The sequence below is a fragment of the Dendropsophus ebraccatus genome, chromosome 8 (genome assembly GCF_027789765.1).
Source record: "Dendropsophus ebraccatus isolate aDenEbr1 chromosome 8, aDenEbr1.pat, whole genome shotgun sequence".
In the NCBI taxonomy this organism is placed as follows: domain Eukaryota; kingdom Metazoa; phylum Chordata; class Amphibia; order Anura; family Hylidae; genus Dendropsophus; species Dendropsophus ebraccatus.
In genome coordinates, this window is record NC_091461.1 from 42,702,215 (window position 1) to 42,774,303 (window position 72,089).

General features: G+C 42.2%; 2 protein-coding genes across 2 annotated transcripts; both read right to left on the minus strand.

Moving 5' to 3' along the window:
• Positions 1–15,795: 15,795 nt before the first annotated feature.
• On the minus strand, positions 15,796–16,734 carry LOC138800021 (taste receptor type 2 member 40-like). Its single transcript, XM_069981831.1, has one exon. It carries the CDS (start codon positions 16,732–16,734, stop codon positions 15,796–15,798), a length of 939 nt encoding a protein of 312 aa, XP_069837932.1.
• A 3,569-nt stretch (positions 16,735–20,303) lies between these two features.
• Positions 20,304–21,242, minus strand: LOC138800022 (taste receptor type 2 member 8-like). Its single transcript, XM_069981832.1, has one exon. It carries the CDS (start codon positions 21,240–21,242, stop codon positions 20,304–20,306), a length of 939 nt encoding a protein of 312 aa, XP_069837933.1.
• Positions 21,243–72,089: the final 50,847 nt, after the last annotated feature.

Here is a 72,089-nt window from a genome sequence, read left to right on the forward strand (position 1 = left end):
TAAAGTTATCCTTTACCTGGACGATTGGTTGATTATGACTCAGACTCAGGATCTTCCAGGACATACTTCAACAATTAGGTTGGCTTATCAACATAGAGAAATCAGACTTAATTCCTAATTCCTCCTCGTCAGGTATCCATAAAAACATAAATGCGCTTTCTAGGGCTCCTTGCCTCAGCTGCGGACGTGGTGCCATGGGCGTTATGGCACATGAGATTTCTTCAGAGAGAAGCACTAACAGTATGGAACCGAGGACTGAAGGACTTGGATGCGATGCATGTTCTATCGACTCAAACAAGACATTCTCTAATGTGGTGGAGACAAGTCAAACATGGAGTTTTATTTTCAGAACCACACTGGATAACCATCACGACAGATGCTTCAGGAACAGGTTGGGGAGCTCATCTGACAGTCATCACCACTGCAGGATCTTGGAGTCAACAGGAATCCGCTCTGCCCTCCAACTTGAGGGAGCTCAGAGCGATTTACTTAGCTCTTCTTCATTTTTCTCCTCCTATTTTACAGAGAGCAGTCAGAATCCGGATGAACAACATGACCTGTGTGGCGTACCTAAACAGGGAGGTACCAGATCCCCTTCTCTCCTCAGGGAAGTAGAGAAGATTTTTCTGTTGGGCAGAAACCAGAATAACCAGACTCTCTGCGATTCATATCAGGGGTGTCGACAATATATTGGCGGATTGACTGAGTTGAGGCCTGACATTACCGGGGGAATGGTCTCTCTCAAGGAGAGTGTTCATTCAGTTAACCCAGAGGTGGGGGCTTCCTCAGAGAGACCTCATGGCATCAGCAAGCAATGCCAAACTGAGGAATTTCTGTTCTCTTTATAGGGCAGACAATCCCACGGTAGTGGACTCAATGACAATACCATGGACAAACCAGCTGGCGTATATCTTTCCTCCCATAGCCATGATTCCCAGAGTTTGATGAAGATCAGTCTAGATCAGTCGTCAGTAATAATAACAACTCCCTTCTGGCCAAAGGGGTCATGGTTCACCCTGCCCATGAATATGAGCAGAGGGGAATTTTGGAGATTACCTCTGCATCCGGATCTAATATTCCAGGGTCAACATCTGTGCAGGAATCTTTCCAGCCTCAGCTTGACAGCTTGGAGACTGAGAGGACCTCTCTGCACACCTAAACTCACGTTTCTTTCAGATCTTGGAGGTAAAGAATTTTGTTAAGGCTAGACTAGGCCTAACCTGGTAAAGCAGGTAGACCCATGGGACTTATCATTTGTGTTGAGACGCCTGTGTCTTCCTCCCTTTAAGCCTTGGGAGGAAGTAGACTTCAAGTTAACATTGAAAGTTTCTCTTTTACTAGCCATTACCTCTGCTAAGAGAGTTGGAGAACTTCAAGCCCTTGACTCCGCACCTCCATACGTGAATTTTTTCCCAAGACAAGGTTATCCTTGGGTTCCTTCCAGGATTCCTGCCTATGGTGGCTTCATTTGCCAACATCAACCAGCCAATAGTATTGCCTGTATTTTCTCCTACTGGATCATCTAAAGAAGTCTTGGATCTTTCTTTATTGGACGTATCCAGAGCTATCAAGATCTATCTACATAGAGTAGGTGATTTTCGTAAAGACGAGAATTTCTTTATCCCTTTCGCAGGAAAGAACAAGAGGAGAAAGGCTTCAAAACCTTCAATATTCAGATGGATCTGTGACTCCATTGCCTTATGTTACTGATCTGGATCCACCAGAATTTACCAGGGCTCACTCTACTAGAGCTGTGGCCTCCACTTGGGCAGAGCGTGCCGCTGTGCCACTTGAGGACATATGCCAGGCAGCTACCTTGTCGTCTTTGACTACCTTTGTGAGATATTTCAGGCTGGATACTTCTTTCTTGTCAAGAACAACCTTTGCAAGATCTGTTCTTAATGCGGACGTAATAAATAACCCGCCCATTGGGGATAATGCTTGCTAATTCCCCATATGTTGTGATGCCAATGGGACGTAAGGGAAGCTAAAATTGTTATGTTAATTTGTTTTCCCTAAGACCCATTGGCATCACAAGACTCCCTCCCTGTGTTTTATGTTTCTTTATAATTAGACTGAGGTCTAGGGGGAGGTGGAGCCTATTTATACCTCATGGAGGAGGGGATTAAAATTTAATTGTTATTTTTTCATTAAATATTCCTTCGTCCCAGGGGCTCGCAGGGCGAATTTACCCCATATGTTGTGATGCCAATGGGTCTTAGGGAAAACAAATTAACATAACAATTTTAGCTTACAGGCATGGAGCTGGGTGACAGCTGTAATCTGAGCTCAGACAGGTCAGTGGTGACTGTCCCAGGAGATAACGGGTGAGGTATTTGTAGATTAACTCTTTGTTGTCCTGTTTTGGTCTTTTCTTTAGCTCTCTACATAGGAGAACAATGAAGACAGGGGGGAGAGCTTCAAACTGCTTTTTCATGATAAAAATGCATTTTTTGGCTAATAAACCTAATTACAAAGTTTCTTAAAATCGCCTGGACTATTGATTTCTGCAAAAAAAATTCAAGATAGTGACACTTCAACGGTGAGGGCCCGACTGCTGAACACCCAGGACGAACAGTCAAGTCCAGGGTCGTCTGGTAACAGGCGGCCAGGGCGTAACTGTACATCCAAGGTCGTTTAGGGGTTGTGTTGCTGGCCGTGGCAAGACGATACTGATCTGCAGCTGCAGTGTGCGATCCTGCATTGCAGCACCATCTGGACTCACTTCTTTAAATAGTGGCAAATCTAGGTGCTGCTCATAATCAGTGCCCACAAACACTAGGAACCATAGTGAGCCACAGGTCAGCGGGACAGGATACCCAATATCATCTCTTTTTCCATTTCCAAATAATCCTTCTATTTGTGAGTTCCTGTGTAGAGATGAGCGAACCGGGGTGTGGGTTCGTACAAAATAAACCATCGCCATTTGAATCCCGCTGTCTTCCGGCAGAGACAGTCTGAGTCCCGCCTGGAAAACATGGATACAGCCTATGACTTAGGCTGTATACCTGTTTTCCTAGTGGACTCAGCCTTTCCCCACCTTCCTCACTCTATGGGAAGATAGCAGGATTCAAATACTGATGGTTCAAGTTTGTACAAACCTGAACCTCAGCCTGGTTTGCTCATCTGTAGTCCTGTGTAACATGTGGATGGCATAGAACCTATTTATATTCATCATTTATTTTCTGCAAGCTACAACTACTTTGCATCAAAATAAAATACAGAATAAAAAACTACTTTCAGATATACAGTACTTGCTGATTCCTGTGCTACCTCATTGTAAATGTCAATAACCAGAGACATTGAAAATGTCAATAACCAGAGACATTTAATGCCACATAGTATACTTAAAGTAACCAAGAAGCTATATCATTTGTGGTCACTGATTACTTGGAGTACAATGTCTGTTCAAGTGTTTTTTGGTAGTTTATGCAGGGGCCTGCGTTTTCCTGATTATAAAATTTTATGATGCTCAATGTTGTTTCATCATTCATAAGTATTCTCAATAAAAATTCTGATTGTAAAAAAGAAAAAAAAAAGTAACCAAGAAGCAAAACAAATTAAATATCAACACACAAGTAGGCACAGTTTATTGACTTTTTACTAGGTTTCCAGGTTGAGAGAAGAGAAAAGAAACAGTTAAACTACAGATGAACATAGAAAAATGAACATAGGTATTCAAAGGTTAAACATATGCTTCAACCTACAGTTTTTAGTACATGCTGAACACTATTACATTTCATACATATACATATAAAATATTGTATTTCCTAATATGATTCAGTCACCACTACAACCAAGATCTGTTATGTAGCGACAGAAATTTCACTATTACCGTAAATTATTTTTCCACCTACAATAAACCTTATCTTTTCTGACAGCTTTCTATTTGCCAAAATCAAAATCAGTGAATTTACTGTTGGGAAACTAGAGAGCACCACAGAACAAACAATGAATATGATACTTCCTCTATCTTCAGTTTCACTTAATGCAACATTGAACATTCCATAGTACACTAGATGAAATATAAGGAGCAAAGTCACAGTTCTGGCAGCTGATATATGAGATGATAACTTTTCATGTCTGAGACCTTCATTGTTAGTCTTCATTTGTCTCATGTGCTTGTAGATAGACCAGATGAAGGACCCATCAGTGAAGAGGATGATTGTGAAAGCCACAGAAGCTGATACCATGAATACTAAAAATATACAGTTGCATCTGCTCTTAAAATTCATGTTATGTAATGGTAAAGATGTAGCATTATCAATGGGAAGTGGACTATCTCTGTAAATGTCCCAATATGCTGGCAGTCCAGTAATACAAGCTATGACATTGGAGAAAACTAGTAACCAAGGAATAATTACCGGAAGCTTTGCCTTCAGCTTGTAGAATATTCTCCCATTGAGATTGATGATCTTCACATAATAGTAGAAGCTCAAAGTAGTGGAGCACCAGAGACTGGAGAATACCAGAGACATTATGATAACAGCCAATGAGTTGACTATCCAGACTTGTACATAAAATTCCAGAAACAGTAAGAAACAGATCTCATTGAAGGCAAAACATCCTTGGAGTAGTAAGTTTACAAATGCAATGGAGATAATGATTAGGTCAACTGGGCTCAGAAGATGGGTCTTCAGCCAATCTAGAAACTGCACTACTAGTATAAATAAGCTTCCAGTCGACCCAGTAACAAGAAAAATTACATGAAAAACTAGTGGAATAATTGCGTTAAAATAAAACATGTTTTTTTTTTTTTCTTCTCGTTTATAAGTAACCTATCCCCAGCACCGACCTCTTCCTCTTTCAGTTGACTTTGGATGAATTTGGTTTGATGCGTCTATTAAATTTTTCCTTTGTTGATTGGAAAGGTTGATTTACATCAGCATCTTTGAAATGAATCACCAAAATGTAATAAAGATTCCACAGGAATTCATAGGTTTTATGTGATTTCAAGCTTGCTCATTAATTAAATGTTGGTGCCAGGATCTCAGTTGAAAGAATCCAAAGGAAGACAATGGTATATCTGTTCACCATTGCACAGATGGACCAGTGGTATGAAAATATTTGCAAATTTATACAATCAATTTGTCATTCTGTAGTGTTTATTTTTTTACTTGACATAAACAAATCCTGGATTTTCCATTCTGTCTCCCATATTGCATGTCACAAAACAGCAAATAAATAATTTATCTGTAAGGCTGTGTTCACATATGCAATAACACAATGAAAATGCAATGTGAATGCAACATTTAATTGCAGTAATTAATCATTCCATTGCAGCCCTGCAATGCAAATTCTGCACAGGGTCCCATCTACCTTACAGCTGATTTTGCTTGCCACCAGTGACCAGCATTAAAGCTCAATCTGATGCTGTCAATTTCACCTCCTGTATGCCACAGTCAGTAGCAACCAGAACATCTAGGAGGCTGATAAGTGCCAGTTACTATGGCAACCAAGCAACTTCTAAAGGCTTTCACATCTGTTAGATCTCCAGTTACAGCCCGAAAGAACACATGCTACTGCTGGGGATTATAGAAGATTCTCAGTCAGCAGTAGCGGAATGGGAGATTGGTGTAGAGAGTGGGAAGTAGGTGGAGGTGATGCTGAGAAATGGGGAGCCAAACATGTCTGAATGCAAACTTTGGAAACTCGAATGGTCATATAAAAGCTGTGTTCACCCATCTTATGCAGCATTAGGCCTTATTCACACATTCCGTAATTTACGGATTCGTATTTCCGTATCCGAGTTAGTGCACATTGAAATCCATTGGGCTATTCACACGATCAGTAGCATAAATGGATGAAAATCAATCCGTAAAAAAAAAGGACATGTCCTAGTGCGGACCCGGAGCGGACCCATTTTTTTTTTTGCGGATCCTCTCATTGAAATCAATTGGTTACGGATCGTTTACGGATTGTAACATGTTGGCATCCGTATTTCCGCAAAAAAATACGGATGAAGTGCATTGAAAAGCAATGAGTAGTAAAAAAAAATGGAAATACGGAAATACGGATGGAATACGGATGGAATACGGATGTCCAATCTGCAATTTCTCACGGGTTGTTTCAGGACCAGAAAAAAATACTGAACGTGTGCATAAGGCCTTAAGCTATGTTCACACTACGTAAAACTATGGCCGTAGTTCTCGCCACAGAACTACAGTCGTAGTTTTGCGGTGTGTGACATAGCTTTATGTACACACCATATACGCTCCGGCCAGGATCCTGTGCGGCGCCGGAAAAAACTGACAGGTCAGTTTTCTGCGGCCGAAATTCAGTGAATTTAGTGAATTCCGGCCGCAGAAAGACCTGTCAGTTCACACAGTGATGCGAGCGGCCCCGGCCGCTCGCTTCACTGTGTGCAGGGAGAAGCTCTGATGCGGGCGCGCACTGATGCGCCTGCATCAGAGCTCTGCGGCTGGAAAGATCATCCGCGATGATCCGGGCACAGACCGGCCATTCCGTGACCCGGCCGGGGTCACGGAACGGCCGGTCTGATACAGTGTGTGAACATAGCCTTATAGTAGAAATGTCCTTTGTTGTCCATTGCAACCAATCACAGCTCAGCTTTTATTTACAAGGGATCATAAATATTTGAAAGCTGAGCTATGATTGGTTGCTATGGGAAACAAAGACTGCTTGATAAATCTCACCCATTGTCTTTATCTTATACTAAAATTAGTTGGATGATGGGAAACATTTAAACTTGACTCATTTAAAAAAATAAAAAAGATGAGGTGCAAGTACTTTTTTACAGGATTATATGAGTGTTTAGCAGTTTGTTTTGCTATTTCTAAGCCTATTTGGGTAAGGGCGCACTTGGTGGCCTAGTTGTATTTTTTTTAACAAATTGGCATGAAGCTGGTAATGATTGATGTTTGAGGGAAGGACCCATCTAAAATGTTACTATGGGACCCAGCCTTCTTTAGTAATAGCCCATAAATGGTGTAACTAGGTAAGAAGGGATGGGTAAGACTGCTGAACGTTCCCAAATCTCTGTGTTTCAGTGCGGAAATCCGTGTTCTGGTCCGGCATTCAATTTAAAAAAAAAAAGCTTATTAAAAAACTGATGAACAGCCAATCATCAAGCTTTCAGCCTGTGGAAATGCATTTACAAAGCTTTTACCCATTGCAGTGGGGGGAGAAATTATACGTATTTAATGTCTGGAACTCCAGTCTTCTGTCTTTACCATACCAGCACATGTCGCTAGCTGTGTTTCAGTTGGCTTCTGCAATGTCCATGGGGGTGTTTTTGTTTCCAAAAAATGGTGTATTTTGTATTTTCTTTTTTCAATCACTTTACAAGCTTAGTAGTTTAAGCTGTGTGATAGATAATGTCCATTACTTAGCTGTGGCTGACACTAACCCTCACATTATTACTAGTGATGAGCGAGCATGCTCGTCCGAGCTTGGTACTTGATCGAGTATTAGGGTACTCGATGGTACTCGTTACTTGGACGAGCATCTAGCGATACTCAAGAAAATCTCATCATCCGTTTCCTGTAAATTTGGGCGCTATTTCTCAGCCAATAAACATGCAGGAGACTCTGGTACATCCTGCGATCACGTGGGACCCATACATGTCGATAGCAGCAATTGGTTGGCCAGATCAGATGACCCTGCCATATAAAACACGCAGCCTGCAGTACTTGCTTCAGACGCATGTTGTGAGAGATCAGGGAGCTGCTGCTTCTCAGGGAGAGTGTCAGTGTAGGATTTAGCGTTCCACTAGGCAGGGAATACTAGCAATACACACAAACAGCCCTCAATCGTCAAATGGTTTTTTAATAGTATTACTACAGACTGCTGGCTGGGACTTGCAGTGCTGCTACCACGATTTAACCAGCACACTGTGGTGATCGGCTGCTGGCAGAAAGGGGACATTAGGTGTTGCATACAGACCCCTAAGAAGTGCTCAGTTTACTCTTTTTTGATTTTGGGTCTGGTGGTCCTGCTGTACTATATTGGATTGCTGGGATTTGTAGTACACCTGCATAGAACTTCACTGCTCATTGGACGGGGGTATCCCAGCGTGTGTCTAGGTCCAGCCACTACCAGATTGTACCATACAGCCCCCCTAAACTAGTGGGTACTATACTGTATTACTGGGATTTGTAGTACACCTGCATAAAACTTCACTGCTCATTGTAAGGGGGTATCACAGTGTGTGTCTAGGTCCAGCCACTATCAGATAGCACCGTACAGACACTCCCCCCCCTAAACTAGTGGGTAATACACCGTATTGCTGGGATTTGTAGTACACCTGCATAAAACTTCACTGCTCATTGTGAGGGGGTATCACAGCGTGTGTCTAGGTCCAGCCACTACCAGATTGTACCGTACAGCCCCCCCTAAACTAGTGGGTACTACACTGTATTGCTGGGATTTGTAGTACACTACACTAGTGATGATCCCTTTGCATCCCTTTGAGACAATTGCCAGACCCTCAAGGATTAAAGTCAAATTCAAAATCAAAACAGCGGTGGGGGGAGAGGGGGTAAGTCACATTATGCCATGCTCTGGCGTCACACTACGTCTGCAGAGGAGCAGGACTGGTTGCCGGGGGCCCGCCGATCGCCAACCAGCCAGCTGTTTTATTTTATTTATTTATCGTCTAGCCGTGGCCGGGGCCTCACCATCCCCCCGTCGAGAGGCATCAGGTGTACCCTTGATGGTGACTGACAGCTGGCCTAGCCAGTTAACTGTCAGCACCTAGGTTTGTGTCCACTAAAAATTCCAGCGCCTGGACTCACTCAAATTTTTGGGTGGGCTCACTTGCTTCCTCACTCACTTTTAATGGTTCTCTGTGTGCTCAATGCCATGCAGTGTCTGGCCTAACTTTTAGGAGGCTCACTTGCTTCCACACTCACTTTTAATGGTTCTCTGTGTGCTCAATGCCATGCAGTGTCTGGCCGCTCAATGCCATGCAGTGTCTGGCCTAATGTTTGGGAGGCTCACTTGCTTCCTCAGTCACTTTTAATAGTTCCCTGTGTTTTCACTGCCATGCTTTGTCAGGCTGATTTTTTGGGTGGTCCATATGCCTACCTCTGTTTTAACCAGGCTGTTGCACAGAATTAGGCATAATGGTGCCATTAGGCAGCCTCCGAGGCATGCATACATGCTGCCCCTGCTGTTTCCTGTCCATTTCCGTTGTTTTTACATCAATTTCTAAGGTTGACAGGTTTTCACACTACCTTCACTCTACCAAACTTGAGTCTCCTGCAAAAATGCCCGAGTCTCCCATTGACTTCAATGGGGTTCATTACTTAAAACGAGCACTCGAGTATCGGGAAATACTTGTCTCGAGTAACGAGCACCCGAGCATTTTAGTACTCGCTCATCACTAATTATTACCCTAGTACCCACTACCACAGGGATACTGCGATAAGCCAATTCGTGCCGGGGCCATGCTTGTAATCCAAATTCACTCTTAAACCAAAGCACATTTTTCCATAAGAAACCAGAGAAATGCAGACAATTGGTTCCACACCCCAAAAATAATGATTTATTATTCTGAATAACATGTAAAACAGATGAAACAAACATTCAGAAACAGCAGAATATGTAATATTATAAGTTACTGTACAGTAATGGAAAGGATGGGAAACACAAGGGCGGACAGAGACTGCAGGGAGCAGGAAGGAATGAGCAGGGCAGATGTGGGCACATACATGCAGCACTCTCAGTCTGGGTAGAGAGGGGTTACAGCTATGATGAGATTACCCCCACAGTCCTGTCCCCTGATGGAAGCCCCAGACTGAAGTGGATCTGTTAAGATTTGGAAGGTGAGGGAGACTTCCTGGGTCAGAGTACAGTGCTGTAGACCCCGCTACGCAGACCATGTCCCTCCCTCGCGCTCCCACCCAGTACAGGGAGCTCTTAAACCAAAGCAATGCTCTTAAACCAAGTCACAATTTTGAAAAGCTGTGAGCTCTTAAACCAAAACGCTCTTAAACCTAGTTACTCTTAAACCAAGGTACCACTGTGTGTATATATATATATATATATATATATATATATATATATATATATATATAAAATTTGTCAATTGTGTATTGTCTTTTTTTACATGACATATATAAATCCTGAGACTTTCATTCTATTTCCCATATTGCATACCAAAAAATAGCAAATAATTCATCTGTGAAGGAACCTAGAGAGGCAAATAATGGGCTCCAAATTAGTTTCCTATGTTTAACTATTGAAGCCTATCATTGTGTAAGAACATGGACCAACCAGAGAGCTGGTACTGGTGTACTAGTCATGTTTATTTCACTTAAAGAAATGAACGAGTCTGAGGATATCTAGAATACTGTTGTGCTTTAGACAGATATAGGGTTATTCCAAGTTAAATCAATGTTTAGAACGGGGATTTAAGTGTGGTTTTAAATGGAGTGATAAGTCACCTAGGTTTGCCACCATTCCATGTATTGCCTATCAATAGTTGTTTGTTGGTGTGTCAACACCCAGCAACCCGGCAATCAAATGTTTGTTACTTGCACTAACTGAAAACGGAGGTGGAAGCGATTGGCTCTGTAGTGGTAGCGACACTACTTCAATCAAAACGGAGGCTGAAGAACCCAGTGCCCAGTGCCATTATCAAAGCAAACATTTAGAGGCAGTGTGCATAGATAATACTATTCACAATATATACCTTTTATACTACTTAGCAACTTTGTATATATTGGCTATTCATATATAGGTATATATGTATTGGTTTATTGGTCTTAAAGGGGTTATCCAGCGCTACAAAAACATGGCCACTTTTCCCCCTACTGTTGTCTCCAGTTCAGGTGCAGTTTGCAATTAAGCTTCATTTAGTTCAATGAAACAGAGTTTCAAAACCCCACCCAAACTGGAGACAACAGTAGGAGGAAAGTGGCCATGTTTTTGTAGCGCTGGATAACCCCTTTAAGATGTGCCAGCTTGTTAAACACTTTTTCTCGCCACTGGTGAAGGGTGCATGAAAGATGTCATGTGTAACTCTGTAGAAGAGAGTTAAAAAACATGTTCCCACCAGCTTTTAGTTAAGGCTATGTCCCCATATCTTTTTTTGGCCATTTTACGGATGTCTTATTAGGTGACTGTGATTTTGGCACCAAAACGTGGTTGTAATTTGGAAAATATGCTCATAATTTACATAATACGACTGTGTTTTGGTGTCAAAATGGCCAAAAAAAAAGGATGTTGGTACACAGCTTTTGGGCCATGTTCACACACAGTAAAATAAAATCTAAATGTGAGCATCATTTTGGGTAAAAAAAAAAAAAACAGTGTGTGAACAGATTAAAAAACAGGTTGCAAAAGCCAGTCATAATAATGAGTATGTTCATTACTTAAACAGTCGTAATCAATTACAGCCATTATTCTACACTCTGTGTGTATTGTCGGTTAATTCCCTATTGACTTCACTAGAGAGCATTATGTATGTATTAAATACGGCTATATTTTTATTTTATTTTATGGTGCGGTCATAGCTTTACAGTGGAATCTATCATATGCAAACACATAGGTCCACACACAATATCTAAGTAAGTATAGTAATATAATTTACTGAAGCCATAAAGGTACATACAGTACTAAGCAACAAGTGAGCTACAATATACACAATAAGTGCTACAAGATATAAAGTAAACAGAATAATGTAAAACAATAAAATACACAGCCTTAATGTAAGCTGTAAGGATATTACAAACAATCCAAGGGGATCTTTTGTTAGCTGTTGTCCAGCACACGGAGGCCAAGAACAATCTCACACAACCATCTGCATAGGGCCATTGCAGTGTTCCAGAGCCAATAGAATGATGGCTTCTCCTTTTTTTTTTTATAAATTCCCTAAGGTCTTTTCAAATCTTCTAGAAAATGTCTTAAATATCAGCACACAAATACACAGTTTATTTACTATTAACTAAGTTTCCAGATTGGACAAAAGAACAAAACTGTTAAGCCAGACTTAAGTTAAGACATTCAATAATTAAAATTTTACTTCAACCTTGTATTACAAGCCAAAGTCTGCTATATTTCAAACAATAAATAATACAGGTATTAGTTAAATTAAATTATTCGTACAACTGACCAAGAACTTTTATGTAGTGACAGAAGCTTCACTGTTACCAGGAATAGGATTTACACCCAAGACAACCCTCAATTCGTTTGACAGCTTTCTATTTCCAGAAATCAAGACAACTGCAACGGATGTTGGGAAGCTAGAGAGCACCACAGAAGTAACAATATTTATCACACTCCCCACGTCTTGCATTCCAGTATAGAAGACATTGAGCATTCCATAGAAAATGAGGTGAAATATAAGGAGCAAAGTCACAGTTCTGGCAGCTGATATATGAGATGATAATTTTGCATGTGTAATACCTTCATTGTTTTTCTTGATTTGTCTCATGTGCTTGTAGATAGACCTGATGAAGGAGCCAGCAGTAAAGAAGATGATTGTGAAAGCCACAGAAGCCGATATAATATATACTAGAAACATGCAGTTGCATCTGCTCTTAAAATTCATGTGATTAGATAACGGTAAAGTTGTAACATTGTCATTGGGGAGTGAACTATCTCTGTAAATGTCCCAGTACGCTGGCAGTCCAATAGTCCAAGATATGACATTTGAGAAAACTAGTAGCCAGGAAACAATCACTGGAAGCTTTGCCTTCAGCTTGTAGAATATTCTCCCATTGAGATTGATGATTTTAACGTAAAAGTAGAAGCACAAAGTAGTGGAGCACCAGAGACTGGAGAATGCCAGAGACGTCATAATAACAGCCAATGAGTTGACTATCCAGACCTGAACGTAAAATTCCACAAACAGATAGAAACAGATCTCGTTGAAGACAAAAGATCCTTGGAGAAGTAAGTTTACAAGTGCAATGGAGATAATGATTAGGTCAACTGGGCCCAGATGATGGGTCTTTAGCCAATCTAGAAACTGCACCACTAGTATAAATAAGCTTCCAGCCGACCCAGTAACAAGAAAAATTACATGAAAAACTACCGGAATTATTATGTTAGCATAAAACATGTTGGAGTTCAGTAAATATTAGCTGAGCTCAAAAAAGTCTGTTGGAATTTTTTCGTTTCAGTTATTTTTCTAGAATATCTAAAATTATTTTCATCCTTCTAGGAAAACATTTTGAAAAAAAAAAAAAAATCTTTTAAAATTCTTCATTTCTTTTACCCCATTTACCTTTGCTGATTAGAAAGGCTAAATGCATCATCGAAAGTATTCTCTTAGATTAAATATTGGTGCCACCCTCTCAGCCAATGTTATATCTGTTCTCTATTTTACAGAGGGACACAGTGGTAGGAAAATATTTGCAAATATAAACAATTGATTTGACATTTGAGTATTTCCTTTCCGTGACATACAGTATATACAAATTCTGAGGCTTCGTTCTATTTCCTTTATTGCATGTCACACACCCTACGCGAGTCAGAGAAAATCTACTTCCCTGTTGTCCTACATAAAAGTAAGTAAAATATATATGTATATTATTGTAGCAATATTTGCTACTTAACATTTGTAAAAGGCTGACTTGTTATCATTTCACCGATGGGTGACTTTTCCTATATTATGTTTGGATTTGTCTCCTATAAGACAGGGAGGTTACAGAAATATATTTTCTTTGATATATTAGTTTTTTCTTTATAATATCAATTAAGAGGTGTTAGCTTACCAACACATGTATGGCATACCACAGGATATCCAATTTAATCTAATAGCAGTTGTTACAAAAATCCTATTTATGTACACTGGATAATCCAACCCTTCACAACTGCTTAGAAGGTAGTAGAGGTCCCTAGTTATAAAGTTAGATGAAGATCCCAGAAGTGGTCTTGTGGATATGTTATAAATGTTTGAGATGGGAATATCCTTTTTAAAGGTGTTGGTCACTTTTCAGTTGACAGAAAGATATAGGGGGAGATTTATCAAACTGGTGTAAAGTAGAATTGTCTCAGTTGCCCCTAGCAACCAATCAGATTCCACTTTTCATTTCTCACAGATTCTTTGGAAAATGAAAGGAGGTGGAATCTGATTGGTTGCTAGGGGCAACTAAGACAATTCTACTTTACACCAGTTTGATAAATCTCCCCCATAGTGTTGATAATATAAGATTTACTCATATAGGCTATGTTCACACAACGTAAAAAAAAGAGAAAAGCGGTCCGCATTTTCTTTTTAAAAGACATCCGTTATTGCAGCAATGTGATTGACTTCAATGCAATGCATTGAAGTCAGTTGAATGACGGACGTCCAATGCATACAATGCATAAAATAATGGACGTTGTCTGCGAGGATGTCAAAATAATGATTATCTCAATTACTTTTGGATGTCTTTTGCAAACAGCAGACATTATTTTTAGTTGTTTACACGTTTTTTCTTTTTTCACTGTCCTTTTACTGTTTTTACTATTAAATTCAATGGCTTGTCAATTAAAGACACTCAAAGGCCAATTAGTCCACCTAGACTAGAATAATGAACCAACAGCCGCCATTGCACTGATGAGCAGCCAAACAGTGAAAAGACATCCATCATTTTAAACAGAGGGGAAAAACTGTTGTGTGAACAAAGCCATACAGTGCTTTCCACCTCTGATATATGAAGCTCCACTCCCTGCCAGCTGGATGGCTTGCCTTTCCATAAGATGGTGTTCGATGGAAGAGCATGTGACAACATCTCTTCCTCTACCATTCCATTTTTGCTAACATATTAAGTAAGGAAAATGCATCCAACCTATTGCAAAGGTAAACTGGAGCAGTTAGCCTTATCAACCAATCAGATTCCAGCTGGCATCTTTCATAAGCCCTTTTTAAAACAAAGGCTGTAGTCTGGTTTCTGTGTACAATTGCTCCACAATTGCGCAGGTTTTGCCCTCTTTGCTCAGTTTTACTCTCCCTCAATGTTTTTGCATCTTTATGAAACCTTTAGTATGTTTTGTAAAAGTACTGTTTGCCATTAAATGTACATGTTACTATTGTACAGAACTTTCCAGTCACAAAAAGTGTTCGCTGCACACATTCACTTACATGCTGCACTAATGAAGGACTTCACTTCTTTCAAAAGAACATACAAAAAGAGTCTTAGGGCCTGTTCATACTGAGCAAAAGTGGTTGAATCTCAAGTGGAGCCTGCGCGGCAGACACTACTTAAAATTCCGCCTGTCCCATTGATTCAATAGAATTTCTCAGGCGCCTCCGCTCTCCATCCAAAGAATTGACAAGTTAATTCTTTGAATGGACAGTGGATTGACTTTAAGAATATCATTGAGTCTATAGGACAGGTGAAACTTTAAGTGAAGATCACTGTGCGGACTCCGCTTGAAATTGAGTTTTTAGATCAATTATTCTGTTTGTAATTAGTTACTCAGTGGTCTTGAACTACAACTTCCAGCATGCCTTATATGTGTTTCAGGAAAGGTTCTCTGCTTGTGTTTAGTTGCTCTGTGGTCTCCTACATACAGTATGGCTCTCTAACTTTTGTATATACGTGTACAGTATGTATGTGTATTGAATAGCATACTTGTCTATGCTATTGTGTCTGGCAAGAACACATATACATTGCAATGTTTGTTGGTTTTTTACAATGTAAGCCAATAGATTCTACTGTATGCTATACAATCCGATCTAAAGTACAGACAAAAGAGATATAAGAAATCTTCGTTATCGAAATAGCAAGACAATACAAAAAGCCATGCTCTATCATAAAGGATGAAGACAAACAGTATGCAGGTGAATCAAAATACAGAAGAAATAATAGGTTTTATAGGAAGCAGATTGTCATACCTCTAGTGGGTAGTTACAGGGACTTCAGTATGAGCAGTATGAGGTCTCATACATAACAGCTTCTTTAAGCTGTTCGACAACTTTGGGTTTCCCAATATCAATGTAATCGAGTTAAATGTTGAGAAACTGGAGACCACCATAAATGAAAGGTCAAACATCAAGGTGCCGGCATTTTCTGCTTCATTAAATAATGAACTCAGGAATCCATAGAATATCAGATACAGTACAAGGAGAGAAGTCACAGTTTTAGCCGCCAATAAATGGGAATGAATTCTTGAATTTCCGGAACCTTCATTGTTTTTCTTCATCCGTATCATGTGCTTACACAAAGAGGTAACAATGGCTCCAGCAGTGATAAATATTATAGCAAAAGCAATGGCGGCAATCATTGTGTAAATCTGAAACAGACATTTGCACCTGCTTCTAACAGCAAAGGAAAGAAGTGAGGTTACATTTCTGGCAGTGACAACCTTAATGTCCGTATAGAGATCCCAGTAGGCTGGTACTCCGAAAGACCACGAAGCAGCAATAGAAATAATGAGTAACCATGGTACAATGACTGCAACCTTTGCCTTGAGCTTGTAGAAGAAAGATCCTTGGAAATTGACAATCTTAATGCAATAGTAGAAACACAGGCAGGTGGAACACCAAAGGCTTGAGAATGCCAGTGAGCACATGATGGCCACCAAAGGAATAACCACCCAGACTTGTCCGTAAAACTCCATAAACATTAAATTAGTAATCTCATTGAATGTAATTGTTCCTTGATAGAAGATATTGATGACAGCAATGCTGCTGATTATAAGGGTGGATGGATTGACATCATGGGTTTTTACCCAGTCTGAGAAATAAACTATCAGGATGAATAGATTTCCTAATACTCCAGTCACCAGAAAGAAGATATGAATCCCAACTTGTAAAATGGGATTAAAAGAAGGCATGTTGGATCAGGAGTGGCTTGAGAATAATGTGCATTGCCACCTTGAAGTAGTATGGCAACCTTTGACTTGTGTACTAGGTATTCCTACTGTAATTATTTATATGCATTTTGCATAGACAATTTGTCTTACATCCTTTGGCTTGTTGGTAGAAAAAGGTCTATAATCCTTGAGGATTGCCTTACATCAAATGTTCCTTTGCCCTTTTATAAAGTGAGAAAGGAAAATATGCTTGGCAGATTCATTCCTGTACATATTGTGTATGTGGTTTCTAATACAAGACATTTTTTTTGCTGCCGAGCCCTGTGGATCTAGCATTGTAAACATACATTACTATACCAAGCTGCACACGTAGCACATGGAAATGTTTGCAAACTAACCAAAATTCCCATTTATACACTTGCAAAGCATGTGGATTATATCTATCTATCTATCTGATTCCCCTCATATAGTGTTAACGCTTGCAGCCTTATGATTAAGGAAACAGCACATGGAGTCATAAGGGTCACAGTCTAAAAAATAAAATTGTGCAGCGTAATAATGTCTGTTCACTCTCTATTGCTGTTGCTGTTATAGAGTATGTGCATTGCAGATTGGAATATACCATTCTCAGTCACACACATGTCTATGAGAGAACTTTAAAGTGAATGTACCACTAGGTACATCGCTTTGTGTTTTTTTACATGAACAGACTGGCACTGACGCAGGGATGTTGGTGTCTCAGTCCATTTGTTTTAACCACTGCCCGGTTCCCGCACACATCACTGGTCTGCTCCCAAGCACTGACACGACATGAAGCACCTGGGGGGGGGGGGGGGGCAGCTGGCCCCCAGTGTGAAGATATCCCCTCTGTGACGCAGCTTCATTGATTCTAATGGAGCCATGTCACAAAGGGGAGGGGGTTTCACCACACTGGGGGCCAGCGGGGCCGCCCCCAGTGCTTCATGACAGGCCTGTGATCTGGAATAGACCAATGCCGTGTATGGGATCTGGGCAGTGGTTCACAAAATGGACGACGCCACTGGCATTCCTTCGCTAGCGCTGATCTGTTCATGTAGAAAACACAAAGCAATGTACCTAGTGATACGTTCGCTTTAAAGTGAATTTCAGCTGCAATTCACATTTAAAATTGCTGACACTTTAGGCTATGTTCACATAAAGTTTTTTCAGCTCCGTTTAAAATGACGTCCGTTTTTTGAGTCTAAAATAACGGACATTTTTTAGCAGTCTGGCCTCCCCTTAGTGCAATGACTGGTGTTTGTACATTATACTAGTTTGGGATTACTAATTGGACTTTGGCTGTGGCTTAATTGAAAAGTCCATTGAATTTAATAGTAAAACGGAGAAAGAACGGTGACAAAAGAAAAACTGTGTGTGAACTACTAATAAAAAACGTCCGCTGTTTGCAAAAGACGTCCGAAAATAATGATTATGTTCATTATTTTGACACCCGCAGCAAAACGTCCGTTATTTAATACACTGTGTGCATTGGACGTCTGTCTTCCCATTGACTTCAATGCATTGCCATTGCAGTCAGTTAAATCTCGGCAAAAATGGACATTCTTTTAAGTATTAAAATTGGACCCCTTTTCAATATTTTTGATGTTGTGTGAACATAGCCATAGATAGATGTTAGGGCAAGGAGACAGAAGGTACCCTTCATATATCTGTTTGTGCTTGTCTGCGTAGAGAAATGCTTTTATTTTCCTGTGCAAAGTGTCAAAGAGGCTCCCGACTCCCAAGCAGGATCAGGGATGGGAGGGGGTGAGGAGGCATTCCAGTTTATTAGAAACAGATAAGTGAAAGTACATTGAACATTTAATTTATGGGTGTAGAGAGCATTTTAACCTGACAATCTCTGGTGGCTTCTAGAACTTAAATCAGATGGTGTGATGTTACTGAGCCAGTAAGGAAAAATTACATGAAAAGCGACCAGAATTATTATGTTAACATGTTGGTAGTCCGTAAATATTTCACTGAGCTCAAGAAAATTTTTTTCCAGAATACTGACCCCTTTATTTTTGGATCATTCTTATTTGTTGAATTCATTTTCACGCTTTTAGGAAATCATTTGGAAAAAACTTTATCTATCTATGTATCTATCTATCTATCTATCTATCTATCTATCTATTATCTATCTATCTATCTATCTATCTATCTATCTATCTCCTATCTATCTATCTATCTATCTCTCTATCTATTATCTATCTATCTATCTATCTATCTATCTATCTATCTATCTATCTATCTATCACTTTAGTATATGCTTGCATCATCTGTGTGGTTATTTCTTTTGGGGGGGGGGGGGGGGTAGAGGGTTACTTATTCTTTGCTTATTGATCCCTCTTTACTTTTGTGGTTTCACAAAATTAATAGTGTTCCTTTTTTGCCCCCTTCCAACACATGTTTACGCAACATTTTTTTTGAGGTAGTATTTTTGGCTGAACCTTATTTTGAGGTGAAAATACAGCCATATTTTACTAAATTTCATCCAAGTAAAGGACATAATCATTATTTTATGTGTATCAGTGTATACACTGATATCCAATTTCCCCTTGCCTTCAGTGGGGCACATTATATTTTTGAAATTACGGTTGTAACTTTTCCTGACAAATATGGCTGTCTTTCCCCTTATTTTTATGTTGTGTGAACAAAGCCTCAAATTACATCTTCCATACATTCACGGCCGTTTTATACAGTATACATGAGTCCTTTTTTTTTACCTACTGTGAACTAGTATCCACTTACAACTTTATCCATTTGTTTTTGTCAATTGATTGTGCTTGTGAAAAAAAAGTAGAAAAAATTGCCATAATGCCATCTTGACAAATATATCTCAGTGAAGAAAGTACATTCAAACTTGTGCAAAGGTAAACTGGACCAGTTGGCTTTAACAACCAATCAGATTCCAGATCACATATTTGATATGCCCTTTTTGAAACAGAGTCAACAGTCTTGTTGGTTGCTTTACAATTACTCCACTTTGCACTGGTTTAGCAAAATCTCCATCAATGTGTTTGCATCTGTATAAAAGCTTTGATATATTTTATGGGAGCACAGCTTACCACCTAATGTATTGTACACTTTACTTTGTCTTTCAAAAGAACATACCATGGTAGTCTTACCTGTACATAGTAATGTGTATTTGCTGCAGACGAGCCCGGCTACATCTAACAGTTAAAAATGGATATTACGAAAATTCTCAACCTGTGATCAGTCAATCACTGATCTCCAATTCTGATTATGCTCCCATATTTGTGTTTTTGCTGCGTTTCATTGTTTACATGAATAGAACCTCAATTGTCTGTGCGACCTCTGTAGTGTGATCATTATTACCAGGCTTATATCGATTGTTTATGACAAACTGTTACTAAGGCTTTCCTCGGACAAAAGTCTACTTATAATATGAGCTTGCATAGGGCACCCATAGAATAATAAATAAGAACTCTACAGGCAAAATAAATATTTATTTGTTGCAGAAATATCAAGACAATATACAAAGTTATGCTTAATAAAGGATGGAAATCAGTATATAAGTGAATGGAGATACTAAGCAGCGGGTCATCGTATCTCTAGTGGGTAGTTACAGTGACTTCAATATTAGCAGCATGAGGTCTCATGCATAAAAGTTCCTTTAAGCTGTTTGACAACTTCCGGTTTCCTATTACAAGTATAATAGAGTTAAATGTTGGGAAACTGGAAATCACAAAAAATGAAAGGTCAAATATCAGGCTTCTGTTATTATCCACATAACTAAATAATGAACTCAGGAATCCATAGAATATCAGATACAGTACAAGGAGAGAGGTCACAGTTTTTGCCGCCAATAAATGAGAATGAATTCTTGAATTTCCGGAACCTTCGTTGTTTTTCTTCATCCGTATCATGTGCTTACACAAAGAGGTAACAATGGCTCCAGCAGTGGTCAATATTATAGCAAAAGCAATGGCGGCAATCATTGTGTAAATCTGAAACAGACATTGGCACCTGCTTCTAACAGCAAAGGAAAGAATTGAGGTTACATTTGTGGCAGTCACAACCTTAATGTCCATATAGAGATCCCAGTAGGCTGGTACTCCAAGTGACCAAGATGCAGCAACAGAAATAATGAGTAACCATGGTACAATGACTTCAACCTTTGTCTTGAGCTTGTAGAAGAAAGACCCTCGGAAATTGACAATCTTAATGCAATAGAAGAAACACAGGCAGGTGGAACACCAAATGCTTGAGAATGCCAGTGAGCACATGATGGCCGCCAAAGGAATAACCACCCAGACTTGCATGTAGAATTCCAGAAACATTAAGGCAGCGACCTTACCGAATGTAATTGTTCCTTGATAGAAGATACTGATGACAGCAATGCTGCTGATTATAAGTATTGATGGGTTGCAATGATGGGTTTTTACCCAGTCTAGGAAATAAACTATCAGGATGAATAGATTTCCTAATACTCCAGTCACTAGAAAGAAGATATAGATACCAAGTTGCAAAAAAGGATGAACAGAAGACATTTTGGATGAAGAATGGCTTGTAAATAGAGTAATGTCCACCCTTTTCTTGTAGAAGGATAACAACCATAGACCTATGCACCAAGTTTTTCTATTTTAATTTTGCATGGACAGTTTGTCCTTCTTCCTAAGGTGTGGTGGAAGAAAAAGTCCTATAAATTCTAAAGGATTGCCTTTTATGAAATGTTCCATTCAGAAAGAAAAACAAAGCAACTAGAGCTGACAGGTGTTTTTTTGCTGTACATTATATGTCTTCCTGTACAGTATATGTACCTGAGAGAGATATGGTTTCTAATACAAAACAATTATTTTTGTTTTAGATACAGCCTTGGAAACACATGTTACTATACAAAACGGCACATATATCACATGGAAATATTTGCAAATAAACCATATGCAAAAGATGTGGATTCCCTATATCCATCTTGCTTCGCCTCACATAGTGTTAAGGTATTTCGTTTTATGATCAGGAAATACCACAATGAATCGTTGACAAGTTATACAAAACAAATTAATGCAGCACTTCAATATCTGTTCGCGCCCTACAGCTAGTGCTGCCATTATATGTGAGTTGCAGTTTGGGATCCACTATTCTGCCCAGTGTCAGACTGGGGTATCTGGGGCCTACCAGAGAAAATGATCCTCGGGGCCCACCAATGAAGAACCAGTGAGAAACGACATGTCAGTCAATGTTAATGCAGGTTCTAGAGCTGGGGGCCCACCAGAGGATTCTCCGGTCCTCTGGTGGGCCAGTCCTGCACTGATCCTGACGGTCACACACATTTGTCTATGAGAGAACTGATGTTGCTTCTATCTCTATGTGATTAAGATATGTTGTATAGTAGTTATACACTGAGGCTGTGTATACATATCCCTGAAGCTGTGTGATCCATCTACAGCAATATGGCCACTTATGATGGACAGTTTTATACAATTTGTAAACCGTATGCTACTATGCATTGCACCACTTTATCAGACACACAAGGTTTGTGGACCTCATAAATTTAGTGTTTTATGGTGGATTTCAAGATTGTGAAAATAAATAGGTTCAGACACAATAGTGAGGGCCCTTTTACAGGGGTCATTTATCGGTATAGGAGCGCTCATTTTCTCAACAATCAGCTTGTATAAAGGAGCCATTGTTTGTGCAGCCATATAAATTATCTTTATTGGGTGATATTTGGCAGATAATTATATATATTAATTGTAGCATCTCTTACTTGTATACCCCTAAGCATTATGCATCTATGTGACAATGTAATTTGTCACAAAGACTTGCACCCCCTCCTTACTTTGCCAATTCACAGGTAAGTGAGCAGCGCCCATGTGACTAAAAATAATAAGGCTTAATGTTCATGTGTACCATGTACTAAAATTGGGAAACCAACAAATGGGCTGTATCCACTGCAGATGCCATACTGTATGTTAAAGGTGCAATGTGGGAACACAACCTTTCAGCACTTTGTGTGTTTATCCCTGCTGTGCTAGCCACTGTGGCTAGTGTATGTGGCAAGTCAAGATCCCACCTATAAGTTATCTCTTTCTTTTTGTTTTTCAGATACCAATATCCTGAAGACTATGTTGGATTAGGTAGAATAGGATGACTTGCAGGTTTAGTTTTTTAATAACATTGTCAATAAAGGGTGTGGGTATTATTTCAATAAAAAAATAAATCACTGTAAGGCCATGTTCACACTTAGTATAACACCGGCCATTCTGTGACCCAGCTGGATCACAGAATGGCCGGTGTTACTAAAGATGATCTTCAACACGGGTGCGCCCGAGAATTCGGATGCGGGCGCACCCGTGTTGCCCACATCCCAATTCACCGCTGCACACAATAGAGCGGATGGAATCCTGGCCGGAGAGTATGTGTGTATATGCTCTGGACATGATTCTATTCATTTACATACAACGTATGTGTTGTATAAATCACGGCCATTACATAGTAACATAGTAACATAGTAAATAAGGTTGAAAGAAGACAAGAGTCCATCAGGTTCAACCTAGGGAAACCCTACTGTGTTGATCCATGGAAGGCAAAAACCCCCACTAGGGAGACGACAACCACCCCACCACAGGGAGAAAACTCCCCCCCCCCCCCGACTCCAATGGCAACCAGAACAATCCCTGGATCAACGTATCATCGGAAATCTAATGCCCATAACTTGTAATATTATATTGTTAAAGAAAATCATCCAGGCCTCCCTTGAACTTATTTAATGAATCTGCCATGACAACATCATGTGGCAGAGAGCTCCACAGTCTTACCGCTCGTACAGTAAAGAACCCGCGCCGATGCTGATGATAAAATCTTCTTTCCTCTAGACGTAGAGGATGCCCCCTTGTCATGGTTACAGACCTAGGAGTAAAAAGACCACTACAAAGATCTCTGTACGGTCCATTCATATATTTGTACATTGTGATCAGATCGCCCCTAAGACGTCTTTTTTCTAGCGTAAATAACCCCAAGCGTGATAACCTGTCCTGGTACTGTAACCCACCCATTCCCTTAGTGACCTTTGGTGCCCTCCTCTGCACCCGCTCCAGTTCAGCTGTGTCCTTCTTATATACCGGTGCCCAAAACTGTACACAGTATTCCATATGTGGTCTGACCAGTGATTTATAAAGAGGCAAAACTATGTTCTCATCTTTAGCATCTATACCTCTTTTGATGCATCCCATTATTTTATTAGCAAATTGCAACAACAGTCGTGATTGATACAACACATATGTTGTGTGAACATGGCCTAATGTTGTATTGTTTCTTTCTTTATTTTTTTAACTTAATTTACAGGTTTGATAGTGAAAGTCATTGCTAAGACAGTGTACATGACTAATCTGGTGCTTAGTGTTAGTGTTTAACATGGCTAACACTAACCCCTGCATAATTAGCCAAGTACCAACCATCACAGGGGCAGGGGTACTGAGAAGAACTGAGTACAATCAGGCCCGGAACATCAAAAAATGATGATGTGGTGAGAACAGGCTAGTATTATTAGATTGGAAAGGACCAAAATAAATGAGCCTTCCCATTCTACTACTACTAGGCTGCTGCCGCTGTTTATTTTGTTATCTGTCTGGTTATGAAACGGAGATTGGCCCCTACATGCTTTTTTATCATTTGTTTGGCAGGACAACCAAGAAACCAGCAATAAGGTTTTGAGTACCCAAGGTTCATATAAACAAATTTAAAGTGTCACTGTTTTTATTATTGTTTTTATTTTTTTTGCAGAAATCAATAGTACAGGCAATTTTAAGAAACGTTGTAATTTTTATTAGGCAAATATGCCATTATCTGCATTCAAAAAAACTTTTCCCAGGCCCCCACCCTCCTCTCTCTCCTTCACTGTTCATTATCAGGAAATCTCAACTAGTTTATATCAGTGGAGCCCTGTCTAATCTATGGGGAGGGGGAGGAGGGATATTAGTCACCAGCAGAGAGCAAAGATTACACAGTGGGAGCTGTGTAAAAGTCGGTATTCAGAGATCAGACAGGCAGAGCTTCAAGTGCATCTGTACCAAATGTCATGCTCATTCCTAAGAGAAGTTAAAAGCAGGCATATTTGATGGCCTGCAAATAAGACTTCTAACCAAAGACAAAAAATTCCTTAATACCATTAAAACTATAGAGAAGAATGCTTGGTCTGCCTATTCTGACCTCATTACAGACTTTTTTGGCAACTTTAAGGCATAAAATTAAAACCTTTTAGTTCAAAATGTATTGATTTCTTTTAAAAGATTTGGGACAAACATGAGTGTTAAACTGCATTTTCTTCATAGCCACCTGAACTACTTCCCTTCAAATGTGGGAGGTATGAGTGAAGAACAAGGAGAACGCTTTCACCAAGACAGGGCAGATGGAACACAAACATGATGGCAAAATACTGCTGGTGTTTACAGAGTGACAACCCTGATCATAACTATTCCAGGGCATCCAAAAAAAGAATTGCGGAGGGGAGATCCCTTCATCTCACCTGGCCAGGCCTCAGTGGGCACTGATTATGATCCCATTTCGGCAATCTGTAGTTTAATAAAAATCTTCATTAATAAAAAATTCCATGTCCTAGTAAAAGTTTAAATCTCCCCCCTTTTCCCATTTCATAAAGATAAATAAACATATTTGGTATTGCCGCGTTCGTAATTGCCTGAATGATTAAATTATCACATTTCTGATCTTGCACGGTAAAAGGTGTAAGCACAAAAACTTGCCAAAGTGAATAATTGCAGATTTTTGGTCACATCAAATGCAGTAAAAATTTTTATAAAAAGTGATCAAAAAGTGGCATGTATGCAAGCAAAGTACTGATAGAAAAAACACATCATGGCACAAAAATTGACACCTTACACAGCCCCTTAGACCAAAGGATAAAAATGTTATATTATTATTATTATTATTTATTTATTTATAAAGCGCCCCTAATTCCAGAGCGCTATACAATAAAAAAGCAACAGGCAGGAACAATACAAGATCAGAAGACATTACGTGAAGGCAAAAGACAGACTGGTACATGGGGGAAGAGGACCCTGCCCGCGAGGGCTTACAATCAGGATGGTAATAGAGCAATTTGAAGAACTTAGTTTTTTTTTTAAGTTTACATTTTTTAAAAGCCATCAAATAAAATAAAAGTTACATATCGCTGTAATCATATTGACTTGGGGAACAGAGATAACATGTCAGTTTTACCATAGGGTGAAAGGTGTAAACACAAAACCGCTCAAAATAAAAAGAATTGCACTTTTTCAATTTCAATGCACAAAATTTTTTTTTCTGGTTTTGCAGTATATTTTTTTGAAAAATTAAGTGTGTCATTGCTAAGTATAATTGGTGTCGCAGTCAGATCCTTTGATTTGGGTAAAATCAGCAAAAATATTTAGGTCAGCAGAATTTTCACACTTTGTAAGACCCCGGCCGGGTCACGGAATGGCCGGTGTCTGTAACGCCTGGAGTAGTGGATCCACTGGACCGGCACCAGCGATGGCACAAACCTCACCAGGGAGCGGAGTCTAAGGGGCCGCTGGTTTTCACCAGAGCCCGCCGCAAGGCGGGATGGACTTGCTGCGGCAGGCGACCCCCAGGTCGCTACCCCTGGCTTGGTTGCTGGTGTCGGCAGGCGAGGCGTGGCAGGAGATGGCACAGGCAATAGTCTGCAGATGAGAGCGCACGTGACAGGCTGGACACGGGAACAGGTGGAGTGACAGGGGAACAGGAACCAGGAACGGGGACTTGGGACCAGGTAACGGACAGGACTCAGGAACAGGGACTTGGGACCAGGTAACGGACAGGACACAGGAACAACAGGGAGCTGGGCCAAACGCTATGGGAAGCATGTAGAGGCTCCAACACTAAGGACAGGGCATGCTGGGATTTATAGGGGAGTGATTGGGTGCAACTACCAATTAGGAGCGCACTGCCCCTTTAAATCTGAGACAGCCGGCGCGCGCGCGCCCTAGGAGGCGGGGACGCGCGCGCCGGCCGGCACAGCGGGAGACAGGAGCGTGGAGAGGTGAGGCGCCCCCCGGGGCCGAGGTGACAGCAGCGCCGGGTCCCCGACTATGGACACCGGCTGCTGCATAGGGCAGGTAGCGGTCGCGGCGGCGGCCCGGAACGCGGGACGCCGCCGCGGCCGTAACAGTACCCCCCCCCTTTGGCCTCCCCCTCTTTCTTGCCTGCAAATGGCACAGGAAGCCACAAAGTCTTTGACATCTTGGGATAGGCTGGGCCACCAGTAGTGGCGAGAGATCCGTTGGCCGGTCTTACGGACTCCCGGGTGCCCGGCCTCCAACGAGGAATGTCCCCAGTTCAAAATACCTCTTCGAAGCGCAGGGTGAACATGAGTCTTTCCGGGGGGTACTCTCTGAAGAGTGGAGGTGACGACTGGTACTAGGCGATCAGGCGGTATAACGTGGCAAGGGACCTTCTGTAAGTTCTTCCGGTGGTGAGAGGACACGACCTTAGTCTTGGGTACGGGGAGAGGGTACACCTCGGCAGAGAAGGCATCCGCCGAGTCTTGGTCTTCTGCCGGTAGGCCGGATAGAGGCTTGGCCGGGACAGGAAATGACAAAATACACTTGGTCTGAGGTGACTTGAGACACTGGTGGGAACAGTCCTGACCCCAACTGAGAATCTCCCCGGTTCTCCAGTCCAGCTGAGGGGCATGTTCTTGTAGCCACGGGAGTCCCAGGAGGACCGCGGGGGAAGAATGGGGCAGAACGTAGAAGGATATCTCTTCTTGATGTGAAGGACCCACCTGGAGGACTAAAGATGCGGTCTGGTAGTACACACGGTCGGTAAGAATTTCGCCCGTGACCGAGGAGATAGTCAGGGGCCTGGCTAGTCGGGTCACGGGTAGCCGCCATCTTTGGACCAATGTTGCCGCAATAAAACTGCCTGCTGAGCCAGAATCGAGGAAGGCAGTAGTCTGATGATTTTGTCCTGAGGGAGTCCGGATGGAAACAGGCATAGACAGACTTGGAATGGTGGCATTCGCACCTAGGGACACCTGTCCCACCGGACCTAGGTGCGAGCGTCCTCCGGATGTTTGGGGACGTAGGGAACATCCCAGCCGGAAGTGATCGGAACCACCGCAATAGAGACAGAGATTCTGCTCCAGGCGCCGGATTCTTTCATCAGGCGTCAGGTGAGCCCGTTCCACCTGCATAGGAATCTCAGGAGAGGGCTGGGACATCGAAAGGTCAGGATTCTGGAAAACCGGCGCCAGCTGGGGGTGGCGACGGGAATGGGTTAGTAAATGTTCATGCCGAACCTCCTCCTCCCTCTCCGAAAAACGAGTATCAACTCGGGTGGCCAGTAGAATGAGTTCGTTCAGGGAGGTTGGCAGGTCTCGGGCAGCGAGCACGTCTCTCACTCGACTAGACAGGCCCTTCTTGAAGGTGGCCAACAGGGCGGCCTCGTTCCAGTCCAATTCAGCTGCCAGGGTGCGGAACTGGATGGCGTAGTCACCGACAGAGGAGCTGCCTTGAGAGAGGTTGAGGAGAGCAGTCTCGGCCGAAGAAGCACGGGCAGGTTCCTCAAAGACGGAGCGAAACTCGAATAGGAAGGCCCGGAGATTGGCAGCAACAGGATCATCACGGTCCCACAGTGGCGTGGCCCAGGCCAGGGCTCTACCCTCTAATAGGCTGATGATGAAAGCCACTTTAGAGCGCTCGGTGGAAAACTGACTACTCAAAAGTTCAATGTGCATGGTGCACTGAGTCAGGAATCCTCTGCACAACTTAGAGTCCCCAGAGTACTTGCTTGGGAGAGCCAGTCGGAGTGAAGAAGCAGCGTCAGGAGATGGTGTGCGCTGGGCAGTAGTCTGCTGCTGTAAGGCGGCAGTGAGTTGCTGGATCTGCTGTGACTGTTTCTGGATTTGTTGAGCCTGTTGCGCGACCACTCTGGCGACGTCACGGAGATCTGGCACCTCGCCGGGATCCATGGTTGGAGCCTACTGTAACGCCTGGAGTAGTGGATCCACTGGACCGGCACCAGCGATGGCACAAACCTCACCAGGGAGCGGAGTCTAAGGGGCCGCTGGTTTTCACCAGAGCCCGCCGCAAGGCGGGATGGACTTGCTGCGGCAGGCGACCCCCAGGTCGCTACCCCTGGCTTGGTTGCTGGTGTCGGCAGGCGAGGCGTGGCAGGAGATGGCACAGGCAATAGTCTGCAGATGAGAGCGCACGTGACAGGCTGGACACGGGAACAGGTGGAGTGACAGGGGAACAGGAACCAGGAACGGGGACTTGGGACCAGGTAACGGACAGGACTCAGGAACAGGGACTTGGGACCAGGTAACGGACAGGACACAGGAACAACAGGGAGCTGGGCCAAACGCTATGGGAAGCATGTAGAGGCTCCAACACTAAGGACAGGGCATGCTGGGATTTATAGGGGAGTGATTGGGTGCAACTACCAATTAGGAGCGCACTGCCCCTTTAAATCTGAGACAGCCGGCGCGCGCGCGCCCTAGGAGGCGGGGACGCGCGCGCCGGCCGGCACAGCGGGAGACAGGAGCGTGGAGAGGTGAGGCGCCCCCCGGGGCCGAGGTGACAGCAGCGCCGGGTCCCCGACTATGGACACCGGCTGCTGCATAGGGCAGGTAGCGGTCGCGGCGGCGGCCCGGAACGCGGGACGCCGCCGCGGCCGTAACAGTGTCAGACAAGATCAACCCGGCTGGTACTGCGGTACCGGCCGGATAATCTTTAGCACCACTGAATTCGGATGCAGGCGCATCCCCACACGCTCCATTGTGTGAACTGACAGGGTTTTCTGTGGCCGCTATTCAATGAATAGCGGCCACAGAAAACTATTATGTCAGTTTCTCGCATTGCCGTTAGGGATCTTGACCAGAGTGTACTATGTGTATACACTCCGGCTGGAATTGCATAGAAACCAGCACTATGTCAGTGCTGTAGTAATCTGCAGAGATTATTATGAAACTTACGTAGTGAGAACATAGCCTTAAATGCACTCAGACAAAAAAATGGATTAAAGGCTTTATAGATCTAAAAGCTATAAATTAAATATTTTTAATCTTACATTTTTACTGATATGATACAACAATAGGCTCCAGAGGAAAGGACAGTATAATGTGGTTCACAGTATCAAGTCACAATGACAATTCACCACCAGATGTCAGTATACTACCAATAGTATAGCATCCAGGATGGGACAAAATGAGATCTAATCGTTCCCTTTGACTTATACATATAACTAGCACTGATCTCTGTCATATCTTCTGCATCCCATGTCTACTTCTACATCAGTGACTCTGCTGAGGGACCTGGGGATTCCTGCACCAAAGTCCAAATAATTAAATAATGCCACAAAGCCAACTAGACTCTGCTCCTCAGTACAAGGAGTACTAGGGATACACTAGGAGTGGTACAGTGTTAAAGTCTGAGAAGGAGGCTGCCGGGCTGGGCTATAAATTTGCTGTTCATGTGAATGGGTAATGGAGATCCAGCCCTCAGCCTTAGAAGAATACTAAGGTTAAGCACTAGATTTCCACTAGTATGAACTAATTGGAGTAGTCTCACCAAACTGTTGGGCTATATCATATGTGCAAGCCCTATTTATAATCTATTATTTACAGTACATTATATAATATAATATAATATATTGTATTACTAATTACATACATACTCTATTACCTGTATGCTAAGCTGTACAGGCCCCCACCCCTCATATAATAATTGTACTATGCACTTGATTTGCAGGTCAGTCCTGCCGAGCTGACCTCCTGTCCCCATGATTATAACAATTATACAATACAATTGGTGGTATCTGTTTATGCATGTTGGCAGGGATCTGCATTTTTAGGCTTATAATGACTCCATACCAATTTGTTTGATATTTTGTGTTTATGGGAAAATTAATAAAATAATCTTTAAAAAAATTAAAAAATATATCAACTATCACCAACTAGTCTACACATGTAATCAGTATATGCCGATTAAAATCTGATATCCACAGAACATGACAAATGATGTGGAATATTTTGAGTTTGTCTGGTAAAATACATTAACTTGAATAGAGAGAGAACAGAGGGAGGAGTGATTTACATGGATACTGAAAAAAACTTTGAATATGGAAATTATTAAAATCAGGCCTTAGTTTCTATATACAGTAGTTTGCTTAGGTAAATAAGAAAAAAAGATTAGGTGAGCAGTAAAATTATACAGCAGGTCCAAACTGAATATCATAAGGTAAGTAAGGTAGAGCACAAAGTCAAAGGGGTACTCCGGGCAAAGGTTAAAAATAAAACAGTGTGTGTGTGTGTGTGTGTGGGGGGGGGGGGGGGTTGGCAGGTGGTAGTGGGAACATAATAAAGAAATGACGCTTACTAGAGATGAGCAAAGCAGATTCTTTTGCTTCATATTAAGCAAACTAATCTGCGCTCATATCCCTCAGGCTGCCGACTCCGTGCAGAGGGAAGAAACTGCCAGTGGACTGTCTGGAAAATGTTTCTAATGCACTTGGGGAGGAGGAGTTGGCAAAGTATTTGATACTTTATATATCATATTATACATATGATATATCTGAGTATCATATGTTGGCATACGTAGGTTCTGTGTTGGCAAAGACTTCAGAAGAGAAGGATTTAGAGTTTCTGATTTCCTAAAATCACCAGCGCATTCATGTGGTAAGAAAAGCAAATCGTATGCTGGACTGTATAGCTAACTCTAGTGAGACCACATCTGGAATACTGTGTCCAGGTCTGGACTTTAACTTAAAAAGGATATCGATAAAATAGAACAGGTCCAATGGTGGAGGGTGTCGGCCATAAAACATATCAGGAAAGACTTAAGGATCTAAATCTGTATGGTCTGACAGAAAGAAGAGAAAGGGGGGACATAATCCCTTTAACCCTTTAAATATGTTAAAGGACCAAGTAAGGTTAAGGTGGGAAGTGTTTGTTTGTTTGTTTTTTTTTTAGAAAAAACTGAACTCAAGAACAAGAGGACACAGTGAGAGGTTAGTTAGGGGAAAGATCAGCAGCAACACAAGAAAATATTACTTTACTGAAAGAGTAGTAGATGCTTGGAACAAACTTCCCGCAGATGTGGTTAGTAAGTCTACAATAACTAAGATAAACATATAGCTATCCTTATTACTAAAAGGGCAGACTAGATAGACCGAGTGGTCTGTTTCTGCCGACAATCTTCTATGTTCCTATTTCCAAGCATGTCTTATGTTCTGCAGAATAGTGAAAAAAGATGTCCGAAGACGTGGATTTCCTTGAATAAGCACAATTGAGTTTATTGTAGGAAAACTCATGATGGTAACAGTGCACATCCAAAACTGTTGTGTCCGTGAGGCTGTTATGAAGAAAATTAAAAACTGAGAAGTATATAGCGAGAAATAGAGGAGCAGAAGAAATATCACAGTTTTGGCTGCCCCAAAATGGGCCGCAAGTCGATGGGTGCTGTTATTTCTTGTGTTTCTTTCCAATCGTCTAATGTGTTTAAAGAGAGATGTGAGAATAGCCACCACCGAAGACAAGACAATTCCAAATGCCAAAGATGCGACAGATATAAATACAAAGAAGAAACAATTACAGTGGCTTTTTACCACCACAGGAGTAGTTGTATTATCTGTAAAATTTGTGTGTGCTATAAACTGAAGATCATAAAGTCCAGGCAGAGTAACAATCGCAGATACAGCAATGGAGCAACAGATTAAGAAAGGTCCAAGTTTCGGAAATCTTGTCTTGAGCCAGGAGATGAGTTTAGGCTTATTATTAAGTATCCTCAAACAGTAGTCAGCGGAGAGCCAAGTGGAAAACCAGAGATTGGAAAACAGGAGAAATAAGCAGAGGACTGTGAAAAGATTGATCATCTTTTCAATGAATCACACAACATCAGTACACTTGAGATTGCAATGCAGGACACCATAATATCACAAGAATTCAGAACTTGCTTTTTTCTCCATTTCATAAAGTTTAGGACAACAATGAACCCATTTCCTGCAATCCCTGTAATTAAAGTAAAAGACATGAGGCACAACATAGCAGCAGTATATAGGTCATAGGCCATATTCCTCCTTAACAAGAGCTTATTGCAGCTAACTTGTATTTAGTTTGTACGCTCCTGCCTACTAAGACGTGAAGCTTAAGCATTGTATACTGTGGTATTTCAGTGAGAGCCACATGCAAATTGAAGCTATTAAATTACTAAGCATTTACTGTTTAAGCACTTTAGGTTTCATGAAAACAATGATCATGTAGGTTAGAGAAAGGAATAATTGGTTAATTTAAGGCAAATTCTTCAAGGTCAGGCATTCCATAAAGGGTAGACCTCATGCGTGGACTGGCAGCCAAGTGAATCTGGGAAGTTTTGGGGCAAAAGTGACTCGATACAAAACTGCATTGGTTCACATGCTGCCCGTGCCCTCATCCCTGACTCATCAATTCCTATCTTACTTCTGCCTCATGGACTAAATAAATGTAGTGCCCAGGAGTAAGGGTACCATTGATCATGGACATTTGCGGACATTTGCAAAAATTGTAAGGCCATCGTCATCTCACTGTATTGTACTTTCAAGGGTCAACTGGCACTGTGTTGTTCTGTTGTACATACTTGCACTGTGTTGTAGTATTGAACTTTTGTATGTAATGTGTTTGTTATGTTCACTGTAATTGCACTTTACCTACGCCATACACTGAAGGGGTTAACATAAAGCCAAGCTATGACACAAGAAGTGGATAATGGAAGTAGAAGCGGAGGTCAGCACATCCAGTAAAATCTTCGTCTTTATTTTTCAATCAATGAAAAATAGTACAAGGCGGATACAAAAATAGGAAAAACACACATTTAACGCGTTTCTGGCTGTAAGCCCTTAACCCATAGCTGCACCAGGACGTTACTGAACGTCCTCGTGCCGCTATGGGAGTTCAGAGGGGGGTCGCGCGGCGACCCCCCTCTGAACTGCCGCGATCCCGGGTGCCGCATGTAGCCCGGGATCGCGGCTATTAGCGGGCACGGTCCGATCGCCGTGCCCGCTAATTAAGTACTTAGAAGCAGCTGTCAGAGTTGACAGCTGCTTCTAAATACTTGCTCATCTCCATCCCTGGTGGTCTAGTGGGGGGATCGCCCCCCTGCGGCGCGATTGCGGGGGGGCGATCTCCTCATCCATCCCGGGCCGGGGTCTGCGCCGTAATGGCACTGATCCCGGCTCGGCATTCTATTGCTTTTGGCTGCAGCAGCCAAAAGCAATAGAACACCGATCTCATGGATTCATGCAGTATAACTATACTGCATGGATCTCTATGAGAGATCAGAGTGCATATACTAGAAGTCCCCCAGGGGGGCTTCTAGTATATGTGTAAAGTAAAAGAAAAATGTATTTTTAATAACACAAAATCCCCTCCCCTAATAAAAGTCTGAATCACCCCCCTTTCCCCATTTTATAAATAAAAATAAATAAATAAACAAACATGTTTGCTATCGCAGCGTGCGTAATCGCCCAAACTATTAATTAATCACATTCCTGATCTCACACGGTAAACGGCGTCAGCGCAAAAAAATCCCAAAGTGCTAAATTGCGCATTTCTGGTCGCATCAAATCCAGAATAATTGTAATAAAAAGCAATCAAAAAGTCGTATATGTTCAATCAAGGTACCGATAGAAAGATCACATCATGGCGCAAAAAATGACACTTCAAACAGACCCATAGACCAAAGGATAAAAGCGCTATAAGCCTGGGAATGGAGCGATTTTAAGGAACATATATTTTCTTTAAAAGGTTTTAATTTTTTACAAGCCAACAAATCAAATAAAAGTTATACATGTTACATATCGTTGTAATCGTAACAACTTAAGGAACATATATAACGAGTCAGTTTTACCCCAGGGCGAACGGAGTAAAAACAACCCCCCCCCCCCCCAAATAAATTAAAAAAAACATTTTTTTTTTTCAATTTCACCACACATATAATTTTTTTCTGGTTTCCCGGCACATTTTAGGCAAAAATTACATCTGCCATAGCAAAGTACAATTAGTTGCGCAAAAAATAAGGGCTCATTTGGGTCTCTAGGTGGAAAAATGCAGGCGCTATGGCCTTATATACACGAGGAGGGAAAAACGAAAACGCAAAAATGAAAACTGGCTGTGTCCCCTAAGGGTTAATTCTAGATATTCTGTACACAGGTAAGCTATGACATTTATAGGGAAATACAAACATGATCCCTCCCAGTCTTCACCTGTTTCCCATTAAGCTCAAACATAGACATACACAGACATTTCATTAAAAAACACAATCTACATTTAATAATTCATAACTAAATCCAGTCTATGATTCAGTCCTTTTGGAGATGAAGAATTGAGCATATGAACCCAATAACCTTCCCGGTTTAATACGCAAGGCTTGGGACCTGTCCTGTCCCAGGTACAGAAGAACAAGGAGCGAGTAATCTCTTATGCGAGTTGGAGCCCCAAAGAGAGCGAAAATAATGACCGGAACTGCAGCTCCTTCAAGCTTGAGCTACTGGCTTGGTTTGGGCCGTAACAGAAAAATACAGGGATTACCTGGCCGCATCCAGCTTTCCTGTCTACACAGAAAACAACCCTCTAGCGCACCTTAACACTGCTAAGCTTGGTGCACTTGAACAGAGATGGACCTCCAGACTGGCAAACTATGCCTTTACCATTAAATACTGCAGTGGAAAAGCCCCTAAACCTTTATTGCACCTCTACGGTAACTCCCTCGGGTTCACACAAGTGGGATGAAGTATCCACGTTAGTTAGTGTTTTTCCCACTTGGTGTCACTAAAGTGTCTGGTATCTTCTATGCAGTCTGAAGGAAGCTAAGGGTTAAAGGAGAAGTCCAGCGAAAAATGTTATTGAAGTATTGTATTGCTGGATAAAATGGTGATGTCACGACCCGACTCCCAGAGCTGTGCGGGCTGTGGCTGCTGGAGAGGATGATGGCAGAGGGACACTGAAGGATAAAGGGCACTGAAGGGACACTGAGCATCCCCCCCCGCCATCATCCTCTCCAGCAGCCACAGCCGCACAGCTCTGGGAATCGGGTCGTGACTAGAGATGAGCGAACCAGTTCGCCCGGTATGGGATCCAGTTCGGATTTTCCCAAAAATCCGAGTCCGATCGGATTCAGATTTTTGGAAATCCGCTCCAATTTTTTTTTTTTTCCCTTGCTTTCTAAAATGGCAGCCGCCATTCTAGAAAGCAGGAAGTGTTCTGGGTGGGAAAAGCGCTTTCCCATGATGCCCGGAACACATCCAATCAGCAGGGATCTTGTACTAGCCCACCCCCTGTGTGACGTCAATATTGCTTTAAAAGGAGCGGTCACATGACCCGCACCACGCAGTGTGTAGAGAGAGAGAGAGAGGAAGCAAGCTGCTGTAGTGTACTGTAAATAAAGTGCTATATACCCAATTTCTATACTTGGACCCTTCTGATTGAAAGTGTGTATATCACATCCGTCTTATCCTGAGAGACTAAAATACCTGGTTCAGGTGTATAGCATTATATCTTTAAAAAAAGTGCTATATACCCAATTGTTGACTTCTGCTGACCCTGCCTGGCCTCCATGTTGGCTACTGCTGATCCTGCCTGGCCTCCATGTTGGCTACTGCTGCTCTTGCCTGTCCTCCATGTTGGCTACTGCTGCTCCTGCCTGACCTCCATGTTGACTACTGCTGCTCCTGTACTGGCCTCAAATGACTATTGCTGGACCTCCACTGGCCTCCAATGACTACTTCTGCTCCTTCACTGCATTTGTGACCTTTTTTCTGCATAGACCCTGTAATGGTGAATTTCCTAAATAGACCCTGTAATGGTGAATATTGAAGTCTAAAAAAAAAATTGACTTTAAGATATCGAAAAGATAATGATATTAATGACATGTACACTATATGATACACTACCCCCGTATCATATAGATGGACCGCACTTTCTGAAAAAATCCGAAAGTCCGGTCGGACCGAACTTTTGAAAAGTTCGCTCATCTTTAGTCGTGACATCACCATTTTATCCAGGACGTGAAGCCTTGATGCAGTAGTAAGTGCAGGGAAAAAAGCATGTTATAAGCATTTCCTGCAATAAGTGTTTATTGGTGATTTGTATAACTTTTGAGGGCAATACAATACTTTAATAAAAATTTTCGCCAGACTTCTCCTTTAACTGTCTTATGTGTAACATGTTGTTCCTTGCCCACTCACAGGTGCATGTGCTTTCCCTCTTTTTTGTATCCTATACTCTGCTCTCTCTCTCTCTCTCTCTCTCTCTCTCTCTCTCTCCTCACACAGCCCCCACTAATCACAGGTCAGTTTAGACAGACCCCTGTAGATGGGAGGAGTGTAGTTAGTCTGTTGGCTCTAGCCAGAGTGTAAGGAATTAGCCAGGTCCTCTGAAAGGGACACAAGCAAGCAAGGCACAGATTCTTCCTTATAAGTAGCACAAACACTATGCAGTGCTAAGGAAGTACCAAGGGGAGAGAAGCCACAAAGGGATCACTTTGTCCACGCCAGTAACCTCTCTACAAAGTGTAGGGCAGTTACCTCAGCAGTCACAGGAACTGACCCCAGTGGAACAAAGTTACGGAAAGTCTACATATTGCACTGTGCAGTGCAAGACGACTGGGAAGTCTCGGGAGTCTACTTAGCCCAGATAACTAGGCCTGGGGATCGTACTACCCTGACAGGATGAGTAACTCAGAACTGTAGGGCAGAAGGTGGTCAGATTGAAGTCAATACGTGAGTACAAGTGTTCTCTATATCTCTTCTACATCCCTCCAATTGTTCCAGGCAGAGTACACTACTAAATTGGATGGCACCCATCAGGCACCCTCAGGCCCGGACTGGCCATAGGGCATCTCTGGCAAATGCCAGAGGGGCCGACCCCCTTCGGGCTGGTCCCAACCCCCTACAAGCCACCCGGCTACTTTCTCTCCCCCAACTCTGCACAGCTGCTGCTGCTGCTGCTGCACAGCCGCGCAGGCCGTTTCAAGGGCCGACAGCTAGGGGGCGCCCGGCCCCCCACTCTCACCGCTCACTCAAGCCCCCGGCAACTCTCCGTAGAGTGGACCCTGGACACAACGTGATGTCGGCACCTTCCTCCCTCCCTTAGTGTTTCTCAACCTGCGGTACAAAAGGAAGGAGTGCAGTGTATAGTGAAGTTAGAAGTAGCTCTGTGAGGTAACGTTGCAGCCGTCCTAACAAACTGTCTGCCTCACTGCCATAAATCAGGTGGCTGTATGTGGTGACAGCTGCAGCGTTCTCCGTAGCACAGGCTGTGCTTATCCTCAGTGTGGTGACCTGTGACCTCTGCCCAGCCGTGTGCGTCCTCCCTCCTCCTCCCTTTGCAGTGTCTTCTGCCTTCCTTCATGTCTACCTGTGCTGGTTCTTCCTGTCTGTGTCCTCTCTCTCATCTAGCTGTCTATCAATCTATATGTCTCCCATCTTCTATCTAGCTATCTGGGAAATCCACAATGCTTCCCACTCAAGCGTCAGCACCAGATACAGAGGGCACCATGTTGGAGGCTGATTGGCTGGCTGTCAGCAGGTACAGCAGAATGAATGTGCGGGGTCCTTCCCTGCAGTGAGTGCACTGTGCAGCCAAACCCCCCAGCAGGATGATGTTTGGGTGCAGGAGGCTGTGGTGTGTGCTCTCCTTCCTGGGAGCTGCGGCACTGCAGAGTGGGTATGTGTGCACAGGGGCTGGAGGTACCTGCTAAGCTCACACTGTGTGGAGAGGTGCATAATAGTCTTCCAGGGCTGCAGATCCCACTGTGTTCTGGTTCCTATCTTAGGGCTGTGTCCTGTCCAGGGTCTGTGATGGGATTGGGGCGACATAGCAGTTTGTACAATACTATACAGATGCCAAAGTAGACAGGTGGCTGTACCAGTGCAATTGGAAAGGTTTTACAACTTTCTGATCTACTTGTCGGGTAGGTTCACACTGTGTTTTTCAAGGTGAATCTTAATAATTTTGTAAAATGCTAATAAATGAACAATAGAGTTTACTGGGAATGTACAATGTAAAGAAAAACAAGCCTCTTATTCCAAGTTATTGCAAAGGAAAAATTTGAAAACGCAACAAAATACATCATATTACTCATGTATTTTTCAGCCTGCTTTTTGCACTGTGTGACTACACAGAAACACTATGTTCACACAACGTAATATTTTAGTAAAGAACGGACACTTATTGCAATGGAATCAGTGTTCGTTCATTACTGCAGGGGCGGCATTGCTTTGTAGTCAATGCATTGCCGCCCACTGTGTGCACACATTGTTATGTTAACACCCGTTCTTTAGAACAGGCGTTAAAATAATGTACCTGCCTATAATAGTTGTTCATGCAATGTAAAGTGCCGTACCGGCCACACAATACGTTGAAGTGAAGAATGGTTAATTATTTTGCGGGCACACCAAACAGTACCTGCACACCGGATAGTACCTGCACATCCGATGGTGCCCGGAAATCAATGGTAAAAAAGGAACGTCCTGAATGGAGCCCAGCGGCCATCTGTTTAACAGTTTAACTGTTAAACGTTGTGTCACCATAGCCATACATTGTAACAGACATGTTAGGGTGGTTGTTCAGACTGTTCAGCTTGCAGAGAACTGTTTAGACTGGACACATTGTAGCAAACCCTGAGCTGTTTTGGAGTCCTTTTTTTTACCTGGATGTAAATAGAAATGGGGAGCAAGTGTAACTATGTACCAAGGGGATGCTTACATGGGGGAGGGAGGCTTACTAAAAAATCTCATCTACCCATGGCTGGGTTCACACAAAGTTTTTGCAATCCGTTTTCTTAAAAAAAATGGATGGGAAAAAATGGATGCATTTGTGTGCAAAAGGTTGAAAAACACAGCTATAAACCCCTCTGATCTCCCTGGGCCACTCCAAGCATTTGCTACAACTCCTATTGGTTCCTGAAGGTCTATAACTGTCAGGACATGATGGGAGTTGTAGTTCCGAATCTTTGGGGTTGGGTGTTACATAGTTCTGGGGTATTCATTTTACATGACTAAACAAATGTAACACCCCACCATATATATTGTAAAATACAACTCCCAGCATGGCCTGACAGCTATAGACCTTCAGGAACTAATGGGAGTTGTAGTTCTTCCTGCAAAATATATTTTTTTTAATTAATGTAAAATTTGACTAAGTAGTATAATAAAACATATGTAATTTATAATTACTTATCTGTGTACTGAGTTTAACATCTAATTTGTGTCTCTTTTTTAATAGTCAAGGAAGACTTCTTGCGAGACTTCTTAACTTTTGGTTGTGGGCGATGTCACAACATGCTTGAGAAAGGGGGCAGAGTCCCCCGAAACGTCGCAGATGTATAGACGTTATCCATGCTCTACGCTATCCGTGAAGTGCAGCTGGTGTCTTTCCCGAATAGGAGGACTCTGACCTACTAGCCCGGCTAGGGCAAAGATAAATGTATATGTCCGCCTATCCTCAAACTCACAAGTGGTGATGTGTTTGTATTTATTGGATTTGTTCAACTTACGATAGAGTATACAGCAAAGAATATTATGGTGTTGTGCGTTGATTGATTGTTAGTATTTAAAGTCTCCACGAATGTCTCCAAGGCACTCACCGGCCCCTGCCAGATCATGAGAACATCATTAATATACCGGCCCCAGGAGACAACGTTCTCAATAACTGGCAAGGGGTCAGTGAGAAAAATAGACCTCTCCCACAGCCCCAGGAACAAGTTGGCATATGATAGCGCACAAGATGCCCCCATTGCCGTGCCCTGGAGCTGCAGGTAGAAGGTCTCCTTGAAGACAAAGAAATTATAAGTCAGTACAGATAACCCCTTTAATGTATCATAGAAATAAGACATTCCGGGTCTTCATCTTTGATTTCATGTGTATACACTGTAAATGTTTGTAATATGTATGTTTTTAGACCTGATAAAGAGGGCATCATTTCAATATAAAAGCCGTGTGTGAAAATCTATGTAACATAGATTAAATGTTCACGGAAATACTGTATCTTTTACTTCATAAGAAACTAGTTTAACCCCTTAGCGACCCATGACGTATCTGGTACGTCATGGTGCCGCAGGGGGTGTTCAGAGCGGGGTCCCGCCGGGACCCCGCTCCGATCGGTGCTGATCCCGGCTGACATGTGCAGCCGGGTAGCGCCTCTATTAGCCGGCGCGGGTCCCGTTGCCACGTCGGCTAATTAAGCCTCTAAGTGCAGCTGTCAAACCTGACAGCTGCACTTAGAGGCTTAGGTAACGGGGGGGAGATCCGTTCTTCTGTCCGTGCCGGGCCTCAGCATCGGAATGACGCTGATCCCGGCTCGGCAATAGATTGCTATGGCCTGCAGCAGGCCATAGCAATCTATGACCGATCTAATGGATCTTTGCTGTGTATATACACAGCATTGATCTCTATGAGAGATCAGTGCTGTCTATATACAAGTCCCCCAGGGGGACTTCTAGTTAAAGTAAAAATAAAAGTAAAAATGTTTTTTTATTAATAAAAAATCCCCTCCCCCATTAAAAGTCCAAATCACCCCCCTTTTCCCATTTTAGAAATATAAATAAATAAATAAACAAAAAAATAAACATATTTGGTATCGCTGCGCGCGTAATTGCCCGAACTATTAATTAATCACATTACTGATCTCGCACGGTAAACGGCGTCAGCGCAAAAAAATTCCAAAGTGCAAAATTGCGAATTTTGGTTGCATCAAATCCAGAAAAAATGTAATAAAAAGCGATCAAAAAGTCGCATATGCGCAATCAAGGTACCGATAGAAAGAACGCATCATGTCGCAAAAAATGACACCTCACACAGCCCCATAGACCAAAGGATAAAAGCGCTGTAAGCATGGGAATAGAGCGATTTTAAGGAACATATATCTGTTAACAATGATTTGAATTTTTTACAAGCAATCAGATAATATAAAAGTTATACATGTTACATATCGTTCTAATCGTAACAACTTGAGGAACATGCATAACAAGTCAGTTTTATCATAGGGCGAACAGCGTAAATGCAAAACTCCCCGAAATCAAAACAAATTCCTTTTTTTTTTCAATTTGACAGCGCAAATGACTTTTTCCGGTTTCGCAGCATATGTTATGGAAAGATAATGCCTGTCATTGCAAAGCGCTCATATACGTCTTTAGGTGAAAAAATGCAAGCGCTATGGCCTTTTAAACATAAAGTGGAAAAAGCAAAAGTGCAAAAACGAAAATTGGCTTTGACCTTAAGGGGTTAAACAACTGAAGAAAGGAAAAACCTAATTTCATATTAATAAATTTCACTGGTGGTCTAAGGCAGTGAAGAAGGGACCATTTGTTTTTTTTAATGACAGGGGTACGTTAACATTCTCCATGACAGTACATTATACTTACACATACACAGTTCTGCTACAAGCACAATACATACCCAGCTCTGCTGCATCATAGACACTTAGCTCTGCTACATCAACACACGCATGTGGTGTCCCATTATTAAGTGCCTTATACAACTGTTGCAAAGTTCTCACTCCAGGTTAAAGTTGTGATGAGGTTTTCTACAGTTTTGCCACTAGGTGTCAGAATTTTATATGTCTATGTATTGCACAGCTGAAGTCTGTATTGGGTTAATATTGTTGTTGTAGCATGTGTTTGTTACTGGCCAATAGGGGGTGCTTTCTCTTTCTCTGCCTATCTCTGCTCTCTACACACTCAAACTCCTGTAGGAGGAGTTAGTTAACTCTGTGTGGGAGGAAGTGATCAGTGCAGTCTAGTCTAGACACCACAGTGTATAGATGCAGCTAGAGACAACCAGCCCTTTTAGTATTTCTAACCCACACTGAAAACATGTCTACAAATAGCAGCGCAGTATCCTGAACTCAAGAGAAACTAAACAATCCTCCAAAGAAAAAAAGAGACCCTTTGTGTACTAGTATAAACCAAAATAAACTAGATTCTTATGTAATAATCCATACCTTTATTATCTATAATCATGTAAAACAATGAAATCGCAGTAAAAATCAGAGAACCACACATGGAAGACAACAACCCAGGAAGAGCAGCTAAGGGTAACCTCATGATAGAGGCTGCATAATGCTGTAAAGTAGTGGATAAAGAGTAACCTTCGCACAAGTCACCATGAAAAAATGAATAAATATCTAATCTTTCTAATAGATGAAATCATGAATGCAATGTATATACAGCTGTCTCTAATAAAGTGACTGGTGCTATATAAATAAATAAATAAATAAATAAATAAATAAAGCAAAGTGCAGAGCATACCCATCACACAGTATTACTGCTCGTCCTGGATGCCGCCAAACCCCGACGTACGTTTCGTCTCCTTCATCAGGGGGTGACGTCATTACAGCAGGACGCATCTTATATACTAGATCACCATCAACATGTGACAGAACAAGCACCTGTGGTTAATAATCGGCGTCATGCCGCGTGCGGTCCGGGATCGTCCCTCCGGATGTGACGTCACCAGATGCGCGCGCCGGGGGGAAGGCCGGCCACGGCAAACAACGTCACCGCGGCCCGCCCTCCCCATGACGCCGATTATTAACCACAGGTGCTTGTTCTGTCACATGTTGATGGTGATCTAGTATATAAGATGCGTCCTGCTGTAATGACGTCACCCCCTGATGAAGGAGACGAAACGTACGTCGGGGTTTGGCGGCATCCAGGACGAGCAGTAATACTGTGTGATGGGTATGCTCTGCACTTTGCTTTATTTATTTATTTATATAGCACCAGTCACTTTATAAGAGACAGCTGTATATACATTGCATTCATGATTTCATCTATTAGAAAGATTAGATATTTATTCATTTTTTCATGGTGACTTGTGCGAAGGTTACTCTTTATCCACTACTTTACAGCATTATGCAGCCTGTATCATGAGGTTACCCTTAGCTGCTCTTCCTGGGTTGTTGTCTTCCATGTGTGGTTCTCTGATTTTTACTGCGATTTCATTGTTTTACATGATTATAGATAATAAAGGTATGGATTATTACATAAGAATCTAGTTTATTTTGGTTTATACTAGTACACAAAGGGTCTCTTTTTTTCTTTGGAGGATTGTTTATATGTTGTTGAGACTGTGTTGGTTACAGGTATTTCAGTAGCTCTATTGAGAGCATACTATTTATATAGCAAGTGTGTCTTCATTTTGGATATAACTCAAGAGAAACTAGCCTGGATAGGACAAAGTTACCTTAACCCCTTAACGACCGCGGGCGTATATTTACGCCCTGCGGTCGTTAAGGACGTTCAGAGCGGGGACGCACGGTGGCCGCGCTCTGAACCGCGGCGGTCCCGGGTGCGGCTTGTAGCCCGGGACCGCAGGTATTAGCGGGCACGGTCCGATCGCCGTGCCCGCTAATACAGTAATCGGATGCAGCTGTCAAAGTTGACAGCTGCATCCGATTACCGTTTGCAGCGTCATCCCTGGTGTCTAGTGGGGAGATCGTTCCTCCGGGACGTTATCCCGGAGGAGCGATCTCCGTTTCTGAAGCCGGCCGGGGACCGCTCCAAGATGGCGCCGTCCCCGGCTCAGCACTCGTTTACTTCCGGCTGCAGCAGCCGGAAGTAAACGAGTGCCTATCTCATGGATCTCTGCAGCATATCTATCCAGGGGGGCTTCCAGTATACGTGTAAAAGTAAAAAAAAAGTGTTGTTATTAATAAAAAGCCCCCTCCCCTAATAGAAGTCAGATTCACCCCCCTTTTCCCAGGTTATTAATAAAAGTAAATAAATAAATAAATAAACATGTTTGCTATCGCTGCGTGCATAATCGCCCGAACTATTAATTAATCACATTCCTGATCTCGCACGTTAAACTGCGTAAGCGCAAAAAAATCCCAAAGTTCTAAATTGCGCATTTTTGGTCACATCAAATCCAGAAAAATGTTAATAAAAAGCGATCAAAAAGTCGTGTATGCGCAATCAAGGTACCGATAGAAAGAACACATCATGGCGCAAAAAATGACACCTCACACAGGCCTATAGACCAAAGGATAAAAGTGCTATAGGCCTGGGAATGGAGCGATTTTAAGGAACGTATATTTGTAAACAATGGTTTTTATTTTTTACAGGCCATCAGATACAAGAAAAGTTATACATGTTACATATCGTTGTAATCGAAACGACTTGAGGAACATATATAACAAGTCAGTTTTACCCCAGGGCAAACGGCGTAAAAACACATATCCACTAAATACACAAAATGTGTTTTTTTTTTTCAATTTCACCACACATTGAATTTTTTCCTGCTTTTGCAGTGTACTTTATGCAAAAATTCAGCCTGTCATTGCAAAGTACAATTAGTGGCGCAAAAAATAAGGGCTCATGTGGGTTTCTAGATGAAAAAATGCAACTGCTATGGCCTTTTATGCACAAGGAGGAAAAAACGAAAACGCAAAAATCAAAATTGCCCCGGTCCTTAAGGAGTTGAAGAAGGTCTACGTATACTATCGGGACCGGCTTCTGGAGTGGGACTTGCAGGATGGGGTAGGTATCCGGGGCTCTATCAGGGGGTCAGGCTGGTTCTGCCCCCAGGTGCCAGGGTGAAAGGTTTTTCTTTAAGACCGATGTACAGTACAATTACATGGGTCTTAATAAATAAGTCTCCCCCTATGTGTTTACCCCGTTTACTTAAAGTGTCACTGTCATTATAACTTTCCAAATCTAAATGAACAGTAGATGTGATATAAAGCAAGTTTGCAATATACATTCATTATTTTTGTTGTTATCATGCTGCAAAACAAAGCTGAACTTAAAAGAAATCCAGGTTTAGTCTCCAGAAGGCAGATTTTCTGACTTGTGCTGGTTGAAGAGAACAGACTAAACACAGGAATTCCGCCACAGCTCACTGTGTCCATCAGTTGTGTCCACACGACTGCCTTCTATCTGTGACGCTCAGATGGACTGGGAAACACAGGACTTCCTGTTTTCTGGCTGTTTTCTGGGGGATTTTTTGAAAAAAAAAAAAAAATAAACCGTCAGAAAACAGAAAGTGCTGTGTTTTCCATGATAACTAAAAAAAAAATAATGAACTTGAATAGCAAACTTGCTTGATATCACATCTACTGTTAATTTAGATTTTGAAAGTTATAATAACAATAGTGACACTTTAAGGTTTGGCAGGCTGTGTCACAAGAAAAGAAATGTTGGTCCAAGGTATTTGGCTGCTCAAGGACAATCATGCATCTTGGCATGACCCCAACTCTCATCCTCACTGCAAAGGCTCAGCCCCACTTCTCAATGGCCTTCTCTGGCTCCTTTGGCTTATACTTATACACAACTGTTATGTTGATTCATGTATTGGCCTGTTGTGGTGACAAATGTCTCTCTTTCCGTCTCGTAAATACATTTTTTGTGAATTTGTTATTACCTAATTGGGAGTATGTTGAATTCAAACACACCTTACCACACCTTCCCCCAACATCTGCATTTGGAGGAGAGTTGGGATTACTCCATAAAAATGAGATGATCAGGCAGTCTTGCTTAAAACAGCAGGTATATATAACATTCATATAAAGTGCAGGAATTCTCCAGATAATTAGAAATTTCCAAGTAACATTTACAGAGAAAACATAACCATTCTAGGGAGGTCACTGCTAAAAAACCTGGAAATTTTTTAACAATGCAATTTGCATCTATGAGCCGGGTCTCATTGTATAACAGTAAAATCAGCAGGTGGGTGGAAAGACGTGGGAGGATTGTTACTTTATAAATACCGAGGATGCAACCCAAGTTTACAGTCTGATTAGAAAGTAAAGACTTATATAGAAGACAATATAGGAGAGAGGCAAATCACATGTATGGACTGTGAACTGAGAGCAGAACAGAAGAGAAGATACAGTTATGGTGACAATAACAATGATGGTGTTTACCATTGCCATTGCCTTGGTGGTTGGAGGTATCGGAAGCATTTTCGTTTTGGTGCACTGTGTCCTACAAGGAACCCGTCAAAGTCTCAATCCATTTTTTTTAATAGCTTTCTCATTGTGTGTGAGTAACCTGGCCTTGATATGCATTCAATCCGCAAATGACTCCTTCACTGTTCGGGGGCAATCAGATCCTCAACATCTAATGACAATATTGGACAGAGTATCCTTGTCATTTCTATGCTACAGTCTATGGATGTCCACTTGGCTCTCACTTTACTACCAAGTCAGAATTGTACCAACTTTATCGAAACTATACACTTGGCTAAAGCTGAGGTTTAATGATGTCTTGCCATGGCTCATGGCTTTTTCGGGACTGCTCTCAGTCATAGTTGGACTTTGCATAGTTTTGGATGACTTGAATGGTTCATTTTTCAACTCCACTGGGAGCAGTATGAGACAAATGACACCTAATATACATTTGCTGCAGGTTCAGGTATATTGTGTCTTTGTGACTTTGTCAATTCTGTTAACGTTCAGATCAGTGGCGTCAATTCTTTTCTCTCTGCATAGACATGTACAGAATATGATGCGTGAATCTAGTGGGCTCAAAAATACTAACTTAGAGGCCCATCACACAGCGTCCAATACAGTGGTCAGCCTTCTTGTGTTTAACATCTTCTTGTTTCTATCACAAATTGTTGGTTACATTCATAGTGATGTGTACACAGTGTATTTGTTGACCTCAGCTGCTCTATCAATTTTAATAACCATTTGTCCATATATTTTAATCAATGGTAACTCAAAACTGAAGATGGAAGCACAAGCAATGATACAATGGATTTTTCACGGACTACGAATTAGAAACTTTTGAGCTGATTATTTTATTGCGATACTTTTAGCAGATTTTTTCCCCTAATGTTTCTAACCCATCTATAGATCGTGTTTATAATTTTACGGATGAATGTAAAGGACTTTTACAAAAAGTTGTGAAAAGTGTAACAATATCTTTAGTATTTTTTTTACTGTAATTTTTAAAGAGTCACTGTCGTATTTTTTTTTTTTTGCAGAAATCAATAGTCCAGGCGATTTTAAGAAACTTTGTAATTGGGTTTATTAGCCAAATCTGCCATTATCTGCATGTAAAAAGCCTTTTCCCAGGTCCCCCCCTCCTTCCTCTTTTTCATCCACTCTGAAAAATCTGAAAATTGTGACTTGTTGCAGGAGACGTCCCCTGTCTGTTCTAGGGAGAGGGGAGGGGGGAGAAGGAAGGAGGGAGTTAGCCGGCAGCAGAAAGCAGATAACAGAGGATTACAGGCACGGAGCTGGGTGACAGCTGTAATCCGAGCTCAGACAGGTCACTGGTGATGGTCAGTAGAGATAACGGGTGAGGGATTTGTAGATTAACTCTTTGTTGTCCTGTTTTGGTCTTTTCTTTAGCTCTCTCCATAGGAGAACAATGAAGACAGGGGGGAGACCTTCAAACTGCTTTTTAATGATAAAAATGCATTTTTCGAATAATAAACCCAATTACAAAGTTTCTTAAAATCGCCTGGACTATTGATTTCTGCAAAAAAAAAATTCACGACAGTGACACTTTAAGTGAAAACATTTTGAGGTGAAAATACAGCCGTATTTTCAATATAATAGTGTGCTCCACTGAAGTTAATGAAAAAATTGGCCGTCAGTGCACACACCAAACGTACCTTCTATGGGAACAAGAAGATGTTTTATGATTTCAGCAAATAATGAGTATTTGTTGTAAAATGAACAGATGCTGTATGTATATTAATTTTTCAATAAAGTTAGAAAATCTAGAAGATCTTTTAGCAGTCACTGAAAGTGAAGCAATGACGCATAGATCCTGAAAATGAGAAATTAAATGAGAAAGTATATTTAATATGTGTGTAACGTAAACAGGTCAATAAACAGGTGATAAGATTTATTTGATGAAATGAAAATACCCCTTTAAGGATCTGATGAAGAGAGGTGTGAAATTATAGTCAAAATCATAGTTGTTACAGCAAAAATACATTCATGTATTCTATTCTAATATGGACTGTGACTGTTTATTACCTGTACAAGCATGTAATTATGAATGTAAGCCAAATGCTATGTGGAAGAATATTTATAATATGGTTCTCTTAGATTAAAAGCCATCAAGTAGACATGTAAAATTGGTTATCTGTCTATCTATCTATAATAATAATAATAATTTTTAGTTACACACGCAAACACATAGATAGATAGATGCAAAACTGTTAGGCTGGGTTCACACTACGATTTGTTTTGGGGGGTTTTCAGCTGTTTTTGCAAAAAACGGATGGAAAAACAGAGGCATTTGTGTGCATCTGTTTTGGTCCGTTTTTCCATTGACTTCCATTATAAAATAAACCTGATCAAAACGCAGCCATTTTTACACAAAAACGTTGCTGACCCTATTTTTGTGTACGTTAAAAAAAGGATTAAAAACTGATCAAAACAGATGCACACAAATGCATCCAGTTTTCCATTTGTTTTTCATCTGTTTGTTTTTTTTGCAAAAACAGATGAAAAAAACATAGTGTGAACCCAGCCTTAATTATCATTTTTATGGGTGAGAAGTGAATTTGGGTTTGAAAGTGAATAGAGGGTTCTGGCTGCAGGCATAAGCCTTAAGGTCCCCCATATACTTTAGACAGTGCTTCTCAATTCTAGTCCTCATGGACAGGTCAAATTTTGAGGAAATCCCATACAAAAATTCACCTGTGATAATACCTGAGTATAATTATATCACCTGTGAAATACTGAGCGGGTTCATTCTTCGGCCGGGCAGATGGCAAAATCTGGCAAACCATAGAATGAAGCCTATGGGGTAAGTGAAGATTCGAGCGGGTGCGAGCTGCAGAATCCGCGTATGGTGAAACACCAGGATTCTGTAATGTGCACATTCCCTTAGCTTGTGTTGTTTTGTACTGTACAGTTATTGTAGGAGGTAAGAGAAAAGAAGCTTGGGGCGAGAGAACACCCAGAGTAAGATTGTGACATCCCTAACATTTGTGGCATCAGAGTAGGTGTAACTGTCCGTGTTCGATTTCTTGCCTCTCCATAGGTCATTGGGACCAGTCAGGGTTTGCATCAGTGAAATCACTGGTTTTCTTACATAGTGTGAAACCGGCCTAAGGGCGTGTACATGAGATCAACTTTCCTGATGTGTTTCTTTGTCTTTTCCAGTTGGAATTATGCCACTCAAGGGGTGTATCTGTGTATGCAGCCCTTTCCCAAAACACACAAGAAATAATGGGAAAAAAAGGAGTAAATGTCATCATTTACAATATAACCTCAAAGTAAATTAGTAAAGGTTCACTGACTTTTCAGGTAAACTATAATTAACTTTTGACCAACCTCAGGCTTATACAATAGGTTCAATGACATTTACTCTTTGAAGGTAATAATTATGTGACATTTTTGAATAATCTCATAGAACTGATAAACATTTATATTGTAACAGAAGAAAGGAGCCCTACTACCACTGGTGTGGTTATTATCATCCGGGGGCTATGTTCACACTACGTATATTTCAGTCAGTATTGTGGTCCTCATATTGCAACCAAAACCAGGAGTGGATTAAAAATACAGAAAGGATCTGTCCACACTATGTTAAAATTGAGTGGATGGCCGCCATATAACGGTAAATAACTGCCATTATTTCAATATAACAGCCGTTGGTTTAAAATAACAGCAAATATTTGCCATTAAATGGCGGCCATCCACTCAATTTCACCATTGTGTGAACAGATCCTTTCTGTGTTTTTAATCCACTCCTGGTTTTGGTTGCAATATGAGGACCACAATACTGACTGAAATATACGTAGTGTGAACCCAGCGTCATGTTAAACATCCCAACCCACCTTATAAGCAAGCTAGATTGGCGCTCATTTATCTGGCCTATTACACGGCTCGATAATTTTGCAGCTCTTTATTTTAATCAATTGTTGGCTGTACATCTTGTATTACAAGGAGAGATGTGCTGCCAAAGGCAAATTATGTTTTGACATACAGATAGTCAGTGCTTTCTTGCTGGGTTTACAGGACTTATTACACAGAGATTATCTGTCAAATCAGGCAGATATTTCCCCAAGTAATAGAGACAGTGAGTCCCTGCTGCTGTGCACTTAGCAGTAAAACATATATGCCGCTGCCCGGGGTTCATAAGTGGCATACAGCAGGTGAGTGTTGGTGTTTTTCTCTGGGGCAATTGTCACAATGGCCAGGAGTGGCATTACCCACCCCCATACACATGGGCATTGGCACTTGACTGTTGTGACGCCAGTGTCGGTTGGACACACAGGTATGGTGGCACACCTGCTTTTATTTTAACAATCAAAATGAACAATTATCTGTCCATGTAATAACACCCAACGATGAAACGACTAATGAAAAATCATTAATTTTGGTCTTTCAACATGTTGAAAAATTATTGTTGGTAGTTCGCCGATCGTTCGCATATTTGTTCATGTAATAAGTTGTTCACCGATAAAACATGTTGTGTGGGCTGTCCTGAGGAACGCTTAATGACCATATACCGACGCAAAAACGATCATTCATAACAGTAATCAGTGAATGTAATCACCTCAAAATGGTTTGCTAAAAAATTGCTAGTTATCGCTAGCGAACGATCGTTATAGCGAATCTTTGAACGATAATGCCTACATGTAATACGGCCTTAAGTCATCATATATTGTTAAGCATATGTCCATAATGGACCCATTCATTGTAGTCCTCAAACAGTGAGGTCTTCTTATAACCCTCTGATAGTGTAGTGACCTCTGAGGTAGCTACTGTAGCTCAGGGACTGGTTAAGCAGAAATCATCAGACAGTGGCATGAACGACACATAATTAATAGAGAAATCTGTTACCCCTGTAACCCCTGGTAGAGGGAGCAGCAAACTACAGCTTCAGTCTCAGAGCATATAGACATACATAGTACTGACCTATACTTGCAGAAATAAAGCAGTGGGCTCCCGCTCTCAGACACTGCATACACCTGTCACTTATCTGAGTCATCCTCAGAACAAACAGCTTTTTTTGGTGTAGATTATTGCTATCGCTTTATACACTATCGTGTAATAAAGACAACAACCAGGGCAACCTCCGCTAGTGGAACTTCAGAGCTGGTCAAGCCACTCAGCCAATCAATGGCCGAATTGGGATCGCTGATCGCCGATTGGCTAAGCAACCTGTCACTTCGGTGGTGGAAAGTGGGCAGAAGCAAGAACAGAGGGAGCAAGGTCAGGTATCTGTAAACTTTATTATTTTACTTTTTAAAGCAAGGACTGCACTGACATTGCTAACAATGTCCATGCAGTCCTTGCTGCATGATTACCAAGCCATGTAATAGGCTTGATAGCAGATGCACATAAACTTAATCTTAATAATGGGAGTGAATATCAAGTGACGGGTGTGTGGTGTCCCAGCACGGGTGTTACTGTTGGTCAGACCCTTCGTAAAAGCCTGTACTTATTGTATGCAAGTGGTGATGAAGGTAGTGATAAAGTTTTGCCACTAGATGTCGCTGTTATAGATATATGTACTTAGGTGCTGCACAGCTGAAGTATGTAAAGGGTTATCGTTTATTTGTGTGTCACAGTCAGCAGGTGTGAATGTTTCACATTGAGGGGCCTGTAGGTCTAATGCACACCCTCTGACTGTATAATCACACCCATCACCCTTTATTAAAATTAAGTGTATGCCCTTTTGATTATTAACTGAATTGTAAGATAAACTATGAACCCACATATCTTAGGAACGGGGTGGTGTATTATGAAACTGCAAACTGTGTTTTATCAGAACAACCTATTAAGCTCATTACATCTCATTTTTAGAGTATAGGTCATCTTTAGCTTTGCAAAGCTCATGCAAAGATCTACAGAAAAAATGAATTTTCAATTTTGTCTGGTGGTTGGCAGAGTGGGAGCAATGATGGTAAGTAAATATATTTGTTTGTTTGTAAATGACTAATATTTACAAATCCCAAATCTTCCAGTACGTCAAAGCTGCTACATATATGCCGTGCAGGAAGTGATGTATTCTTTGCAGTCTGACACAGTGCTCTCTGCTGCCACCTCTGTCTATGTCAGGTCCTGTCCATGTAGTGTGTTCCAATTCTGCATGAATGTAGGTTTGTACTATTAAGTGTAGATTCCTATCACTTTGTGCCCTTGCCCAGCAATAGGTGAATGTTCATAGCCAGGGCAGTTTGTAGGTCATTTTGGAAACAGGGCGAATCTTGATAAAAGCTCCCCCCTCACTCAGTTCAGCATTGGGGAAGGAAAGGGGGCTTTTATCCAGATTTGGGTTACTAGGAAGAAGCAGTGTGTGTATTACAGCATAGAGCAGTGTTGCACCCCTAACAGATGATGTTCAGCTAAATACAAAATCATTATACAGGGACTCACAGGTGACGTCTTTCTTGATATGAGGCATAACTTTCCTTATCCTCTCTATCCAACCCAGGCCTACGGTTTCTTGCAGCTACAATTCATCTCTTCAGAGCCTGCAAAACATCTCAGGCTCCGCACTTCCAGCAACTTTCTTCCCTTTTCCCACCTATAAGGTCCCATACAGTAGTAATTCTGCTGGTTGGTGCAGTAAAGTCAGCTGGAAGCTGTGTGACCTCCATTAAACTGACATATAGGATGCTGGGAAAGCTGTGTGACCTCCATTACACTGATATACAGGATGCTGGAGGCTGTGTGACCTCCATTACACTGACATACAGGATGCTGGAAAAGCTGTGTGACCTCCATTACACTGAAATACAGGATGCTGAGAAAGCTGTGTGATGTTCATTGCACTGACATACAGGATGCTGGGAAAGCTGTGTGACCTGTGAAGTTTGGCGCCGGGTAGGGGCTTCTCATCGCAGGGTGGGGCTTATCGGGACATATCCGGGGATGTTGGCTCCCTCTATGGTATACAGGATTCCCCCCCCCCCTCTTCATTAGCCCCCATCAGCTACTCACTTCTTAGCCTGATCCCCACAGCTCCTCTTCTGGGTGAGTCCGTCCTCTTCTGGCTTCCGTTGCAGGCAGCCAGCCTGTCATACAGAGGCCGTCTGCATAGGAAGCCCCGTAGTCTCTGCCCTGGCGTGCTGTTCCCTTTAAGGCTGGGTTCACACTAGGTATATTTCAGTCAGTATTGTGGTCCTCATATTGCAACCAAAACCAGGAGGTGATTAAAAACACAGAAAGGATCTGTCCACACAATGTTGAAATTGAGTGGATGGCCGCCATATAACAGTAAATAACGGCCATTATTTCAATACAACAGCCGTTGTTTTAAAATACCAGCAAATATTTGCCATTAAATGGCGGCCATCCACTCAATTTCAACATTGTGTGAACAGATCCTTTCTGTGTTGTTAATCCACTCCTGGTTTTGTTTGCAATATGAGGACGACAATACTGACTGAAATATACGTAGTGTGAACCCAGCCTAACTGTGCGTGCATCTCAAAGGTGTACGCATAGCTTAAGGACACTCTGGCCAGGGGATCTGGAACTTAGATTCCAGATCCCAGGGCAAGCCCTGATAATGAAGTGCATGCAGGGGGTGCGGGCCAGGTACTGTCGGGTGCCGACGTGCGCCCCCTAGCTGTGGGCACCCAGTGCGGTGGCCCATCTCATGCGGCCCTAGAAACAGCCCTGTTCATAGCCGTGGATACAAGTATTTTCAAGTTTATCGCCACTGACTTAAGGTGGTTAGAGCTCCCTACAGCTGAGAACCAAAGGGTGGGAATAGGTTCCCCCTTGAGGCAGCACACTGTCTGTCATATCCAAGTCAAGTCAGTAACGCCTTATTCTAGACTATTCACAGACTGTGCCAAAACTAAAAGCTATATCTTCCAGTGTATCTGCTACTTTGTACGCCTAAGAACACAGGATGTTCTTCTATAGGATCCCAGCCGGAGCGTATACACATAGGGGGAGATTTATGAAAGGGTGTAAATATACACCCGGTGTAAACTACCCACAGCAACCAATCACAGCTCAGCTTTCAGCTCTGGTAAAAAAAAGAGGATCTGTGATTGGTTGCTGTGGGCCGTTTACACCAGGTGTATATTTACACCCTTTCATAAATCTCCCCCATAGTGTACGCTCCGGCCAGGATCCCATATGGCGCCGCAAACAACTGACATGTCAGTTTTCTGCCGCTGCAATTCAGTGAATTGCGGCCGCAGAACGCTCTGTCAGTTCACACAATGAAGCGAGCGGATCCGGTTGTTTGCTTCATTGTGTGCTGTGAGGAGTACTGATGCAGAGCGCATCAGAACACTGCGGCTGGAAAGATCATCCAGGCGGTACAGCAGTACCGGGCGGGACAATCTTTTCAGAGACCGGCCGCTCCATGACCCGGCCGGGTCACGGAACAGCTGGTCCTATATGCCATGTGAAAATGGCCTTATTCTCAAGTATTCTTCTCCAGTATACCTGCATGTTTCAGTGACTGCAAAGTCTTAAGTGATTCCAATTATTTATATTATCACCAGAACTTTTATTGATGTGTACTTCCCCTTTAGGCTATGTTCCCACTAAGTTATAATATCAGCAGAGGGTGGCCGTCTATGTTACAAAACGTCTGTCTTCCAAGATATTATTATGCAGTGGGAACATAGCTATAAGTTTTCCAGTAAAAGTTCCTACTATTTATGTGATTGCTGGACTTTATATTTACTCTGCACTTACACAACTTTAATAGGCATATGTCTAAGACCCGCGAGAGCACATACCACTTAAATCCCATGACAAGACTGGAAAAGGAACACCCACACCTGCCCTGATAACACCACCTGGCTGCCCTGGGTTACTGCATCCAGAGCAGGAGAGGTTTTCTATGGGGCTTTGCTACTGCACTGTACAGTTCCTGACATTGACAGAGGTGGTAGCAGAGAGCACTGTGTTAGACTTGAATGAATACACCACTTCCTGCAGGACATACAGCAGCTGATAAGTACTTGAAAAAAAAGTTTTTTTTTTAATAGAAGTAATTTACAAACCTGTATAACTCTCTGGTACCAGTTTATTTGAAAACTTTTTTTTTCCTATGGAGAACCCCTCGCTGAATGTTACCTTACACAACTAGCACAGTAACATAGTAATTACAATGTTGAATAATAAAATGTCTGACAAATTCTTTTAATGAATGCTCTTTATTGTCAATGTACCAACATACACAATCTGTTGATAAATGATTTCTTAAGGGGAATTGTTGTCTTCCATAATAGCTGAAACTGAAAAGAGGGAAGATAACTATTAGTTCATATATTTTATCTTGTATTACATAAGTGCTTTTAACATCTCTAAAAAGTGTCCCCTGATAAAAAGCAGATTACAAGACATCCCACTGCAGTGACTTAAGTGATCAGTGGTATCATAAGTATAAACAAGAAGCAAGAGTTAAATTTTCCTGCAGTGCCTCCACAGGAACAATAAAGAATTACATGCCATTGCTCTGCCATTTAAATTAATGGATAGTCCACAGTGATGCTGGATCCTCCAGAGAGAGATACTTTGTAGTAATTTTTGCTTCATCTTATTGACAGTGAGACCCTTCTCTATTAAATTATTCTGCCAAAAAGGTTTTCTAAATCAGAAATTCTTTTCTATCCATTGTTAATATTTAATGGAGTTTGATAATGTGATAAGACCAGGGGACTATAGAGACATAAGCCCATACCAAACTAATGCCCATCCCTGGTGCCAATGGCCACATGGTATTCTTGTTTTTTGTATTTCTGAACATTTCTTACCTTATCCAGGTTGTCCGCTATCATCACTGGCTATGTTTGCGCTGCATTTTGTCTAAAAAGGACTCCAACTTTTTAACCGGGTCATTACTCAAAAACCCGATGATAGTTTGCTCATTTAATGCCCCACTCTCAACTTTTTTCAGGAGGTCATCGGATATCTTTATTAGATCAGAAAGTGCATTGGAATTAAGGTTGAAATTGCATATCTTTGACTTCATTGCATTGGTGACCTCGCGGAGAAGATTCTTATGCTCTTCTGACTGAAGAATATTCATCATGGCAGCTTCCGTCTTTTTCAGCAGAGAATGTAGTTGATTGTGTTCTGGGGAATTGCATTTTTCACCACACATTGTGGATCCCGCTTCAAGAAACAACAGATCACAACTTTAGCAAGGAGTTAGGTTAAAGATAATGGAGAAGCAAATTGTAGGGGAATCGACCTTTGTATACAATGCAGTTCTATTACATACTTATAGTTTGGGTTACATGAGATATAACTTAATATTGGTTTGGGTAGGGGGGCTCAAAATGAGCCTTACTATACATACTGTGTGTGAACAGAGCCTTATTGCTATCATTGATATCAGTACAATTATGACTGCATCTATGGATAGCATTGCTTTGAGGTTTTCTCAAGTCATGTTCTTTTAGTACAGTACAATACAATATCATTGTAATACTGAATTTGAAATTATTTTCTTACCTGGTTGAGTCCATGTTAGTACCAGAAGAACAAATAAAGTTGCAAAGTGTAACATGGTTGGTTAATGTGGTGACAATCTGCGAAAGGTGTCGTACCATTGATATGGGCTTGAACTATTTATACTGTTTCTATTCAATACATAGAGGTCATAGAAGGGAGTGACATTCCCAGTTATCTACAACTAAAGGATTATTTTTATTATTGCAAAACAAAATGTACTGTTTTAAATGTCACTTCTAACGATTATGAAGATTGTAAAATGTTTTTAACTTTTGACCTATTAACTTCTTAAAAGTATTGAGAATACTTACAAGTCTCTTTTTGTCTCAACTGATTACAATGGGTGTTATATAAGGCTTTATATCCCCTGTGGTGGCACAGAATTTATACATGCGGCCAAATCTTTAGAAAGTGAGCCAAACACCTCTTGAATGCATCTGGGAAAGCAGAGCAACAGTATTAGAGGAATCGGTATTACGGGGTTAGCGATCTTCTGCAATGCCGATGCCTCTAATGGTTAATATATTAAATTAATAAAACATATTTTCGTTGTAATAAAGTCACTTTTGTTGTTCAATAATTTAATTCTAACGAATCCATCATTGTGCAAAATATACTGTTAAAATAAATATATATATATCAATAAACAACGAAACTGATTATTTACTTTACTACAACAAAAATGTGTGTTATTAATTAAATATTAATTAGTGCAGGAAGCTCCATTAAGCCGTTAATTCATATTCCCGGTAAATAGAGCATTCTGTACTAATCAATACTTTACTTTAATTAAAACATCAAATGTTTCTTCTAAATATGTTATCACAATAGCATTATTAGAAGAAACATTTTGAATCATATGTGCGATCAGCTGATCAGCTGATCACACATATAAAAGGGCCGTCCGCAGCACAGTGACACAGTAAAGCTCTCCCCACCCCCACCCCAGCACTGCACCCATCCCAGCAAGGAAGGGGGGGTCACTTAACCCCTTCCTTGCTGGTATGGGTGCAGTCTGACATCAGTCTGGCCCCCAAGGGGTTAAGGGGGATGCCATACATCCTCCCTTAACCCTTTGGGGGCCAGACTGTAAGCAGCGATCTGTAAAGATGCTGCATGCTGTAAGGAGCACAACACCGCTCACAATGATGGGTGTTGTGCTCCTGTTTGTGTGTTTTTTGTGTGTTTCTCCCTTTTTGTTTTTCAGATATCGGTATCCAGTGGACTACGTCAGATTCCATGGACTACGTCGATGACCAGCGGTTGTTGTTTTTTTTTTTTTTATAAAATGGTCAATGAGGGGTGTGGGGGTGTTTTTATTTGAATAAAAAAAAAAATTTCACTTGTGTCTTGTTTTTACTTCTTTACTTTATAGACTTAGTAGTGGAAGCCATCTAATAGATGGAATCCATTACTAAGTCGGGGCTTAGTGTTAGCCAGTATAAAAATAGGGGGGACCCTATGCGTTTTTTTTTAAATAAATAAATAATTTTAAAAAAACGCAAAGGGTCCCCCATATTTTTATAACCAGCCGAGTTAAATACCAAGCAACAGCAGCCTGGTAACACCAGGGTGGGAAGAGCCATTGGTTTAGGCCCTCCCCAGCCTAAATCTTACCAGCCTGCTGCCGCCCCAGTCCAGGAGCGCCAATTTTGACGCTCCTGGACCACTGGCACCCGGCTCTTCCCAGTACCCCTGGTGGCATTGGGTACTGGGGTAATAATGGGGGGTTAGTGTTAGCCATTTTATACCGGCCAACACTAGGCTCCGACTTAATAATGGATTCCTATCTATTAGACGGCTTCCACTACTAAGTCTATAAAGTAAAGAAATAAAGAAAAGACACAAGTGAAAAAAAAATTTTTATTCAAATAAAAACACCCCCACACCCCTCATTGACCATTTTATTTAAAAAAAAAAAAAAAAAACAACCGCTGGTCATCAATGTAGTCCATGGAATCTGACGTAATCCCCAGGATACCGATATCTGAAAAACAAAAAGGGAGAAACACACAAAAAACACACAAACAGGAGCACAACACCCATCATTGTGAGCGGTGTTGTGCACCTTACAGTATGCAGCATCTTTACAGATCGCTACTTACAGTCTGGCCCCCAAGGGGTTAAGGGAGGATGTATTGCATCCCCCTTAACCCCTTGGGGGCCAGACTGATGTCAGACTGCACCCATACCAGCGAGGAAGGGGTTAAGTGACCCCCCTTCCTTGCTGGGATGGGTGCAGTGCTGGGGAGGGGGTGGGGAGAGCTTTATACTCACTCTCCGATATCTTGCTCTTCTCTCTTCCATCTTGTCTCTTCACCGTCCGTGGCACAATGGAGTCACTGTGCTGCGGACGGCTCTTTTATATGTGTGATCAGCTGATCACACATATGATTCAAAATGTTTCTTCTAATAATGCTATAATGTATAAAATTTGATGTTTTAATTAAAGTTAAGTATTGATTAGTACAGAATGCTCTATTTACCGGGAATATGAATTAACGGCTTAATGGAGCTTCCTGTACTAATTAATATTTAATTAATAAAACACATTTTTGTTGTAATAAAATCAGTTTCGTTGTTCAATAATTTAATTTAAACGAATCCATACTTGTGCAAATATATACTGTCAAAAAATAAATATATATAGAAATATACATTTATTCATATATATATTTATTTTAACAGTATATTTAATTGCACAATGATGGATTCATTAGAATTAAATTATTAAACAACGAAAGGGACTTTTTTACAAAGAAAATGTGTTTTATTAATTTAATATATTAACTATTAGAGGCATCGGCATTCGGCATTATTGCCGGCTATTTTTTAAGTACCCCTTACGGGACCATCTGTAAATCCACGGCCGTGAATTTGCACAGTTCCGGCCGCAAACAATGGTCTTGTTCATTTTTTACGGGTCCGTTTACGATCGGGCCGTAGGCTCATACGTAGTGTGCACTGTGCAGCCGTATATCGTATACTTTCCAGCGTACGCATCAACCTCAAAACTACGGGTGAATATTCGCAGCTCGCACTACGGTCGTGCATATACATGTTCACAGTGTGAACATAGCCTAAATATGTAAGAGAGACCCATTCAGACGCGGATCAATAGAATGAGCAGGGGGAGGACTACGCTTCTGCATGCTCCTCTTCCCGCTCCTGTGTCCGTGTCAGTGAGAATAGACATGCCCCATACACTTCCATTACATGACACAGGGCCAGGAGAAGAATAAGCTTGTTCTCCCAATCGGTCATGGTCTAAACACTCAGACCCCGACTGATCAAACTTTTGACATGTCTCTCTGACACCTGCACATAGTGTGAATAGTAGCATTGGATGTGCTCAGCATAAAAAGAGAATATGTCAGCTCACCCTTGATAGCCCCAATTAGCGCAGGTGTGTGTGGACCTCCTGGAAGTGAAGCACGTTCTGGCTGTATTGCGGGCCGCAACCCGAAAGGTCCATGAAAAGAAAAAATTCCATCCACGACTTCAATAAAATTGTGGTAGCTTTATTGGGACATCACAAAACAAAAAACAAACAAATAAAAGATAAAAACACACTGACGCGTTGCAGGGTTAGAACCCCTTAATCATGGCAAATGTATGTGGGTAACTCACAGGTTTTTATATGTATGGGATGTGATGTCCTGCCTCAGGATAGACACGCCCCAGACAAAGGAGAACGGGAGCACCTGTTCCGAGTAAGGTCACATGACCATTAACATCCATTAGTATAACATAGAATACAAATGAAAACAAATACAAAATATATATACATCAGATACAAATATATACACAAATTGCTGGAAAGAAAAAATAATAAATTATAATATTAATAAACATGTGGAAAAAAAAATATATATTTTTAAATTAATAAAAAAAAAAGTTTTTCATTAGTATATGTAGTACAAATCTGACTTGTAGTTTAAAGAGTCACTGTCGTTTTTTTTTTGTTTGTTTGTTTTGCATAAATCAATAGTCCAGGCTATTTTAAGAAACTTTGTAATTGGGTTTATTAGCCAAATATGCCATTATCTGCATGTAAAAAGCCTTTTCCCAGGCCCCCCCCTCCCTTCACTTTTCCATTCACTAAAAAAAAATCAGGAAATTGTGACTTGTTGCATGAGTCGTACCCTGTCTGCTCTAGGGAGAGGGGAGGAGGGAGTTAGCCCACAGCAGAAAGCAGATAACAGAGGATTACAGGCACGGAGCTGGGTGACAGCTGTAATCAGAGCTCAGGGAGGTCAGTGGTGACTGTCCCAGGAGATAACGGGTGAGGGATTTGTAGATTAACTCTTTGTTGTCCTGTTTTGGTCTTTTCTTTAGCTCTCTCCATAAGAGAACAATGAAGACAGGGGGGAGATCTTCAAACTGCTTTTTCATGATAAAAATGCATCTTTTGGCTAATAAACCCAATTACAAAGTTTCTTAATATCGCCTGGACTATTGATTTCTGCAAAAAAAAAATTCACGACAGTGACACTTTAACCCTTTCGGGTATCTAGTGTTGAGGTTGAGAATCCACAGTGCCTCCCTCTTACGTAACAGATGGGTCCAATCTGGTTTGGGTCTGTTAACCCTTTCTACAGCTGAAATTTTCAGACCATTCAAATTCCCTCCATGACACTCAACAAAGTGTCTGGAGAAACCAGAGAGTGAGCGTGGGTGGGTAGAGACCAAAGCTGTGCGTACGTCACTCAAATGCTCCCTGATACGAGTCTTGAGCTTCCGGACACTGGATCCCACATACTGCAGATTGCACACAGTGCAGTTGGCAACATACACTGTGTGCGTGGAGCTACAGTTAATGAAGGAACGTATTCCGAAGCTCCAACCCATAACACAGGAAAAAACTGAGGACTGCTTAGATGCATATTCACACATGCTGCAGCGTGGTGCTGCACAGCAAAAAAAAACCTTCAACTTGAGCCAATTCTCACTATCTGTCTCTCTAGTGCTGATATCACTTGGTGAGAGTAAATTTCCTAGGGTTTGGCCTCTCCGCGCTACATACCTGACCCTAGCATTCAGGACCTGTTCACACTTGGCATCTGCATATAACAACGGAATATATTTATTGATAATATTACGAATTTCACTAAATTGCGGGCTATAGCTGGTAGAAAATGTTAGGGGTTTAACTGAAGGATTAGTGTCTGCTTGTGCATCTGCTGCCCTATCACACAGATGGTACGATCTATCCTTTTGTTCAGCTATACGTCTTGCTCTATGTATGATATGAATTTTATAACCCCTAGCCAGGAGTCGCTTTTCCTAATTGTCGGCTTCCTGTATGTAGCTATCTTGGCTAGAACAGTTGCGGATGAGACGGATATATTCCCCAATGGGGAGATTTCTCGTGACACGAGGTGGGTGGCTACTCCTGGTGTGTAGTACACCATTACATGAAGTGGGTTTTCGGTACAAACTAGTGGCTATTTTACCATTCTCAAACCGCAACTGTACGTCAAGAAAAGCTATAACGTCTGGCTCATACTGTGACGTGAACTGTCAGTTTAGGGTATTGCCATTGAGGTAACAGACAAAGTCCGCAGCCTCTTCTGGGGACCCCTGCCACACTAGGAGGAGGTCATCTATATAACGCCCATACCAAAAAAATTGGATGTGCTGCCCATTTTCTTGTTTGTCTACTGTATGTCAAATGTGAAGGGGGGAGTGTCTGCCTCCAATTGGCTCATCCACTCCACGGTACGGTAAATAACTGACAGGTAGCAGAGGTACTGAATCATCAGGCAAAGGGCAAAGTCAAAAGTCAAGCAAAAGTCAGGGCAGGCTGCAAACAAGAGAAGTCAGAAGGTCCAGCTAGAGGTCAGGAATAGAAGAATAATTCACAAGGATAGAAGCAGGGTACGCTGTATAGAGTATATACTGTAATAGCCAGCAACTACTGCAGTCCCTAAGAGAAACTTATAGGGAGCCAGAAGACCTGGCCAGAGCAGATTAGGCTGGGCTCCTGACTCCAAACAAAAACACCTGAGTAGACTTCCAGTTCCGGCGCGTGTATGGTCGGCAGCAGGTGAAGGATCTCCGTGCCGCGATCCCGCTAAACAACGCCTCCCCGCCTCCAGACGAGTGAAAAAGGTCCAGGACCTGCACCACAGTCTCCTACGCAGTGGGAGCTCATGGATTAGTTTGTACAACGGGGTGGGGAGCAGCCCGCGAACGCTCCGTCACCGCTACCACAGCGAGACATGAGGAAGCAGGGGGAGAAAATGGCGGCGGACACCCAGAGAGTGCCTACGCAACAGCCAGGTACCGGACCGACCATTACCCAAACCCCAGACATTCAGGCAGGGGAGGGAGAAATACTGCTGCCCGCGGTGACGGGGTTGTCCTGTAAGGCCCTGGCGATTGAAGTTGCTAAACTGTTGGGCCCAGAGATAAAAGCTTCGCTGGAAGCCACAGTAGTATCTACGCTAAATAAGATGCAGCAGGACATTAGCACCCACGCCACACACTTAGATGATTTATAATGTGTTGGAGGAGGAGCTTTATTACACGCAGACAAAAGTCAAACAACTGATGAGGGCACACGATCTTATGCAAGATAAAATAGAGGACTTGGAGAATAGGTCACGCCGGAGCAATTTGCGGCTGATCGGATTACCGGAGTCTATTCTTGCCAACCAACTTACTCAGATATGTGCCACGGAGCTGCCGCAGGCACTGGGCATCTCTTCTGCTGTTTGAGCAGGCGCACAGGATCGGTCCACCGCTGCAAGGACAACACCAAACAAATAACAGGGGTGAAACGGCACGACCAAGGCAAGTTATCGCTAAATTTCTCAACTTTGCAGACAAGGCTAATATTTTGCAGGCATATAAGAAATCTAATGCACCCCTAATGCTACGTGGCCATAAGGTGCTCCTTTTTGGCGACTACTCGGCAGATGTTGCCAAACGGCGCAGAGCCTTTGCACAGATCTGCACAAATATGGTACGGCAGCAGATCCGTTTTGCCCTGCAATATCCAGCACTGCTTAAGATTTATAGAGCAGATGGTACTTCAGAGACTTTCCACACACCAGAAGCAGCGACCCAGTTCCTGGAAAGCCGACGCAACTCTGATACTTCTCCGGCCTCTAGTAGGAAGAGGGGACGTCTAGAAGCTTCTCAGACGCCAGATACCATTGCGGACTGAAACCTCTTGATCGGGACACTGCTGTTGCTCACATGGGCTGTTTGCCAGTTCTCTGTCAGGAATGAAAGGGAGTATATTGTCGTGTTTTCCTTGACATGTCCTGAACCAGATGCTCCCCACAAAGACGTTATGTTTTGATTGTAATTTTGGTGCGTGAATGGGATACTACTGACCATACTAGACAGTTTGTTAATATCGGCGGGGGCCACTCTTATCTTTATCTTTACTTTTATCATTTTCTTTATAGGGGAGCGGGGGAGTGAGGGAGGAGTAGAACGAGTATACACATAAACCATAGTATGGGGGGAAGGGATTTATATATTGTAGAGTATAATGATAACACCACCAAAAAAAAAAAAAAAAAAAAAAAAAGTTGTGGTTGGTGGTCGGACCACATTTATCTGTTAAATTAGGTTAGTTTGGGTGGATATGTTTCCACATGAAGTGATAACCAACCCCTCTATACAAGAGGAGTGTACTTGGATCTGTACTATAGGGATTGTACGGGAAGACAGGTAGAGTAGTAGTATTAGGCTATTCATTGTTGCGCCGATTCTTGGCAAACTAGACGACGTTTTGACCACAATACATGAAAAAAGTGAAGTCTTATTACATGGTGTAGTCGTCGTTTCACAGTTAGAGATGTTATCCCAGTTTTGTTACTTGGTGTTTATCTCTCTTGTTTTTTCTTTTTGGGCCACACTAGACTCTGTCTCTCTCCGCAATCTCCACCGTAACATCTACCACCTCTACGCACAAATACTCAGGTATGTGATGATAGTATCCCTTCTGTGGGTTCATTAGTTCGTATGAGAATTGTCACATGGAATGTGAAGGGACTACAGTCCCCACAGAAGAGATACATGGTGCTCAGGCATCTCAAAAAATTGAATGTGGACTTGGCACTACTGCAGGAAACCCACTTGGAGCAACCAGACTTCACGAGAATGCAAAAATTGTGGGTGGGAGAGGTACTGGGTTCGCCCTCACGGGCGAGAAAAGCAGGAGTATTGTTACTTATACATAAGCGGCTAGCCCATACAATTGTAAGCACTCAAATAGACAATGAAGGAAGACACTTACACGTGACACTAGACACCCCGGCCGGCAGACTGAGTATACATAATGTGTATGCCCCAAATGCCCCCAATGCAGCCTTTCTGGCAGACCTGGAAGCTTCAATTCTACAAGACTCGGAAAACCTAATATTGGTGGGAGGTGACATGAATGTTGTAGTCAATGGTTCGGAGGATCGAAGGCGGCCCCCCAATGTCACTATCCGTCCAAGCACACGATACCCCGCTAGCAAAACTGGTGGATTCCACCTCGCTTGTGGACGTGTGGCGACATCACAACCCGGCGGAGCGGGAATTTACCTTTTTCTCCCATTCACAACTCTCATGGTCCCGATTGGACTATTTTCTATCCTCCGAACTCTTGCTGCGCCGTATTAGTGATGTTTGCATCTGTGATTTGGTCATCTCAGATCATGCCCCCGTGCTTCTACAATTGGAGGGCCAGGCCCCTCATGGGACGGATATACTTTGGCGCTTCCCCACCTTTTTAAAATCAGATGAGGATTTTGTCCAAAATCTCAAAGGCTGGTGGATGTCATATGCCCATGATAACGCGGAACATCTAGATAATCCGACTTTATATTGGGAGGCGGCAAAAGCAGTCCTGCGGGGACAAGGGATATCTTTTGTGGCAGCACGTAAAAAGGAGGCCAGGAGTAAACACATGGATGTAACCCGAAAACTGAGAGAGGCCTATACAAAATTCCAGCAGTTGAATTCCGAGTCCACCAGATTGGCCTGGAAAACTGCAAAGAAGGTGTATGATTTGGGGCTAGAAAGGCTAGAACAATTCCACAGGGACAGGGTCAGTCTGGATTACTTCAGATATGGGAATAAGGCCGGGAAACTGTTGGCCAACCTAGCAAAGGGTAGATCTCCCACACAACAAATTTTAAAATTACGTGACACACATGGATGTACACATACCGCACCGAAGGCCATAAATGACACGTTGGGCAAGTTTTATAGATCCCTATATGAGAAACAGACCGTTGACCTCTCCGGTGGTAGATTATTTCTGGATAAACTGTGTCTCCCAAAGTTGTCTGAGGAGGATTTAGAATACGTAAACTCACAGGTGTCCCAAGAGGAAATAGAAGATACAATTAAACACTTACATAATCATAAGGCGCCAGGCCCGGATGGGTACCCTTGTGAATTTTTTAAGATCTTAAGCACGGAAGTAGCCCCCATACTAAAGCGCTTATTTAATGGGGTCTTGCAGGGGAACCGATAATGCCCTCCAGTAACATGCCCTTTATAAAAGTATTGCCGAAACCGGGCAAGGACCCATTGTTACCGGGCTCGTACCGACCGATCTCCCTTATGAACCAAGACATCAAAATACTTACCAAGATAATGGCCAACCGACTGGCACATTTTATGCCCCAACTCATCGGTCCTTATCAAGTAGGTTTCATAAAAGGGAGGTCGGCCGTCACGAACATCAGAACGGTCCTGGCGGCTCAGGACTGGGCCCACCACCACAGCTCACATGACCAGCACAGTGCACTACTGACAATTGATGCCGAAAAGGCTTTTGACAATGTGGACTGGGGGTGGCTGGGCCTGGTCCTGCCCCGTTTTGGCGTAACTGGCCAGTTCAGAAAACTGGTGGACTCCCTGTATAAGATGCCACAGGCTAGAGTGCATACACCCGGTTTTCTTTCGGATGTTATACCACTGCAAAAAGGCACGAGACAAGGGTGCCCTCTTTCGCCCTTACTTTTTAATATTGCATTAGAGCCCCGTATAACGTGCTTTGCAGATGACCTACTAATCTTTCTAAATTCGCCTAATACGCAGTTAGAGATGATCCTTAAGATCATAAGGATTTTGGCCAATTCTGTGGTTTTAAAATAAACGTGTCCAAATGTGAAATGTTGTTTTTAAAGCCTCATTATACCCCCCCCCCAGGCGTATACAATGTATCCATAGCAAAAAACTTCATAACTAATTACTAAAAATGATTAGCTTTGCTCGTATTCTGTATCCTCTTCAGACAATACCCCTGTTGTTAAAACATGAGGATGTCATGAGGTTGCAATCCTCCTTCGTGGGATTCCTCTGGCAAAATAAAAGGCCTAGGATTGCCTACAAGAAACTCTGCATGTCCAAATGGGATGGGGGTCTTAAATTCCCTAACATTAGACATTATAACCTGGTGGCCTTGTTGCGACACATCAGGGATTGGATCTTTGACACTTCCTTTTTTTCAAACACTATATTAGACAAGGAATTAACTAAACCACATGACTTAGGGCCCTATTCCACCGGACGATCGTTTGTATAATCGTTAACGATTAATGATCTCAAATGACCGCTATTGCGAAAGACCTGAAAACGTTCACTCATTTCCATGGAACGATAATCGTTACTTACGATCGAAATTGCGATCGTTTTTCTTCGCTATTTATTCGCTATTGCGTTCGTATCTATTGCGAACGACCGAACGATGTCTTATTCAATGCGAACGATTTGCGAACGTTTTGCGAACAAGCAACGATAAAAATAGGTCCAGGTCTTATAAAGCGATCAACGATTTCTCGTTCGGTCGTTAATCGTTAACTGCATTTCAACCGAACGATTATCATTTAGATTCGAACGATTTAACGATAATCTGAACGATAATCGTCCGGTGGAATAGGGCCCTTAGTTACGCTCCTACACATGAAGCATGCTTTACTACCACCCATAATTAGAAATAGCTGGTTGCTTAGGGATACTCTGATGGCGTGGAAAACGCTGAGAAAGCTGTACAAATTGCCCATTTATGTTTCTAAACATGTACAACTTTGGTCTCATCCCGCATTCATCCAGGGAACGGAAAATTCCCTCTTTCAATGCTGGAAAGCCAAGGGTATTCTGAAATTGGGAGATATCATGAACCTGCAAACAGGGAAATTACTCACTTGGCCTGAACTAATGTCCAAATATGATCTCCCTGCACAACATTTTCTAGCTTATTCTCAAATAAAAGCTTTTGGGGACTCTCTAATAGGGGATGGGGGACGACCTGAGCTTGATGGACACTTTGATAACTTGTTGGGACCCCCGAGAGAAATGCACTCCCTGTCGTTGTTATACATGAAATTAAATGACCAGCTGCTAGACCCAGTAGCGCAAAACACGTTCACAAAATGGGCACAGATATTAAACAACGAGGCCTTACCCTCTAAAATTAGGGAAGGTTATGATAAAGTAAAAATGGCCATTTCAAATGAACAATGGCGGGAAATGCAATGCAAGATCATACATAGAGCTACTTATGCTTTTGACTTAGATTATACAGCGGCCCCAGTGCATTACCTATGCAACTGCCCCAAATGCAATCTAGCCAAGGCAGACTTACTTCATGGCCTATGGTCGTGCCCTCAGATCCAACCGGTTGTAACGCCCGGAGTAGTGGATCCACTGGACCGGCACCAGCGATGGCACAAACCTCACCAGGGAGCGGAGTCTAAGGGGCCGCTGGTTTTCACCAGAGCCCGCCGCAAGGCGGGATGGACTTGCTGCGGCAGGCGACCCCCAGGTCGCTACCCCTGGCTTGGTTGCTGGTGACGGCAGGCGAGGCGTGACAGGAGCAGGTACTGACAGTGGCGTGTAAGCGTACCGCAGGTGACAGGCTGAACACAGGAACAGCAGAGAGACGGGAAGCAGGAACCAGGGACTAGGAGTAGGGACTGGGTAGCGGACAGGAATCAGGAACAAGGACTAGGGACCAGGTAGCGGACAGGTATCAGGAACAACAGGGAGCTGGGCCAAACGCTATGGGAAGCATGTAGAGGCTCCAACACAGGGGACAGGGCATGCTGGGATTTATAGGGAGTGATTGGGTGCAACTACCAATTAGGGGCGGACTGGCCCTTTAAATCTGAGACAGCCGGCGCGCGCGCGCCCTAGGAGGCGGGGACGCGCGCGCCGGCCGGCACAGACGGAAGGAGGAGCGGGACGAGGTGAGGCGCCCCCCGGGGCCGAACAGACAGCAGCGCCGGGTCCCTGCACCAGGACCCCGGCGGCTGCCTGAGCTGGATGGCGGTTGCGGCGGCGTCCCGGAGCACGGGACGCCGCCGCGGCCATGACACCGGTGTGGCGGGAAGTTAGAGATTTTATTTCTAGAATATGGGGAACAGATGTACCAGATGACCCGACGGCGACAATTTTTCATTTTATACCAATAGATCCAGATGACATCTCATCAAAATGTATTGCCAAAAAGGGGGTACATATCTCCTTACTGGTAACGAAAAAGTGCATTTTGCGTCACTGGCTAGAACCCCACACTCCAACCATGGCGGAAATACTGGCCACCATAAAGCAATTGATGTTATTAGACAAAAGGGAGGCGGAAAGGCAAAAAGAAAAATCTACCCCAATGTTCTTTAGGAAATGGAGACATTTCTTAGAAAAAGCGCTCCCTGATGGGGAGCGTCGCGAAATCATGCTAATATTCCAATACAAGACCTGGTACTGTAAGGAGGATCTGAGGAACACGCTGGGGGATCTTAGGGTGCGACCATGACCACTAGAGCGGAACAGACTTTTAGACTTTATTTTTTTTCTCTTGTGGGTCCCATGGGTTTTCTCTAGATTATTATATACTGATGGGCTGAGCTGGGGAGAAGTTATTTCTCCCTTGGTTGATGGTTGTGCAAGGAAGCTATGTGGTGCGATGGAGAGATGGAGTCCGTAGGGTTGAGGCCCCTTATCTTTTAACCAGGCCTTTCTGTTACCAATAATTTTGCATTATTGTTGCTTCGTACTAGGTGGAGTGTTGCAAATATCATTGGTCCTCTTTTGTTTTGTTTTGTTTTTGTTTGTGTTATGGCTGGTTTTGGATCTTTCCCTCTGTTTTCTTTTACCTCTCTATACACGAATGTCATATGAAAAGACGGTATATCTATGTTTGGATGTAAAAGAAAGGCTTTCATAATTTGCATGTCACTGCATTGGAATGTCGAATGTGACTGTGATATATGCACACTTTATGATGCAACTATGTATCTCCTGAAAGTTTTTCTAATAAAGTACGTTTGAAAAAAAAACAACAAAAAAACACCTGAGTAGAGAAACTCTGACTGGCAGCATAGTTGTCAGTCAGTTAGCAGAAACACAGCTGAAGGGAGTTAGAAACTCCCACTAGTGATGAGGACCCCACGGCTATTCCGATAGCTAAAGGCACTGTCAGGTTTCTGGGACATCACTGAGGACGAAGCCGGGGGGGCGGAAGCCTACCAGCAGCCGTTGCCAGGGCAGCACCTCAGAGGACACAGGAGTCGGCGCAGGATCCAGGACAGGTAAGTCACTAACAGGTACAGTATACAGTGTATGTCCATCCCGAATCTGGTGCTAACATACATTAGCATACACACAAGGGAAGGCTCAGTATTGCTAACACTGGATGCAGCAGCGATATATAACTGTGCTGGAACCAGAACCCGAGCAGCTCTGTAGTTCCTGGCACAGTCATTGGTGGTAGCAGAGGGGCTGTGTTTCCCCTTAGTACCCACCTTATGTACAAATGTAAAAAAAACAAACAAAAAGAAACCTTTAAGCCTATATAGCAGTAAACCTGCACTCAAGCACTTAAGGCAGTTTCTTATTTTACAGACATTATTTTTGATAACTAGAGTCATGACTAGGGATGAGCGAACCAGATTCGTTACGAACTTTGCAAAAAGTTTGGTTCGTCACCGAACCGAACTTTAAGAAAGTTGGTAACGAATCTGGTTAAAATAACAATAACAAATGAAATCAAAGACATCCAACTCCAAGACATCTTTAGAAAGTGATGCAAACACATCTGGATGCATCTGGGAAAGCAGGGAAACAGTATTAGAGGAATCGGCATTACGGGGTTAGCGATCCTCTGCAGTAATGCCGACTCCCCTAATGGTTAATATATTTAATTAATAAAACACATTTTCGTTGTAATAAAGTCACTTTCGTTGTTCAATAATTTAATTAAAATGAATCCATCATTGTGCAATTAAATATACTGTTAAAATAAATAAATATATATATATAAATAAATGTATATTTATATATATATTTATTTTTTTACAGTATATTTAATTGCACCAGTATGGATTCGTTTAAATTAAATTATTGAACAACAAAACTAATTTTATTACAACGAAAATGTGTTTTATTCATTAAATATTAATTATTACAGGAAGCTCTTTAAGCCGTTAATTCCTATTCCCGGTAAAAGAACAAACTGTAATAATCAATAATTTACTTTAATTAAAACATCAAATGTTTCTTCTAATTATGTTATCACAATAGCATTATTAGAAGAAACATTTTGAATTATATGTGCGCTCAGCTGATTGGCTGATCAGCTGAGCACACATATAATGAGCCGGTCCGCAGCACAGTGACTTCATTGTGCCGCGGACCTGCGAAGAGGCAACATGGGGACATCGGATGGTGAGTATAAAGCTCTCCCTACCCCCTCCCCAGCACTGCACCCATCCCTGCAAGGAAGGGGGGGTCACTTAACCCCTTCCTTGCTGGTATGGGTGCAGTCTGACATCAGTCTGGCCCCCAAGGGGTTAAGGGGGATGCAATACATCATCCCTTAACCCCTTGGGGGCAAGACTGTAAGCAGCGATCTGTAAAGATGATGCATACTGTAAGGAGCACAACACTGCTCGCAATGATGGGTGTTGTGCTCCTGTTTGTGTGTTTTTTGTGTGTTTCTCCCTTTTTGTTTTTCAGATATTGGTATCCAGTGGATTACGTT

Excerpts from the sequence above, each read along its gene's own strand:
- LOC138800021 (XM_069981831.1), bottom strand. The coding sequence starts at position 16,734 with ATGCCTTCTTTTAATCCCATTTTACAAGTTGGGATTCATATCTTCTTT.
- LOC138800022 (XM_069981832.1), bottom strand. The coding sequence starts at position 21,242 with ATGTCTTCTGTTCATCCTTTTTTGCAACTTGGTATCTATATCTTCTTT.